At 40.1% G+C, this 72,089-nt stretch overlaps 3 protein-coding genes across 7 annotated transcripts in view; 2 read left to right on the top strand and 1 right to left on the bottom strand.

Annotated features, from left to right (window-relative positions):
- The window catches only part of ism1 (isthmin 1), a 51,904-nt gene extending 48,762 nt beyond the window's left edge, over positions 1–3,142 (top strand). For all 4 annotated transcript variants that reach the window (XM_062058487.1, XM_062058486.1, XM_062058489.1 and 1 more), the window contains exons 4-6: positions 23–166; positions 1,178–1,267; positions 1,388–3,142. In XM_062058487.1, coding sequence (XP_061914471.1) covers positions 23–166; positions 1,178–1,267; positions 1,388–1,905 — 752 coding nt within the window. In that variant the 3' untranslated portion in view covers positions 1,906–3,142. The remainder of the gene's footprint in view (positions 1–22; positions 167–1,177; positions 1,268–1,387) is intronic.
- A 2,737-nt stretch (positions 3,143–5,879) lies between these two features.
- LOC133656821 (uncharacterized) lies at positions 5,880–9,702 on the top strand. The gene is made up of 2 exons (XM_062057668.1): positions 5,880–6,744; positions 9,480–9,702. The coding sequence occupies exon 1, from the start codon at positions 5,934–5,936 to the stop codon at positions 6,552–6,554; it is 621 nt and encodes a 206-aa protein (XP_061913652.1). The 5' UTR covers positions 5,880–5,933; the 3' UTR covers positions 6,555–6,744; positions 9,480–9,702.
- A 24,762-nt stretch (positions 9,703–34,464) lies between these two features.
- On the bottom strand, positions 34,465–70,792 carry tasp1 (taspase, threonine aspartase, 1). 2 transcript variants are annotated; one of them, XM_062058484.1, is made up of 14 exons: positions 70,623–70,792; positions 70,079–70,281; positions 67,769–67,836; positions 65,570–65,638; positions 64,770–64,890; positions 64,613–64,697; positions 64,446–64,525; positions 64,262–64,368; positions 61,864–61,983; positions 60,775–60,853; positions 56,980–57,090; positions 51,685–51,792; positions 51,106–51,179; positions 34,465–35,735 (listed from the first exon to the last, which is right to left on the bottom strand). In XM_062058484.1, the coding sequence occupies exons 2-14, from the start codon at positions 70,221–70,223 to the stop codon at positions 35,643–35,645; spliced, it is 1,260 nt and encodes a 419-aa protein (XP_061914468.1). In that variant the 5' UTR covers positions 70,224–70,281; positions 70,623–70,792; the 3' UTR covers positions 34,465–35,642. The 2 variants fall into 2 exon arrangements, with proteins under 2 accessions (XP_061914468.1, XP_061914467.1); XM_062058483.1 differs by having other exon boundaries at positions 70,627–70,792.
- Positions 70,793–72,089: the final 1,297 nt, after the last annotated feature.

Genomic DNA, 72,089 nt, shown 5'->3' with positions numbered 1-72,089 from the left:
CGTCTCTTTCTCTCGGCATCAGACTACATGGATGGAGAGGGGGACTGGAGTAACTGGTCTCTGTGCAGCGTCACCTGTGGAAACGGCAACCAGAAGAGAACCAGGTCTTGTGGCTACGCCTGTACCGCCACTGAGTCCAGAACCTGTGATATGCCAAACTGTCCAGGTAAATAAATGCTTCACTACTTCATTAAGTCTAATGAGATCCAAAACAAAGGCTGTATCAAAAATGCAATGAAGTTCTGCACCATTATATTAGGAACACTTACTAATATTTTGGTTACCTTACTATTATCTACACTTCCCTGAAAGGTGCAGCACACTTCTACAGCCATGATACTTGACACACTAAATCAGATTAGCACCTACAGTCGTGGTCAAAAGTTGACATACACTTGTAAAGAACATAATGTCATGGCTGGCTTGTGTTTCCAATAAATCTTATTTTTTGTGATAGAGTGATTGGAGCTAGGGATGTCCGATAATGGCTTTTTGCTGATATTCCGATATTGTCCAACTCTTTAATTACCGATATCAACCGATATACAGTATACAGTCGTGGAATTAACACATTATTATGCCTAATTTGGACAACCAGGTATGGTGAAGATAAGGTACTTTTTAAAAAAAATTCATAAAATAAAATAAGATAAATAAATTAAAAACATTTTCTTGAATAAAAAAGAAAGTAAAACAATATAAAAACAGTTACATAGAAACTAGTAATTAATGAAAATGTGTATAATTAACTGTTAAAGGTTAGTACTATTAGTGGACCAGCAGCACGCACAATCATGTGTGCTTACGGACTGTATCCCTTGCAGACTGTATTGTTATATATTGATATACAGTATCAATATATGTAGGAACCAGAATATTAATAACAGAAAGAAACAACCCTTTTGTGTGAATGAGTGTAAATGGGGGAGGGAGGTTTTTTGGGTTGATGGGTGCACTAATTGTAAGTGTATCTTGTGTTTTTTATGTTGATTTAATTTAAAAAAAAAAAAAAAAAAAACGATACTGATAATAAAAAAACAGATACCGATAATTTCCGATATTACATTTTAACGCATTTATCGGCCGATAATATTGGCAGGCCGATATTATCGGACATCTCTAATTGGAGCACATACTTGTTGGTCACAAAAACATTCCAAATACTTTCTGTCCAAAGGTATTGAAGATGCCTTCAAGACCGCAGCCACAGAAGTGAGCCTGCTGGCCGGAACAGATGATTTCAATGCCACTGAGCTCTTCGGCGTTGGTAAGTTCAGTGCCTGGAATGTTCCGGTGCTGTCAAAGACAAACATAATTCCATGCATCCTCTACAATTAAAACAAGATGGGAGTATTTTTTTGTTTTACAGTGTCTTTGTATCTTCTAGACACAGACAGCTGCGAGCGATGGATGAATTGCAAGAGCGACTTTTTGAAGAAATACATGAGCAAAGTGGCCAACGACCTCCCGAGCTGCCCTTGCTCGTACCCGACGGAGGTGGCGTACAGCACGGCTAACGTGCACGACGCCGCCTCGCGCAGAAATTTCCGCTGGAAAGACGCCAGCGGGCCGAAGGAGAAGCTGGAGATCTACAAGCCCACGGCGCGATACTGCATCCGCTCCATGCTGACGCTGGAGTCCACCACGCTGGCCGCGCAGCACTGTTGCTACGACGACGGCATGAAGCTCATCACGCGCGGCAAAGGAGCGGGGACGCCCAATCTCATCAGCACCGAGTTCTCGGCCGACCTGCACTACAAGGTGGACATCTTGCCCTGGATCATATGCAAGGGGGACTGGAGTCGCTACAACCAGGCCAGGCCGCCCAACAACGGACAGAAGTGTCGCCACAACCCCCAGGAAGACGACTACTACAAGCAGTTCGAAGAAGCGACAGAGTTCTAGCCCTTCGCTTGGACACTATTCCAACATGGTGATGCCGCCATTTTGGATTCAAGGGTTCTAAGACTTTAAAGTATGAGGACCTGAAATCAATGAGAACCATTTATATGGACACCAAGAACTACCTGGCACTGAATATTGTGCCTTTTTTAAAAAAAAATATACCTCTGAGAAAAAAATGATGCTTTTTTTTTTTTTTTAGTGGTATCCTGTCATCAATAAAGGGAGTTTCTATTCTTAAAGGGAAATGAATATTAGATAGACATGTCCAAGTGTGTGTGATGGTTTCCCCCCCCATTTTTAAACTTATGTATATGTTTAGCATGCATTTAACATTTAGCATGCACATATCATTCGTGAACAGACCTCCATTGTAAAAAGTCTGCATTGTCTTTCTGTAAAGTATTTATTTGAGTAGTAGCTGTGACTGATGCGGGAAGATTAATGTCTCAATGTAGGTTGATAGTGGACTGTGTGAATGCAATATAGTGGACATATTTTTGCAGGTTATAAGTCTATGAATAAAACTTTTAAGAAAATCGCAGTGCCTTCCTCGGCGTCCGTCCATGAAAGCACCAGGGGCCTCGTTTAGAAAAGTGTGCATGGATGTAGAACATTGAGGAAGAACACGCCTCGGAATGTACGCATGCTCAAAAAGATTCAGATTCACGCACATGTACGCAACTCTTCTCAATATAATTCAAACTTACTGTGCGCAGGATAGTTTCACCCCATTGTTTTCTCCCAGTCACCCATAAATGGTCATGCTAATTACAGTAGCTCATGAAGACAGACATGGCGGCTCCAAAAAAAAAAGCAATATTTTCAGATTGTTGTTTATTTCGTCGAGCAACGTAAGGATGTTATGTTTGGACTAGTGTCGTCCCGATACCAATATTTTGGTACCGGTACCAAAATGATTTAGATAATTTTCGGTACTTTTATAAATAAAGGGGACCACAAAAAATGTCATTATTGGCTTTATTTTAACAACAAATCTTAGGGTACATTAAACATATGTTTATTATTGCAAGTTTGTCCTTAAATAAAATAGTGAACATACAACACATCTTGTCTTTTATTAGTAAGTAAGCAAACAAAGGCTCCTAATTAGTCTGCTGACATATGTAGTAACATACTATTATTTTTGTCAATATTATTAAGGACAAGTGGTAAAAAATTTATTATTAATCTACTTGTTCATTTACTGTTAATATCTGCTTACTTTCTCTTTTAACATGTTCTGTCTACACTTCTGTTAAAAAGAAATAATCACTTATTCGTCTGTTGTTTGATACTTTACATTAGTTTTGGATGATACCACAAATTTGGGTATAATCCGATACCAAGTCGTTACAGGATCATACATTGGTCATATTCAAAGTCCGGACCAGTACTTTTCAGAGGCGGTATAGTACCGATAATGATTCATTAGTATCTCGGTACTATACTAATACCGGTATACCGTACAACCCTAGTTTGGACGGCTACGTAACGTCATATTTAATTTAAAAAAAATAATAAGAATTTGAATTTGACCAGTCTTATGCTACGTTTACACTGCAGGGTCGGATGTCCAATTTTAATTTTTTTCTCAAATCCTTTTTTTTAGTGGCGATTTCTTTCTTCTTTCATGCGCTCATGACTTAGACTTAGACAAACTTTATTGATCCACAAAGGAAATTGTTCCACACAGGAGCTCAGTTACAAAGGATAGAAAGGGTAAGGTTGGAAAGGATGTCACACGCACTGCAGTGTTTACAGAAGTAAACATGACTCCCACTCTCGTCTGTCTCAGTACTGTCGCATTTGTATCAATATCAAAGATATTTTGTAATCAAAGTCAATATTTTCTGAACCGAATTATTGCGCATCGAAGATTAAGAAGGAAGAGGTACATTTTTTTTGGCTCTGGCAGGTTTACATTATATTGCATTTTATATATATTATATATAAATTATATATATATATATATTTACATATATATATATAATTTAACAATATATATATATATATATATATATATATATATATATATATATATATATATATATATATATATATATATATATATGTATATAATGTAAAAATATATATATATATACACATATATAAATATGTATGTAATAAAATATATATATATATATATATATATATATATATATATATATATATATATATATATATATATATATAATAAATATATAATACAAAAACTAATATATATATATATATATATACATATATATATATATATATATATATATATATATATATATATATATATATATATATATATATATATATATATTGCATTATATTACGCTATAATGCATTGATGTCTGCTTGAAGAGTGTGTCTGTGGGCGAGCAGTCGCAGACAGGAGTGGTAAAACGTTCACGTGAGTTCCTAAAACCTTTTATTTTTACCTGTTTTCTTCTCCGTCTATTTTGGTAAATAATTATGACACTTGTCGCTATTTGATGACATGGTCAGATGAATGCGACCTGGACGCTGTAGCGTTCACATTGAGGACACATCACATATATATCCGATGTATATATTCACATACGAAATAGGCCTGGGTCGATTAGGAAAAAATTGGAATTGCACTGTTCACGCAGACGTGAAAAAATTTGATACAGGTCGCACATGGGCAAAAAAATCGGAATTGACCTGCAGTGTGAACAAGGTCAGCTCTACCGTGACTGAAGCTGTTGCTGAGATGAACAAAACATGTTCACATTTTGGCATTCTGTTTGCCAATTCTTTTTCAAAATAAAGTATTTTATATTTGATATGTATTTATTTTGTCAAGTAATGCACACAAGTAGTCATCGTGAGCGATAATTAAAGCAAAATTATGTCAATATATTAAGGGAATAAGCGGTAGAAAAAGGATTGATGGATGGATATTATTGGCACAATAAATGTTTTTTTTCCACTGCTATTGATCTTAAAAATATATATTAGAGTGGTAATAATAATGAAAATATTCTTGATATATCCTAAGTGAGATCCAACTCCAACTATGTTAGAAACGCCTACAGTCTAAATCAGGGGTGTCAAACTCATTTTAGATCGGGGGCCACATGGAGAAAAGTCTACTCCCAAGTGGGCCGGACTGGTAAAATCACGGCATGACAACTTAAAAATAAAGACAACTTCAGATTGTTTTCTTTGTTTAAAAATAGAACAAGCACATTCTGAAAATATACAAAACATAATGTTGTTGTTTTTTACACTTACATGCTGCGGTTAATAGTATTCTATCTTTATTTGTCGTTATTTATACTTTCTGAATACATTATGTGATGATGTTCATCAGTCAACTCATTGGTGTTAATTTTCAATCTATCAAGATAAAAAAAATAATATCAAAATCAAATTACAGGATGTTATTTATATAGTCTAATCATTTTCCTCGACTGGTTCACTCAAATCATGTTTTATTTTAATTTTTTTACATATGTAGCATCATCTACAAACATGTAAATAATTGCTATTGCGACATCTAGAGGACACATTTAGAACAGCGGTTTCTTTCATTAAAAAATGTCGGCTCATTTTTATAGTTAGCAAACCTCATCCCGCGGGCCGGATAAAACCGGGCCATACGTTTGACACCCCTGGTCTAAATGTATTGAAAAAAGTTAAATGTAATTATTTCCCTAATTTTATAACATGAGTTTATCTAACCAAATATTTTTTTTATTTTTTTTTAATTTCACTGTTTTGCCACACACAAAATATTATAAACATAAATGTTTATACATTGCTGTCATTCAAGTAAATATGATCAAAATAAACGATACTTCAATGACCCATCACATTATAATGTTATGTTGTGGCGGGCACTAGGACCATGCTCACACTCAGCAGAATGGGTGTGGTTTTATGTACCTTCTTGGGCACACTATAAAAGTGCATATTGTGTTTTATTGTGTATTCTTATGTTGGCAGTCTTACAATAAAGACCTCAAAGAAACAACGCTGTGTTTCTTGCATTTGCCACATTGGTGACCCCGACAATGTTTCACACAGAAGAGGAAGCTGTGTCTTCATCGGCCATGTCGCCCCAACTCCAGCAACCTGCATCCCCCGCGGGGACAAAGCTTCCGGAGTTCTGGCAGAGCGACCCGGCATCATGGTTCCAGCACATCGAGGCACTCAAGAATCTTCTGCTTCGGAGATTTACTCTAACTGACGCTGAGAGGGCAGATAAACTTCTTTCCCTGCCCGGTTTGGGCGATAGCACCGCCTTGGATCTAATGGACAGTATGCTGTCGCTGCTGGGCTCCGAGGAGGGCGGGTTCATTTTCCCGCATCTTTTCTTGCGGCAGCTACCCCCTGCGGCCCGTGCGGTGTTGGCTAACTCCGCTTCTCTGGCCTCCGGCGACTACCGGGGCTTGGCTGAAGAAGCTGACCGGGTGCTTCTGGCTTCCAGACGGTTTGCCGTGCAGAGCGTAGAAGCGCCCCCTCTGCAGACGATGGAGAACGCGGACCCAGCGGTAGTGGCGGGAGTCGCTACCCGGAAAAGGCGCGAAGCGAGCCAGTGCTTCTTCCATCAACGTTTTGGCGCCAAAGCTCGACGGTGTGTCCCTCCATGCTCCTTCACGGCCCCGGGAAACTCCAACGCCAGCGTTCAGTAGCAGCTGTGGGCGCCGGCGAAGCAAGTGAGCTGCTCTTCATCGCTGACTTGTCGTCAAGGAGACGTTTCCTGGTGGACTCCGGTTCGCAAGTCAGCCTGTTACCTGCCACGGACGCGGACAGGGCGACAGGTGGCTGCGGGCCGCTGCTGAATGCTGCCAACGGCTCGTCGATCGACACTTTCGGCTCCAGGTTGGTGACTGTGTGCTTTCATGGACGCAAATTCCAGTGGGACTTTATCATCGCCGCCATCACGGTTCCCATTATTGGCGCGGATTTTCTGTGTGCTAATGGACTGCTTGTTGATGTTGCTAACCGCCGATTGATTGATGCTGTGTCTTTTTCAACTTTTACATGTAAGGCGGGGGGACTTGGACCGTTAACACACGCTAATTATTTGGCACTGGTGACGTTTTTCAGCGTTTGCTGGCGGATTTTCCGTCATTAATCACTCCCGCTTTTTCCACCGCGGACACTAAGCACGGTGTCGAACATTTCATTCCCACGGTGGGCCCGCCAGTTTTTGCGCGCGCGCCGTTTTGACGCGGCTAAATCGACCATTGCTAAAGAGGAGTTTGCTACTATGGAGCGTTTAGGCATCGTTAGGCGTTCTAATAGCCCGTGGGCCTCGCCCTTGCACATGGTGCCCAAGTCAGACGGTTCCTGGCGGCCTTGTGGGGATTTTCGCCGCCTTAACAACATCACAACGCACGATCGCTACCCTATTCCGCACATCCAGGACTTTTCGGCGCGCCTGGCTGGCGCAGCCATTTTCTCGAAGGTAGACTTAGTTCGTGGTTATCACCAGGTGCCGGTGCGTGCCGAGGACGTGCCCAAGACCGCAGTAATAACCCCTTTGGGATTTTTGAGTTCCTGCGTATGCCTTTTGGCCTGAAGGGGGCAGCACAAACCTTTCAGAGATTAATGGACTCAGTTTTGCGCGGCCTCAATTTTGTGTTTGTTTATCTGGACGACATTTTGGTGGCGAGTCCTTCAGCCGAGGAGCACCAGTCACACCTAACACAGGTGTTCACACGTCTTGACGAGCAGGCCTGATCGTCAATCCTTCTAAATGTCAGTTTGGGCTGTCAGAGATTGATTTTTTAGGTCACCGTATTTCGTCGCTGGGTGCGATCCCTTTGCCTTCAAAAGTGCAAGTGGTGGCAGATTTTCCTTGCCCCTCCACTGTCAAAGCTCTGCAGGAATTTTTGGGCATGATTAATTTTTATAATCGGTTCCTTCCTCTCGCTGCCCACCTCCTGCAGCCTGTTTATGGTGCCCTACGGAACAAAAAGGCAAGCGATTCCCTCGAATGGTCTCCTCAGCGAGTCCAAGCTTTTCATAGGGCTAAATCCGCGCTCGCAGAGGCTGCTCTCCTCGCCCACCCTGTTTCCGCGGCGCCCGTGGCTTTGACAACGGACGCGTCTGATGTCGCCGTGGGCGCTGTGGTGGAGCAGCGGGTGGCGAATGTATGGCAGCCCCTTGCGTTCTTCAGTCGTAAACTGCGAGATAACGAGCGGAAGTACAGTGTATTTGACTGAGAGTTGTTGGCACTGTATCTTGCAACACGCAATTTTCGTTTTCTGTTGGAAGGTCGGTCCTTCACGGCTTTTGTTGACCACAAACCCCTGACGTTTGCCATGTCAAAGGTCACAGAGCCTTGGTCAGCCCGTCAGCAGCGTCACTTGTCGGCCATCTCAGAGTTCACTACGGACATTCAGCATGTGGCCGGTAAGGCCAACCCTGTGGCTGACTGTCTCTCACGCGTACTCGTGTGTCCCGTGCAGCTCGGTTTAGATTTTTCGGGAATGGCCGCTGACCAGCCCGATGACCCCGACATCCGTGCACTCAAAACTGACGGTACAGCGCTAGTGCTCGAGGAGGTGGTAGTTCAGGATGGCGGTCCCGCCCTCCTCTGCGATGTTTCCACTGGCCGCCCTCGGCCGGTTGTCCCGGTAGACTGGCGCGCCGGGTTTTTGACGCAATACACTCCCTGTCGCACCCTGGCGTTCGGGCTTCCGTCAAGTTGGTTGGTGCCAAGTTTGTTTGGCCTGGCCTTAGGAAGGATGTTAGGCAGTGGGCAACCGCATGCGTGGCATGTCAGCGCGCCAAGGTCCACCGGCACACAAAGGCGGCCCTCGAACCATTTCCGATTCCGGTCAGGCGGTTTGACCACGTGCATGTAGACTTAGTTGGCCCCCTCCCTCCGTCGCAGGGTTATACACATTTGCTAACGATGGTAGATCGTACCACCAGATGGCTGGAAGCAGTTCCTCTTTCCTCCACTGCCTCGGTAGACGTTGCTCGCGCGTTTCTGTCAGCCTGGGTTGCGCGTTTTGGCACGCCGTCTGATATCCCCTCGGACAGGGGATCCCAGTTTGTGTCAGAGCTTTGGTCAGCGTTGGCCCAGTCCTTGGGTGTGCAGGTGCACCGTACTACAGCCTACCATCCCCAAGCTAACGCCTTATGTGAACGTTTTCACCGGTCGCTTAAGGCGGCTTTGCGTGCGGCGCTCGTTGATAGCAATTAGATTGACCGTTTACCTTGGGTTATGCTCGGGTTGCGCTCAGCCCCTAAAGAGGATCTTGCAGCGGCCCCCGCTGAATTGGTTTTCGGTCAGCCACTACGCGTTCCGGGGGAATTTTTACCTGAGGGTTGTACCCCGCGACCGTTTCCCTTTTTGTCGAGGGGGTCCTTGGCTCCCGGCCCGATTCACCACTGTTTCCCTAAGTCGTTTGTGCCATCGGAGCTTAAATCTGCCCGTTTTGTCTTCGTACGTCACGACGCCCACCGTTCGCCCCTCCAACCGCCTTACAATGGCCCATTTAGGGTGCTGGAACGCGGTCCTAAAAACTTTGTGCTGGATATGGGCGGGCGCAGGGAATGCGTTTCTCTGGACAGACTTAAACCGGCGCATTGTGTTGCAGGTGAAGAGATACTGCCGGGCCAAGTCCCCCGCCGAGGTCGCCCCCCAAAATCTGTTCGGGTTGAATGTCTTTCGCCTCTCCCGGACCCTGATGTTTGTTCTGCTCCACAAGGCACACCCGCTTCGCGGGATGGACATTGTAGCCGTTACGGCAGGCGAGTGAGGCCCCCTGACAGGTTTTCTTTTTCCCCATAACTTGCTGCCTGGGTGCTCACACTCAGCAGAATGGGTGTGGTTTTATGTACCTTCTTGGGCACACTATAAAAGTGCGTATTGTGTTTTATTGTGTATTCTTATGTTGGCAGTCTTACAATAAAGACCTCAAAGAAACAACGCTGTGTTTCTTGCATTTGCCACAATGTACAATATAACTACATCAATACAGCTGCATCTGTTCATATGAAGTTACTCACAAATACGTTTGCAATCTATCCGGATACCTATATATACTGCATATACAGTACATCCTGAAATAAATGTGTTGTGTGCCTTTTTCATGTGAGTATGAGATTTTTGGTGGTGACACCAACGGTCATCAGGATTCCGTGTCCGAGAAACAAGTCAAAAAGGTGCGTAAATAATTGTTTTCTATAAAAACCAACATTAGTGGTGAAAGTTGCGTACATATCACCACAATTGACGCAACTTTTTTTTTGTCTGCAGCAACCTTCTAGAAATGAGGCCCCTGCTTCTTCTTTTTTTTTTTTTTCTCGCAGTAAAAAGGCTGTGTCGTCTCATCTCGGCCAAAGAGGATCAAACCTTTGTAAGAGGCTTTCATGTGTTTAATCTAGTGCAACGCTGTGGTCCTTCCTTTTGATGGGATTTCTTTCAAGGCTGACGATTGAAAGAGCCTCTTGAAATATATTTGTCTTTGGAAAGTATCCTCCTACATTCCTACGTAATTTTTCAGCGCGCGCGCACACACACACACACACACACACAGTTGTGCCTGGACATAGTAAGGACCTCTGACCAGCTGCAGCCATTGTCACACAGGGGAAGCCATTCATATCGTCTTCATTCCTCCAGTTAACCGTGCAGCACAGCTGGCCGGCTGCAGGACTCGTGTTGCCTATGTGTTGCTGTTCCTCCAGAACCTCACCGCGCATCCTTCCACTTCAAACTTAATTTATCAGCATTTGTAATGAAACTGTAAATCCCTCAGGCTTCAAACTTTTGTAAGTCCTGTCCTCTGCCCCCTCGTCCTCAGTTTGTCTGAAGCTAAAGATTAAAGTACACAGCTTGGATCGTTATCATAGCAGACCCTCTGTGCTGCACAAGCTATTATTAGTATGGAGGGTCAAAATGGGACAAAATTATATAAATACATATTTAAATATTTACTTTAATGTCTCGTTAATTATAATTGGAATTAAATACATACAGTCGTGATTTAAAAGTTTACATACACTTGTAAAGAACATCGTGTCATGCTATCTTGAGTTTCCAATAATTTCTACAACTCTTATTTTTTTGTGATAGAGTGATTGGAGCACATACTTGTTGGTCACAAAAAAACAGTGACGTGCAGTCAGGGGAGGCAGGTGAGGGGGGGCTCACGTGCCATCATGGAAAGAAAAAAAATGTAAAAAGAAAAAAAAAAATGTAATTGTTATATGTATCCAGTGATTATACTATAAAGTTATTTTCCATTTAACTTCACCAGTTTTAGATTATTTTTATTCAAAATCGCTGAATTTTCACATTTGCCGTTCAAATACTGAGAAGAGACTTGCGGTGAGTCAGCAGCCAGTTGAGCCTCACCATGGATTGCGCAATGACTCGGCTAACTGCTGGCCTGCTGTGCAGTGAGACCGTATTGCTATATGAATTATATTATACATTTCCATAGTTTAGTTAGCTGAGGTATATAATGTACAGTGTATTTTGTCAACAACTGTATGTGTGTAAGTATTTCTTGTGCTGAGCAATCATAAAACGGCTGCGAAGACGCACTGGGTGAGGCTCGCAGTGATCCCGCCTCATGGTGGTAGAGGGCGCTAGTGATCCCAGGGATCATTCTTGCAACTACTCGGCTGCAGAATAAGTGACAACAAGCTACAGTTAGCAGCGATCGTTTATTTTTTCCTCTCGCCTGGACTTTTAACATGGAGGATTACATATCTAAAATAAAACAGTTTTCTAAACTGGACTTTCAATCGAAGCAGGAGGTAATAATTAAAGGAAGATCTCCATCGAGACAGAGAGACTTTAAAACTGAAGAAAGATAAGGAAGACTTCTATAAACAAGTTATCGATGCTTTTGTTCAGAAGGAGCGGCGCATGGACTTCATTTATAAGTAAGGTAAGACCATAATAACGTTTTTTTTTATTAAATGTGCTTTTTTGTGTGCTACAGTTTGTATGTGGAAAGTTAAAGTTAAGTTAAAGTACCAATGATTGTCACACACACTAGGTGTGGTGAAATTTGTCCTCTGCATTTGACCCATCCCCTTGATCACCCCCTGGGAGGTGAGGGGAGCAGTGGGCAGCAGTGGGCAGCAGTGGGCAGCAGTGGGCAGCAGTGGGCAGCAGCGGCGCCGCGCTCGGGAATCATTTTTGATGATTTAACCCCCAATTCCAACCCTTGATGCTGAGTGCCAAGCAGGGAAGAATGCTGGTATGAGCTTTTAAACATAACCCGTTAACTGCTGCCAATCACATGGTGAATAAGATACTCTTTAGGGTTCATATGTTTGTAAATCTGACTGTGATGAAGTCAGTGCCTCACCAGCCATGAACCTCACCACACGTCACTGCAAAAAACATTCATGAAGTTTGGTTCTTTTATGAATTTATTATGGGTCTACTACTGAAAATGTGACCAAATCTGCTGGGTCAAAAGTATACATACAGCAATGTTAATATTTAGTTACATGTCCCTTGGCAAGTTTCACTGCAATAAGGCGCTTTTGGTAGCCATCCACAAGCTTCTGGTTGAATTTTTGACCACTCCTCTTTTGACAAAATTGGTGCAGTTAAGCTAAATTTGCTGGTTTTCTTCGGCATTGTCCACACGTTTAAGTCAGGACCTTGGGAAGGCCATTCTAAAACCTTCATTCGAGCCTGATTTAGCCATTCTGTTACCACTTTTGACGTGTGTTTGGGGTCATTGTCCTGTTGGAACACCAAACTGCGCCCAAGACCCAACCTCCGGGCTGATGATTTTAGGTTGTCCTGAAGAATTTGGAGGTAATCCTCCTTTTTCATTGTCTCATTTACTCTCTGTAAAGCACCATTTCCATTGGCAGCAAAACAGGTCCAGAGCATAATACTACCACCACCATGTTGACGATAGGTTTGGTGTTCTTGGGATTAAAGGCCTCACCTCACCTTTTTTCCTCCAAACATATTGCTGGGTATTGTGGCCAAACAGCTCAATTTTTGTTTCATTGGACATCACATGGACAAAGATAAGACCTTCTGAACGAAAGTTTGGAGAGACTGGAGAAGATGCGGATAAAGAGCTTCACAGTGTCTTGGCTGAATGAGTAAGTATCGGACACCTTGGTCTCCTTAAACGCATCCTCGTTCATCCATGCGGACTGGACACTGGCCGAGAGTTAGTGGGCAGCTCAGGCTGGAGTCGGCCAGAGGTGTGGACTCGAGTCACATGACTTGGACTCGAGTCAGACTCGAGTCATGAATTTGATGACTTTAGACTCGACTTGACAAAATGTAAAGAGACTTGCAACTCGACTTAGACTTTAACATCAATGACTTGTGACTTCACTTGGACTTGAGCCTTTTGACTTGACATGACTTGCTACTTTCCCCAAAACCTAAAGCTTAAAAAGTTATTTGGGAGCGCTCCGTAGCTTTCATTTTGTACGTGTCTGTCTATCAGCGTGTGTGCTGCGTGTCAGCGTGTGTGCTCTCAGTACAACAGCCAATCAAATTAGATCTACATTGTTTTCATCACACAGCATTCAGCCAATCAAATTGCAGGACAACCAATGAACAAGAGTTGTCAAACAACGCGCCAGTGAGAAAGATTTATACCAAAGTTGGTTTCGTTCGGGTATAAAAACTACGACTCGGTCAACGAATTGCCGTATGCAAATCACGCAGTTCGAATATTACAGACGGAGACGCAACAACTTCCAACTTCGTTCGACATTTGAAGTTGCACAAAGAAGGGTAAGTTTTGAATGTAAGATAACGTTTATTGGCTAAGTAACATGACTTTTATTTGCTGTGTAGTTAAATCAGTGAGGCTGTAAACTCACTGCTAACGTCATAACCATAGACATCTTATAAGTAGACACAGCATCGAGCGCTACTGCCTACTGGTGCAGACGAGACGCGGGGCTGCCATCTTGGAGTGGTGATCCGCTCCACTCAGTGCAATTCATTTGGCAGGAGCAATGAACTGTCAACGCATTTAATTCATTTTACCTCACTGAATACCACTCATTTTCACGCGCTTATTTGTCATACGTGTAGCTATGATAACGAAAAACATGTTTTATTATTCATAGTTTGCTTAAAAGTAATAAAATATTCTTATACGCTATAAATGACCAGACGTCCGAGATTAAAACTGGGAATATAATCCCAGAGAAGGGGAAAAAACGGTCAGATATTTTTAAATTGAAGAAACAATATGATTACGTTATATAGACATGCTACATAAACAATGTATGAATACATTAGATATCCATATATCTTATAGACCGTATCTCTGTTGCTGCGGCAGCAGAGAGTTTATTCTGTCGTGACACTTTGTATTGATATTTTGTATTACATTCTTCCCTTAAATGATCATGTTTACAGTGATTGTTATATTCGTATTTTTTATGTATGTCGCTTTGGATAAAAGCGTCTGCCAAATACTTAAACATATATAAACACCTGAAAGTCTTTATATCAGCTAAAACCACCAATCTGTTTCACTGGATTCAGAATAAAACCAAATTCTGTTTTACCCAACAATGTTAGTATTTGAATATTGTTACTTGAAGACTTATTCCTGGTTACAATTATACTGTTAAGAAAGTATTGTCTTATATTTTGCCTAAAATGAGAATGCATTATAATCAATGGCGGCTGGTGAATTTTGTTTTAGGTGGGGCAGAAAGTTTGTAAACCAAACCCCTGTAGGGGCGTCATCCTCCCCCAGAAGATGTATTTGTGATTTTCACATACAAATATTGAAGATCTTTGCTCCTTCTCAACTCTGTGGTAATGTTATTTTCATAAAATACAACCAATAGTACATTAATGTTAAATCTTACTTGTGAAAAGTAATCCCCCGATTCCTATTTTCAACAGTCCGCTCATTTGAGCAGGAAAACGCTGAACACCAGCCTGGCATCTTTGTTTTCTACCTGTCAACTATCAGTTTAGGCTGCTCGCCGGCTCCTCATCACCACTTCAAGATGCAAATTGCTCGCGTCACAGCAACCAATATTGCGTCTACTTATAAGATGTTTATGGTTATAACGTCATTTCAAACACGGCAATATGTTGCGTCCACTGCAGTTTGCTACCTTATTCATACTTTTTGTCAAGTGATTTTTTTAAGCAGGGTTGCATGAGGTACCCACACTTAACGTTTCGTTAGTCAATGTATCACACACAGTATTGTAACGTTAGACGGCGGTCAGCAGCAAGCGTATTTTAGCCACCTACAAAAACACAAACATAGTCAAATAAAGGTCAGTTAAAATATATACTATATTAAGAATATGTGTACATATTGCATAGGGCCCTGACATCTAAAAAGTACAACTCTGTTCATTGTTATGTTCATGTATTTGTTATGTTTTTCATGTGTACGCACACATCAACACACATACAGTATGAGATGAGATCAATGAGATAAGGTAAGAACAGAATATAAACTGCTGTGGAACTAGTTACAATGCAATATGCCATGGAAATACAATGTTAACACTTTTGTACAAATAAGTACAGTTGCACTTGTTTTTGCAAATGTGTTTATTCTGTAAAGGAATGAGTTAAATGTTTAAAATTGTTTAAACTATTAAAATGACTGGTTAATAGTGCTATTATGAATTGCAATGTCAGTACTATTTTCTTTCCTGCTATTTCAAATGCACTTGTTTTAATAAATAAATACAGCGGTTTAAAAGCATACACAATCTGTGTAAAAATATTAGTCTGTGGTCAAAAGGACTTGAAAGGACTCGAAACTCAAAATGCAGGACTTGTGACTTGACTTGAGACTTTCCAGTCTTGACTTTGGACTTGACTCGGGACTTGCCTGTCTTGACTCGGGACTTGACTCGAGACTTGAGGGCAAAGACTTGAGACTTACTTGTGACTTGCAAAGCAATGACTTGGTCCCACCTCTGCAATTTAGTGATCAAAATAATAGTTTTACGTGCCTTTATCCACACTGTCCATGCGGGGAAATGGGCTCCAGTTCTTTAGATCAGTGGTTCTCAACCTTTTTTCAGTGAGTTTTTTTTAATTCAAGTACCCCCTAATCAGAGCAAAGCATTTTTGGTTGAAAAAAAGAGATAAAGAAGTAAAATACAGCACTATGTCATCAGTTTCTGATTCATTAAATTGCATAACAGTGCAAAATATTGCTCATTTGTTGTGGTCTTTCTTGAACTATTTGGAAAAAAAGATATAAAAAAAACTAAAAACGTATTGAAAAATAAACAAGTGATTCAATTATAAATAAAGATTTCTACACATAGAAGTAATCATCAACTTAAAATTCCCTCTTTGGGGATTGTAATAGAGATCCATCTGGATTCATGAACTTAATTCTAAACCTTTCTTCACAAAAAAAGAAATCTTTAACATCAATATTTATGGAACATGGCCACAAAAAATCAAGCTGTCAACACTGAATATTGCATTGTTGCATTTCTTTTCACAGTTCTTTTTGACAGACATTTAAAAAAAAAATCTCACATACCCCTTGGCATACCTTCAAGTACCCCTAGGGGTACGCGTACCCCCATTTGAGAACCACTGCCTTAGATGACGTCACACGAAGAGGGGGCGACATATTCAAGTCTGGCATTTGAAAAGGGGGCGTTCCAAGTACAGTTAGTTATCTACCGGTTACTCAAAAACTAATTGATATCATGGGAAATGACTGGCAGAGTCATTTTCAGAAGGACAAATACATGAAAAGAACTTGTGAAATGTCAGTCAGGTGCAGCGCTCACAGTCAGGAATTAATTTTTCTACTTTGTATCATTTTTAGCTGGATGTGTCTGGGCCACATTACCGCGGTGGTTTAACTCCACAGCAAATTAAAAGCTCTTCTATTCTAATCTTGAATAGCTGACTTAGTTGAGGGACTTGCTTATCTGCGCTGTGCGTTCCTCTCCCTTAATGCCTGTTCTGTCTGAGCAGCACAACAGGGCTGAGGCCAACGGCTGGGATGGAAGGAGGTGGGAACAGCTGAATAAACAGATCAGGACGTGGAGGCCATGAAAAGCACAGACACCAGACTATGAGCGATATGACTCTGGGGAACATTTAAACAAAACCGCGTTTAATTGGAAAACAGTGTAGAAAACTTAAACCATGTCCACACGAACAAGGATACTTTTAAAACTTTTCGGGCTTGATTTACTAAAGGTCTGTGTGCACTAAAACGCGTGCAAACATCAATACATGACGCTGTGCGTACACACGTTTACAGCCCTAAATATTTACCTCAGTGATCAATACTGGGATCAAAATTGATTATTCTCTATTTACATGCCATTTGTAGAGCTACAAGGGATGTGAAGTTAATACTATTTGCAGACATATTTTGTTTAGGAGAGAACACATCAAAGTGTAGTGGATTGTCCGAAGCTTAAACAGCAACAAAAGTGAGTTTAGTACAAAAGGTTTATTTACCCATAATCAAAAAGTACAAAGTTGGATTGAATTGCCCATGCAGACAGACAAACGTCCTCCGGAGGACTCAAGAATCAAGCAATCACCCATAGCCCTTGTCACTTGGCCATTTTATCTGTTTCCTTCATGCGTCAAGGTACTGTTGTTTTCGACCTGTTTGTTCTGCAACATCCTTGAATCCCTTAGTCATAATAGACAATCAAAACATTTTGTAGAATGGTCAGACCGACTCCATATTCAACTTTTACCTACATCTGGTCCTTCAATGGTTTAGAATAGAAAAGAATGAAACGAGCAGACATTCTTGACAGACACGAAATATAGTTCAAAGGTCATAAATTCCACTACAAAAGCTAATACAAATAATTACAGAAGAAATTCATACATTTATAGAGATGGTTTGACAAAAACAGACAGTTCTCGAATGTCAGTAAAACTACATGGAATACTACTACTACTATGGAATATAGTCTTATGACTATTCCATAACAGACGCAGAGAAAGTTCATACAAACGGACGTAGACATTGAAAGGGTAAAATAAACCACATTTCTTGGTGTAATGATATATGATAAGATAAATAGAAACCTCATAAAATGTCCAATATAAGGTGGCAAGAAATACTTTAATAACTAGATGAGGCAATTTCTGAAGGAATTGCTGCGTGTGAATGCTCCAATGCTGAATTTGAACTGAAATCCTGACAGAATGTAGTATGAATGTAAGAATAGTTTGAATGTTGGAATGGTTTGAATGTTGAAAAGTTTGAATTTCCAGGAGAATCGGAATTTGGTTTGGAACTTGGGAAAGTGCTAGTTGGATGAGTGGAATGTGTTGATGTTGGAATGGTTTAAATATGTTGAAAAATGTGCGAATTGTGGAAGTTTAAAAAAAAATGGCAATTTATTTTGAATGGGGGAAATGTCCCTGAAAACTGGGAATTCTTGGAAATCCGGGAATTGAAGGAGAGCACACCATTTTGAACAGGCTGAATATTTTGTAGTTGGAACAGTTTGAATCGGATGAAAAATGTGGGAATTGTGGAACTTTGAAGAATGTCCCATTGGTTTGAATGGGAATTTCCCCCAAAATTTGGGAATTTCGGTAAAAGCAGGAATTTTTGGGAAAAAAACAAACTTGAATAGTCTGAATGACTTGAAATGGCTGGTGTTTAAATTGTTCAAATCGGTTGAGAAATGTTGAAGTCGTAACATGTTGAATTGAGAAATGGTATTGTGGAATTCCTGGAATTTTGGGAAAACCGAGAATTTTTCCAGTTCAAAAAACAACTTTGTTTTTTGTCCTAATTAAGAGTAATGTTTTGATGGTGGAACAGTGGAAGTGGGTTGAAAAATGTGGGAGGAGTAGTCGCCAGAAAAAAGGGCGGAAATAGGGCTTTGGAGAACCAGCAATTCTGGAAAATCCCAGAAATATTTTGAACTTGGAAAAAGGGTAGTTTGAATTTACAGAATGGTGGAATGTGTTGAATTGGTTGAAAAATGTGGAAATAGCGAAGTTTGAAAAATGGCCAAATCATTTTTAATGGGAAAAATGTCCCGCAAAACCTGCAATTCTGGGAATCCTGGGAATTTTTGGAATTTTTCAACGGAAAGCCCGCGATTCCCAAATAGGCTGAACAGTTTGAAGTTGGAACAGTTTGAATCGGGTGAAAAATGTAGAAGGCAGAGAAGAAGAATTTGAAGAAGTTTAATAAATAGATGCATTTTAGTGTAGAAAACCATATGTGGGAATGCTTTGGAGCATTTCCACAGTGAATATGTGTTGCGGACCAAAAATTGCTCCATATTCATTATTGCTGGCTAAAAGTTATTGTGTAGAAATAGGGGGAATAATTCGCTTAATACACTAACCGTGTCACAAAAAATGATGTACTGTATAACATTTGACTCAACCCCCCCTCCCTCAATTTGACCAATAAAAAGCAATACCTTTATCACAAACACAAGTACTGCACTCTTCCTATGTACATTTACAAGATATTTTCTTGGAGTATTTGGACAAATAATGGAAAAAATATGTTCCACGCCCAGCAATATGACACACATTAGAGAGAAAACAAGGCTGTGTTTAAATGTGGGGAGTGTCTGTCCTCACTTGTGAATTAGTGAATTAGTGAAGTGAATTACATTTATATAGCGCTTTTTCTCAAGTGACTCAAAGCGCTTTACATAGTGAAACCCAATATCTAAGTTACATTCAAACCAGTGTGGGTGGCACTGGGAGCAGGTGGGTAAAGTGTCTTGCCCAAGGACACAACGGCAGTGACTAGGATGGCGGAAGCGGGGATCGAACCTGCAACCCTCAAGTTGCTGGCACGGCCGCTCTACCAACCGAGCTATACCGCCCCACACTTTTTTTAAACATAGTAACACTTTTGTGTTACTATGTTTAGAATTGTTCACGAGAAGGTTTCAAAGACTGCAAAACACCATCTTAGCGGTGTAATATTATGTGTCTGAAAGGGCTCATTTATAGATACAGAGATAGGATTGTGGATTGTTATGTTCTGGGGATGAATGGATGCGTCTGGCCTAGGTTGTTTTGAACCAGTAGAAGCATTTAAGTCCCATCTTAAAACTCACTTGTATACGATCGCCTTTAAATAGACCCCCCTTTTAGACCAGTTGATCTGCCGTCTCTTTTTTGCTCTGCCCCCCTCTCCTGCGTGGAGGGGTTATTAGGTGACCACAGATGATGCGCTAGCTGTTCAAAGTCGGGACCTGGGGTGGACCACTCATCTGTGCATCAGTTGGGGACGTCTCTGCGCTGCTGACTTGTCTCCACTCAAGTTGATCTCCTGCTGGCCCCACTATGGACTGGACTCTCACACTATTAACTAGATCCACTACGGACTGGACTCTCACACTATTAACTAGATCCACTCGACGTCCATTGCACCGGTCGCCCAGGGGGTTCCCCACATCTGCTGTCCCCTCCAAGGTTTCTCATTGTATCCCATTGGGTTGAGTTTTTTCTTGCCCAGATGTGAGATCTGAGCCGAGGATGTCGTTGTGGCTTGTGCAGCCCTTTGAGACACTCGTGATTAATGGCCATATTAATAAACTTTGATTGATTGAATCTGAGAAGGATATAATGAAATTTCGACTAACCAAATGTGCTGCCGAGTGACAGAAAGTTTGGTCACAGTCGAAGGTCCACCAGCTAAGTAACTGTCATTGACTACCGTCAAGCATGGTGGTGGTAGTATTATGCTCTGGGCCTGTTTTGCTGCCAACGGAACTGGTGCTTTACAGAGAGTAAATGGGACAATGAAAAAGGAGGATTACCTCCAAATTCTTCAGGACAACCTAAAATCACCAGCCCGGAGGTTGGGTCTTGGGCGCAGTTGGGTGTTCCAACAGGACAATGACCCCAAACACACGTCAAAAGTGGTAAAGGAATGGCTAAATCAGGCTAGAATGAAGGTTTTAGAATGGTCTCCCCAAAGTCCTGACTTAAATGTGTGGACAATGCTGAAGAAACAAGTCCATGTCAGAAAACCAACAAATTTAGCTAAACTGCACCAAGTGGTCAAAAATTCAACCAGAAGCTTGCCTGAAGCTTGTGAAATGATTGGAAACTCAAGACAGCCATGACATTATGTTCTTTACAAGTGTATGTAAACTTTTGACCGCGACTGTATCTGCGGCTTATGGTCCATTGCGGCTCATATACTGTATGTAAATATATGTATTTCTTCTATAATTTGGTGGTTGCGGCTACAGTGCGAAAAATACAGTAATTTCAATGTTGTTGAAAAAAAAATAAACCTCAAAACATTGCAAATTTGCTGCATTTTTATAAAAAAAATCAGGCATGTTAGGCCGCTAAATCAGAAAAAAAAGCCTGTGAAATCCTGCAGGGAAGAAGAAAAGGTATGAAGCATTATTATCGTATGTAAGATAAAGGGAGCAGAGACAAAAGTGCAGAAGATGGCTGACCCGCCTGTAAACTTGTTCTGCTGTTAATAAAAGTCATGACTGGTTATAAATTCTACAGCTGTAAGATGCGGTTCATAATGTTCCATGTCTGTAGTCCTCCAGGTGGTGTTCACAGCTGCTGATGGAGAAGACCCCATACTCTTTCATGGAACTAAGTGATGAATTCCAAAATACAGTCGTGGTCAAAAGTTTACATACACTTGGAAAGAACATAATGTCATGACTGTCTTGAGTTTCCAATAATTTCTACAACTCTTATTTTTTTGTGATAGAGTGATTGGAGCACATACTTTTTGGTCACAAAAAACATTCATGAAGTTTGGTTCTTTTATGAATTTATTATGGGTCTACTGAAAATGTGACCAAATCTGCTGGGTCAAAAGTATACATACAGCAATGTTAATATTTGGTTACATTTCCCTTGGCAAGTTTCACTGCAATAAGGCGCTTTTGGTAGCCATCCACAAGCTTCTGGTTTAATTTTTGACCACTCCTCTTGACAAAATTGATGCAGTTCAGCTAAATTTGTTGGTTTTCTGACATGGACTTGTTTCTTCAGCATTGTCCACACGTTTAAGTCAGGACTTTGGGAAGGCCATTCTAAAACCTTCATTCTAGCCTGATTTAGCCATTCCTTTACCACGTCTGTTTGGGGTCATTGCATACTTGCCAACCTTGAGACCTCCGATTCCGGGAGGTGGGGGGTGGGGTGGTCGGGGCGGGGCGGGGCGGGGGTGGGGGGCGTGGTTAAGAGGGGAGGAGTATATTTACAGCTAGAATTCACCAACTCGAGTATTTCATATATATATATATATATATATATATATATATATGTATATATATATATATATATATATATATATGTGAAATACTTGACTTTCAGTGAATTCTAGCTATATATATATATATATATATATTTTTTTTTTTTTATTATACATATAAATAAAATAAATACTTGAATTTCAGTGTTCCGGAGGCTATCCAGTAGATGTCAGTATTGTCCTGTTTAAGAGTGTCACAACATTGCTGTTTACGGCAGACAAACTGCTTTACGGTAGACGAAAACGTGACTGCTGTTGTTGTGTGTTGTTACCGCGCTGGGAGGACGTTAATGAAACTGCCTAACAATAAACCCACATAAGAAACCAAGAACTCGCCCTCGATCATTCTACAGTTATAACGTGATTGGGCAGGCACGCTGTTTATATCGTGGGAAAGCGGACGTGAAAACAGACTGTCGCCGCTGTCCCCACTCAGGTCCGCATTGAGCTGGAGGGGGCGTGGCCTCCAGCTCCGGCTGAATTCCGGGAGTTTATCGGGAGAACATTTCTTCCGGGAGGTTATCGGGAGAGGCGCTTTTTTTTTTCATTGTCCCATTTACTCTCTGTAAAGCAGCAGTTCCATTGGCAGCAAAACAGGCCCAGAGCATAATACTACCACCACCATGCTTGACGCTAGGAATGGTGTTCCTGAGATTTCTCCTCCAAACATATTGCTAGGTATAGTGGACAAACAGCTCAATTTTTGTTTCATCTGATATGCACCTGGGGATAGGTTGATTGGCAACACTAAATTGGCCCTAATGTGTGAATGTGAGTGTGAATGTTGTCTGTCTATCTGTGTTGGCCCTGCGATGAGGTGGCGACTTGTCCAGGGTGTACCCCGCCTTCCGCCCGAATGCAGCTGAGATAGGCTCCAGCACCCCCCGCGACCCCAAAAGGGACAAGCGGTAGAAAATGGATGGATGAATGGATGGATGGACCACAGAACTTTCCTCCAGAAGGGTTTTAGCTTTGTCCATGTGATGTCAGATGAAAAAAAATTGCACCAATTTTGTCAAGAGGACTGGTCAAAAATTCAAGCAGAAGCTTGTGGATGGCTACCAAAAGCGCCTTATTGCAGTGAAACTTGCCAAGGGACATGTAACCAAATATTAACATTGCTGTATGTATACTTTTGACCCAGCAGATTTGGTCACATTTTCAGTAGACCCATAATAAATTCATAAAAGAACCAAACTTCATGAATGTTTTTTCTGTGCTCCAATCACTCTATCACAAAAAAACAAGGGTTGTAGAAATTATTGGAAACTCAAGACAGCCATGACATTATGTTCTTTACAAGTGTATGTACACTTTTCACCACGACTGTATTCTGCATGCACAAATAGAGCCAGAAGGCTCATCTCTGGCTTTAAAAAGGTAACCACCTCACAATGGTCCAGTTCTAAGCAGCCAGTACACGGTGTAATGTTGACTGTGTGTTGATGTGAGACATGGTGACAGTGACGAGGAGGTCGGCGTCTCTAAGGTGGGAGATTTCGCATGGGAAGGCGCATGGCCGTGATTCATTGTGACAGCGGCGTTTGGCATGTGAGGACAGCGGGCCGGCCCGTTGCCTTTGATCTTTATTTGCTCCACCGTCTGTTTTGCATTTAAGAGCTTCGCCGAGCACCCGGCATTGGATACACCTTGAACGGCTTAGGACCTTGTCCACTTTTTTAAAGATTCAGGATCCTTTTTCAAAGCAGAAGGGGATTCAGGGCAGAGAAAGTTGATGCTCGAGGGGCAAGGTTTCAGAGATGCATTTTAGCTTGAGGGTCTCCCGGCAACGCAGATTTGCTCTGATGAAAAGTGGACGCTCTGTAATGGCCATAATCAAGCTAACGGTGACAAGTGTGACTATTGGGAAGGGAAAAGCTAACAAACGTCTCTGTTTTTCGACGGACCCTGCAGGGTCAGTCTAGGGTCGGGAGGCCGGGGAGCAAACACCAACACATGAAGACACCCACACCCCCCAACCCTCTTATTTTTGACATTTCTCCTGACCTGTCAGCTACATTTTGGGTGTTGGTGATCTCACAGGACTGTGACTTCTTACACCTGAAAATCAAACTGAGGGAAGTCTATATGTTGTTGCTCTCCTGCACAGAACAATAGCTGCTTTCAAACTAACTCATTGGAGAACATTTTCCAATTGCATTTTATCCACGTGCAATCTAAAACTCTGTGGGAAACTCCTGCAAAGTTACTAAAGAATAATTGATTTCAAATTCACAAGAACAAGTAACAGTATGATTATTTTGATACTTTTCAGTACTTTTTAAATAAAAGGGACCACAAAAATTGCATTATTGGCTTTATTTTAACAAAAAATCTTAGGGTACATTAAACATATGTTTCTTATTGCAAGTTTGTCCTTAAATACAAGACAACTTGTCTTTTAGTAGTGAGTAAACAAACAAATGCTCCTAATTTAGTCTGCTGACATATGCAGTCACATATTGTGTCATTTTCCGTTCTATTATTTTGTCAACATTATTAGGGACAAGTGGTAGAAAATGAATTATTAATCTACTTATTCATTTACTGTTAATATCTGCTTACTTTCTCTTTTAACATGTTCTGTCTACACTTCTGTTAAAATGTAATAATCACTTATTCTTCTGTTGTTTGGATGCTTTACATTAGTTTTGGATGACACCACAAATTTGGGTATCAATCCGATACCAAGTTGTTACAGGATCATACATTGGTCATATTCAAAGTCCTCATGTGTCCAGGGACATATTTCCTGAGTTTACAAACATCATATAAATTAAAAAAAAAAAAAAAGAAGATGTAATGCCAACAAATATCGACGCAATCATAGTAGTATCGACTAGATACGCTACTGTACTTGGTATCATTACAGTGGATGTTAGGTGTGTATCCACCAATGGCGTTTGTTTACATTTTGACGCCGGTGAGCTACGGTGTGTAGTCACCATAGAGACCAGGATTAGTGATTTAGAAGTAGCTAAAACACTGCCGACTGCGGCTGGACGTTAGCTGCTAGCTAGATAGCCATGTCTTAAATCACCTCTTTCGGTGGGCGTTTCAGTGTTATAACTTCACCTTTATCTTTAGTTTTTAAGCCAAAATGCGTCCGTTCTCCCTTTTCTGTCTACACACTGTGTCTGCTTGTAAGTACTCTGTGATTGTGCACTGCTGAACATGCTCGTCTGCTCGTAAACCAGCAATGTCACCACATGACGATGAAGGGGGGGTGGGGGTGGGGGGGTGTATAGTACCGAATATGATTCAAATGCATGCATTTCTTGTCAGACTTTTAAAAGAAAACTGATCTTTTTGCAGAATTGTGCCCATCATCCATATGTGAGGTAAGAACACACGTCTTTCCCTTTTACGTGCGTTCTAAATATTAAAAATACGTTTCTAAGAGGCGGCCAGCTACGCAGGTGATTGGGATACGATCTATTGCGCCTATAAAGCCCTAGCCCCAACACCGTTTTATATACATGCTGCAAGTATGTATATAATGTAGTAACAGGCACATTCATGATTACATGTGATATTTACAGTATTTTAGGCATATTAAGCATTACCAAAACTTATTTCCTGGGCGCAGTGATTTCACAGAGCACACAGAAATGGTAAGCGTCTATAACTAAACGTTTCAAATAAAAACATAAAACAGTGACTTTAACTGGGATGTTGCATCTCTGAGCATGTAAGAATGATCCTCGAGATAAAACATGCTTCCTAGAGATGTTGTTGGCCTTATGCTGCATACCAATTCTTGAGTTATATTGTAATAAGTTGGTAGCATGTGGATTTTCAAAGTTGACCAACTTTTCGGCCTGATGCCACAACCTATAACTATACGGGTGAGATGCATGATGTATAATCTAGCTCCTTTTTCCTCTTCCTCAGTTTATTGTGGGTCACGAACAACAATTTTAGCAGTTCAAGCTCACTGGTAGCTGACTTTGGTCGGAGAAGCACTGTGAGCAAGTCACAATGCTAAACAAGTAGTTCCTCTGTGTTAGCTGTTAAATTTTTTTGCTATAGCTTGGTTAATAAAACCACTGAAAATTTTATGAAATCACCAGACTTGGAGTATGTTCATTCAGTTGTTTATTTTGAAGAAAAAAAACTTGGATAACAGGCATGACACACATCAATAGTTATTTCAAATGGCAACTTTCCATCTTTAAGAAACACTAAAACATTGTGGTAGTCAGTAATAGTTGTTTTTAGATCAGATAGATTCTGATGGGGGAAACAACTATGGAATCACCCTGTAAATGTTCATTTTCAAATTACATTTGTGCATTAGTCTGCAGTTTAAAAAGAGTGCTCACATTGATCACCTTGGAGAGCTGTTGCACCAGGTGCATTGACATGAATCATGGCTTCAACACGAGAGATGTCAATTGAACCAAAGGAGAGCATTGTCAAACTTCGTCAAGAAAGTTAATCATCACGCAATGTTGCAAAATATGTTAATTGTTCAGTCAGCTGTGACTAAAATCTGTACCAAATACAAACAAGGGAAGGTTGTAAAAATCAAACGTTACCAGACAAAGGAAAACATAAAAGCATCAAGACCAAAAACCTAAAGAAATATGTTTTGATAACAGAAAATGCACAACAAAACGGGTGAAAAAAACAAATGAGTGGAAACTGGAGTAGCCATTTGTGAAGGAACAAAGAAACCGCCTAAAGGAAATGAGATACAAATACAGAAAAGCAAAACGAAAGCTGTCATTAACACCTAATCAAAAAGGTTCCAATAGGCTAAAGAAAAGCACTCGTGGGTTATGGATGACTGGATGAAAGTTATATTCAGTGATGAATTGCAAATCTGCATTGGACAAGGTGATGATGCTGGAACTATTGTTTGGTGTCCTTCCAATGAGATTTATGAAGACAACTGTCTGAAGAAAACATGCACATTTTCAGAGTCATTGATGATATGGGGCTGCATGTCAGGTAATGACACTGGGGAGATTCTCTTCCATTACATCATCAATAAATGCACAAGTTGACATTTTGGACTCTTCGTATACCTTCAATCGAAAAGATGTTTGGGATGATGACATAATTTTTTACATAATACATCTTGCCATAGAGCAAAAACTAGAACAACTTAACCTGAAGAAATATATATAAGGTCAATGTCATGGCCTGCAAGTCCAGGGGCCGTTTTTATCAAGCGTCTTAGAGTGCCATTTTACACTTAAGTCCTGAAAATTTGCGAAATTTAGTCCTACTCTCAAACTTAAGAATAAAAGCTATTTATCAACTTTCTTAAGTCTAAGAATCACTCCTACTCTCCAAGATATTTAAGAGACCTTCAGAGGTGTCCTAAGTGGTTAGGAGTTGCCAGCAGGGGATGGCACTGAGGCGAGAGAGACGTGCGCGAACGTTCAGGGAGCGGAAGGATGTCCTGGCTTTGTTTGATGACGAACAGCTGATCAAACGGTATCGTTTAGACCAGGGGTCGGCAACCCGCGGCTCCGGAGCCGCATGCGGCTCTTTGACCACTCTGATGCGGCTCAGCTACATACTTGCCGACCCCCCCGATTTTCCCAGGAGACTTGTGGATCTCAGTGCCTCTCATAGATAACTCCCAGGGGAAATATAATCATATTTACACTCTAATTACTATATAAAGGAAGTGCCCTAATTGCACTGCAATAATTGTCCTCTATAGCATGTACAAACAATGTGCCAGTCCGGCCACATGTTGTATGTAGCTTTTACTTGCATACATAGGAGACAGCAAAGCATACTTACTCATCAGCCACACAGCTTACACTGACGGTAGCCGTATCAAACAACTTTAACATTGTTACGTTACAAATATGCGCCACACTGTGAACCCACACCAAAAAAGAATGAAAAACACATTTCTGGAGAACATCCCACCGTAACACAACATAAACACAACACACCCAATACCCAGAATCCCATGCAGCCCTAACTCTTCCGGTCTACATTATACACCCCCGTTACCACCAAATCCCCCCACACATCAACCCCCCCCCCCCCTCTCCGTGCGTTGGTTGCGCGGAAGAGTTAGGGTTGCATGGGATTCTGGGTATTGGTACCGTCAGTGTAAGCTGTGTGGCTGCTGAGCTAGTACGCCTTGCTGTCACTTACATGAGCAAGCCGAAACTGCATTGTACATGTGGTCGAGCAGGTACACTGTTTGGGCAGACTAAAGAGGGCGCCAAAAGCAGTGCCATCAAGCACTGATATCCGGTAGTCTCCCGGGAAAAATGAGAGGGTTGGCAAGTATGACGCTATCCAGCGCCATTCATTCAAAACTCGCGGGCCGCACTAACATCAAATTTCCACATTATAGTGCGTGCCAGTGCGTGTGTCTGAGACCCCTGGTTAACATAGCACAAAGCATTTAAGCTTTGTATGCGGTGTTTTTCATTTTAAATTTAAATTTTTTTTTTGTGGCTCCCATTATTTTCTTTAATTTGTGAAACCTGCCAAAATGGCTCTTTGAGTGGTAAAGGTTGCCGACCCCTGGTTTAGACATAGCGGGAATATTTTTGTCACAGATTTAATAAGGGGCGTCATCTCATCAGCAACATCACGCAGCAGAGCTTTCACAGCAGAACTAAAGGTCATCACAATGCTTCGATATCTCGCCACTGGGAAAATGCAACAGTGTCTCCACTCGCCAGTTCGGTTTTCTTTTCGAGTCCATGTTGATTTCTGCATGTGGCTGCAGTGGGCTAGTGTATATAGAGCCACCCACACCAGTTTGAAATTAGTTGCCTAATTAATGAATTGGAAAGAAAAGGAAACATTTATTTTTGATTCATTGCCAATATTGTTTGTTTGTTTTGTAGTAGTTTATTGTCAAAATATACAGTCCCATTGTCCACTTAAATATTTCTAAGATATTTCTTTATTCTTAGACAAGGGATTCCCTTCCGTGATTGGTCATTTCTATGGACACAGAAATGACGTCACCTAAAATTCCGTTTACGGCACATAGTTATGTCGTAATTCAGCTCTGAGTGTGACACTTAAGGTTCAGTCCTACACTTCGCTGAAAGTGTGAGTAAGACGCTTGAAAACTAACTTTTAAGTGCAGCTTTCAGCGAAGAATTTCTTTACTCATAAGTCAACTCTTAGCAGACTTCTTAGGAGTAATTCTAAGACGCTTGATAAATACGGCCCCAGATCTCAATCGAATTAAAAATGTGTGGTGGAAATTGAAGAACATGTCCATGACAAGACTCCAACCTGCAAAGCTGGTCTGACAACAGCCATCAGAGAAAGATGGAGCAAGATTGATGATGATTACTGTTTTGTCTATTGTTAAATCCATGCCTCAGAGACTGCAAAAAGTTTTCTGGATTTATTCTAGTTTAATATGAAATTACTATAGTTTTGTGTCATGCCTTTATGTGCTTTTTTCTCCTACAAAAACAATGAATAAGCATCCTCCAAGACTGGTGTTTCCAAAATTTTCCAAGGGTTGTATGTCACGACATGCAAATGGAGCATATTTTGGATATTTTTAGAGGGCTATTTGACTCCCATTACCTGTATTGTTAGCCTCATCATACTCAGTTTTTCAGTATTTAGAATGCTTTAAAAAGGGAAATACTTGTTTTTCTATCACACATACTGTAGGGATTGTGTAGGATATGCAAAATTCCAAAAAAAAGTGCAGTTCTCCTTAAATCTTGTTTTGACACAGAATAGTCAGGTGGTTAGAAATTAGAGCACATGACACGGTAACCTCATTAAACATCACATCTGTTTGAATATAGTTAAAACTAAGTCTATGCTCGTAAAAATCCGAAAAAGTAAAAATTGCAGCTCCTCCATACTTTCATAGGCGTTTTAGCATACAGGAAACCGTCTGCTGTGTTCTTTTTCCAACCAGCATGTAATTTATTCCCAGACTATACATTTTTGACAGTCCACAGTTCAGAATATAATGCTGTCTTTCAGGCTTGGAAATATTTTCTCCAAATAGCTATGCATGTCTTTCTTGTAGAAGAAACACTACAATTCTAAGAAAAAGTCTTGAAGGTAGACAGACTGGAGTTGGACACAGTTACACAGTAACATAAGAGTTTAATTGCTTCTTAAGCTATGTGTAGAGCTGTGCACATTAGGATTTTAACATTTTGTACAGTTTTATGCTGCATTATCAGGAAACGATACATTTAAATAATTTTCCCAAGTCTTTTCACTAGCTACTATCTAATCTAGCAACTTCACCCCTAAAATAAATGAATTAGATTTGAATTACCCTTCTTTCAACAAAATACATGTGTCTCTTAAAGTAACTACAAAAATACGCTTTATTTCAATGGTTTGCTAAGAGTCATTCTTTGGGGTAGATATATGAACTACTACTTAAGTGCTATTTAGCGTAGCTATTGAAGTGTATATATGCATCCTGCTTCTTTGTGATTGTGTGAATATTATACTGTATGCATGCACTCCTAAGTTACTTGTTTAACCTATTTCATGGTTTAAAAGACTGACAGGACCCGTTTACACTGTACACCACATCTGATTTTGTTGCCTCAAGTGACACTGATAGGTTATTTCTTGCCAGTTCAAATCTGATCTTTTGACATCAGATTTAGGCCAAATCAGGGAGGTAGTCTCAAATCGACTGGAATCTGATCTTTCCAAATGTGACTGCAGTCTAAACAGAAATGCGACATTATTGCGACTTTTACGTCATCTTTGGGTGAGCTACGCTATTCGTGTGCGCAGGAAGACACAACCGCCAGCGGAAATGGATAGGTCGTCCTTTGGTGAGCAAAGTATCTTTTTAGTGGTCAAATTTTCGGTACAACACTAGTCAATAGTGCGCAAATATTAGGCTATATGTAACATATGAAGATATATATAGTATATATTTTGATTCCAAAGAAATAGCGATTGTTGAAGGACTGGGATCGACGTGTACACTGTGGCGTATTTTTTAGTAGATGTTACGTACATTGCATAAGTTGTTTACGTTAGTGAGTCGAAAAATAAAGCATAAACATAGATCCACCCTGCTGTCCGTGTCTCCTCTGCTTAACAGCCATACAAAACAGAACCCTCTCATATTGCACTATATATATATATATATATATATATATATGTGTGTGTGTACAGCTCCACTAATGGACATTGGAGTGTAACTTTAAAAGGCAAAATTAAAGTATTGCTATATATGGGACTTTATTGTATTATATGTAAAGGACATGTTCAAAAAAGAAAAAAGCATAAAACACCACCAGAATTAGATATTACAAGTCAAAGTGATGAAGCTTAGTGTTACGCTCATGACTTGGTGTAACTAAACATTACCCTATAAGAGGAAGGCAATTGCATTTTATTGATATTTGAAATGTATTCAATGTTTATAAATGAATATTTAAATATACTAAATGTAAAAAAGGGAATAAATATTCAAAATAAGATCATTACGCCATCATGAGCGCAACACAATGTTGTAAAAGTTTCAACTACAATTCTAAATAAGATGTCAAAAGCAAATACACACAGCTTAAAGATTGATCAATACCTATTTAAATTTAGTAATACAAAAATATGATTTATCAAAATAGAAAAGAAATATACCTGAACAGAGCTCATGATGGTTACACCAAAAAGTAACGCTATGAATCGCGTTTTTCCAAGTTTTTGGGGCATTTTTATGCTATTTCCAAGTATCTCCTTTTTATTATCGTTGATTTTAAATGGACAAACTAATGCATATTATATATGCATGCTCTAGTAAACAAAATAATTATTTTGATTGTTACATTTTGAAGTACATTTGTGCAGGTGGGTGCGAATGTACCCATTTCCAGAGCTGTACACGTATCCATTCACATGTTATATTGCTTTAATTCATTTCCAAATAAAAAACAAATTTTTTAGGTGTGGTGACTTTTATTTTGTTAAGTGCCGTATTCAGGGGCGCCGCTAGGGATTTTGGGCCCCATGAAAAGAATCTTTACAAGGCCCCCATTATTTTTTCTGTATTATAATTTCATCATCATTAGGGGCCTCTCTGGGCCCCCCTCCATCATGGGCCCCTAGAATCCGTCTCCTTTACACCCCCTTTTCGGCGCCCCTGGCCGTATTTACTGGACTATAGAGCGCACCGGGATATAAGTTGCACCCACTAAAAACACATTTGTCCATATGTTAGCCACACCGGACTTTAAGCCACAGATATATACATTGTGAAATTAGTTATTTACACAGATTTTGTAAATGTTTATTTATATACCTTTAAATTGTTTCCAAACGGTGTCTGTAACACAACAGTAAAACGGCTGATCAAACAAAACAGAAGTCATCGTCATGGACCCACTAGCTGCGAAAGCTAGCTATCCAATCAGCTAAATAGACTGAACTCCAGGATTGGTGATTTTACTTAGGAATTTGTGAAACTGAAACAATATAAAATAATGCCATTGTAAGTTATAATACTAACACAAGCTGCATTTCCAATACCCCTAGAAATGCGCAAAACCTAAATATCGCAATAAGAAACTGGTAATGGAAACACCCATATTTCGAAAAACCATTCAAATATCGCAAAATTATTTTTGCACGCTCATGTGGTTTTTGAGACGTTTTGATATTGACGCGTTTCGCAAAAGCATGATGAAAAAAAAACCTTTTCCGTATTTAGGGGTAGGGATGATACTCGAAACCGGTTTTCCCGGTTGTTCGATAAGAAAAGAACCGAGTCCTCGGACTCGAATCCCTTTTTGAGAACCGGTACCCGTTATCGAGACCACTATAGTAAAGAAAAAGAGTTGGTTCTTTATTCGAATCCCTCGGAACGAATCCCGTCCCGACCAGAATGCCCCTTGAGATATCACAAGAAATTACGTCACGTAACTCAGTCATTAGGCGCAGATAGGGAAAGCAGGAAAAACAATGGACCGCGCTCCAAGGTGTAATAAAGTTCAAAACAAAAAGTATAATCCAATGAATAACTTTACTGAGAGATTTGAGCAGGGTACAAACACATGACGAACACTTTTACGACTAACCGGAAACATAGCAACCAGGCTAGTAACGCACCTCCTTTACGGCAGCTGTCGCGACGTTCTTAAAGCAACCGCAGCACATACATGTATATGACATCTCCCTTTTTAAACTTTTGTTTTTCTTTCAGTGTGAACAAAACAAAATCACACTATATATGTGTTGTCTGTCTAATTATAAATAATGCAGACGAGGCGTGTTGGCCGAGTTCTTGACACTTTCACAGCGTGCTTATAAACTCATTCTTAGCTGCCGGTGGCGACATGCAACAACATTTTTTGGGGATACCGCGCATGCTCGTCACTCCCGTCGCATGCTGGGTAGTGTAGTTGTTATATTCCCTAGCTCATAACATCACATCTTTTCCCCTATAAAGAAAGATTTTAACTCCATAAAGTGTATTTCTTTTTTTAGCTTTAACTTTTCATTTTTTAGCATTGTAACCACATTTGCAAACAACTTTTCTCTTCATAGAATGTTCTTTCAATAAAGAAATAAAGTGCAAAAATGTCAAAGCATCATAACAAACAGTTATGTCAAATAGCAGCAGAAGTGCACTTTTTGGAGAGCTGTATTATTTTAAGTTTTGTGCCCAATGGACTGATTTTATTTAACACTATATTATTATTTATACAGCTATAGTGATCACAGAGACAGGTTGTTTTTGTGTTACTGTATATATTTGTTTTTCTGAAAAATCCCACTTAATATACTTTAGGTAACAACAGTCAATATTTTTTTTTTAAGGGGTTAACAGTCAATATTTATTTATTTATTAGATTTTATTTTTTTCTTATATAATAAAAGTGAGCTTTTGTTAAACCAAATATTGTATGTTTTTTTCCATATACAACAACCTATCTGGACTCGATAAGAGAATCGATAAGGAATCGGTTCGATAAGAGGATTCGATAATAGGCTCGAACTTGATAATTTCTTATCAAACATCATCCCTACTTAGGGGTCACTTAAAACACTGAACCGGCAAAGCGTCAAAGCAGTACAACTAGAGGAGACGGGTTGTCTTGGTCTAGCTTCCTTCCTACCAGTCGGCCGGGAGGTGAGCTAGGCGACATTGCTGCACCGGGCCGTCTGTTGGGTTCATTTGCGGGAATAGAGGCTGACACGCAGGAGTGGAGACCCACAAGGGAGCCATAAGGACGTTGCCTTTGAGCAATCGCCTTCTACTGACATCACGGCAACAGCGTTGGCTGCAAAATCTAATACAATTTGTTACTTATAGCCAGACCTGTGTGTTTATTTCCGTACTTGACGGTTTCGACTACAACAGTTGCCTTCCTCAGAGGTTGTCATGTGATCTTCTTCAAAGTGGAGTTTCACCTGATCATTTTACGAGAATTATGCCTTTTATTTGCGAAAACTGCAATGGAAATGCAGCTCCAGTCGTAAATGTGTTAGCATATTAGCTCATGCTAACGAGGCTAGCGTCATTACCTTACGATAACATGTACTAATATGCATGAAAACACTCCTGCAGACATCACACATGGGAGAAGATTAGTAAGTATAAACTGTTTTATACTGTAAAACTTACCAACGTTGCTTAGACTGATGAATGAAGAATCCATGCTAAAAAAAGCACTACCCGTAAATGGAGGGACACCTGCAGTGAACAAAGTCGTCCATGGCGCCATAGCACAAACAATATAACACTTTTTTAGGTGTATTTGCTTGTTTTTTGTTAATTTCTTTTTACTCTTTTTATTATGGCGTTTATCGGAGAAAAATCAATAAATTAGCCGCATGGTCTTATAAGCCGCAGAATTCTAAGGGTAAGAAAAAAGTAGCATCTGATAGTCCGGAATTTACGGTAGTAGTAGTAGTAGCAACTTCCATGTTTATTTGCGTAATTCGGTCAATTTCCTTTATTATCACTTTATCAAACTGTGCATGCAAGTGACGTCGAGGCCACAATGGGGCCTGTGCGCGTTTATACTGGAGTCTGATAAAGATCACATTTTACTCGCCGTATATAACACTGCAAAAAATCAGTGTAAACGTAGTCTGTACGTCTCCTTATCTAAGAAGCATGTCATTCTTCATTGTACATTGAGACAATGACAATATGTGTATGAGACAACACCAAGTGAGTGTATTTATCACTTAGCACATGTTAAATGTCAGAGCCTACTTTTAAATATACAGTAAATGTCCTACAATGTGCATAATGCTGTATTTTACATTTGAAAAGCACTTAAGTTACATTTTGTACAGTCATCCTTTAAAGTTCAAAAATAGTTCCATCAGTGGAGCAATACAAAACAACACACCCTGTTTACCTTATTAGTTTACAGTAGCGTATCTACACTTAATAGGAAGAAAGCAACTGGGGAAAAGAGAGAAGTGGCGCAAAAAAGGCAACAGTGTCTCAAGTATAATCCAGCATATGGAAGTCCTGCAAGTGCGCAAACTACAAGTGAAACACCCAAGCATGTTGTGTTGTGTCACTAACACACGGGTGTATTGGAGTATTGCTTTAGAAGATGAAAATAGAAATAAGATTCACTCCGCCGTGGTCATCAGGCGACAAACACCTCCCTCGATGGCCAAGGATTGACCAGGAACGGTCCCAGGTGGTAATCTGGATATGTGTGTCTGGAAGCAGCACAGAAGATGACAACATGAGATACAATTTGAACATTTGATTTTACATTGAATGAAAGTTTTATGTATTAGTTCATGAATAGTTGCCTAATCATAATTAATTACCCATTTAGAAATTTAGTAAAATATTGCTCAAAAATCAAGGAAACTACAATTCAATCACATTTCTACTTCTTTCTGTGGCGGGCCATTACCAAAAAATTTGGACTGCCACAGCCTGTTAGCCCTCGCTCAGAAACCTCATATGTAATTGGTCTAAAATGACGTACAAAGGGATCCGAGACTAAGGTAAGAAACATTATCATGAAGACCTCTCAGTATGTGGGCAAACAAGTGGGGGTCCGAACAGCTCTTACTCATCACGTTATGTCAGTTAACCGGTTTCAAAATGAACATAGCTGGAAGCCTAACCATGTGCATAGACATTAACTTACACTGTTAGTTGTGTTAGCCAACAGACCAACAGGTGTGCTAACAGGTGGCGGTGTAGATAGAGCAGTTCTGCTCGTAAGTAATGAATGCACGTGTAGCTACAAGAACAAAGGCATTGATGCGATTGAATGACCCGTCCGTTACTTACACCTGAATTTAATCAAGCATCAGACATTGCAGACAGGTACTGTATATGTAGGCAATACATCTTGTAAGCTACATTACAAGATGCCTTGATGGCATTTGTAGGAGTTTGATTATTCTGGGAAGTGGGATTCAAGTGTGACCCTTAATCTTTTTTAGTAGGAAATGAATGTTCTACTACTGTAAAATTACGCAACACTAATAAAGAAATGAGTGATTTGAAAATTGTGAACAATGAGGCAAAAAAGTTAGAAGTCAAAATAAAACCGAATTTAAATTCACAACAGTGGTCCCACACTACATCGCACTTCAAATATCATTGCTTCTCTATGTTGTAGATTTTTTTTTAAACTTTTTATTTACAATTTTTTTACAGCACATTCAACATGTTTTTTGTCCTAAATTAGTTCTTAAATTAAGTTGTATTAATGTATTACAGTGGAGTATTTGTCTTAAGTTCGATTTAATCACCGCTACCAATTAACGATAATTACCAAGGAAAGAATGAAAACCAAACTGAAACTAAATTATTAGGTCAAGAGCAGACATAGAGGTAACTGGTGGGAAAAGGCTAGTTTGTCAACAGGGTGACATATGGTCCACTGGTTCACTGGTCAAAAGATCAACTCAATATTAGAAAAACAAGATGACAAGAAAAAGTGTAAAGCCTGATAAGTTAAGTTAATTACTTTCAGTAATGAACTTAGTTTTTTAATCAAATGTTCCCACTGTGAACATTTAAAACAGTCAAATGTTAATCAGACAAAATGCAGTTTGATGTCTTGCGCTCTCTAGTTCCATCTGCAGACAGCTGCTGCACATCGGTCCAGGCACAAATCAGCTTTGGTTTGATAAATTTGTTTGCCATTGGTAAATGTTTTTGATTTGAAACATTACATAATGTTTTATCTCCATTTGTCTGTTTGGACAGTTAAAATTACATTTGGACGAGTGGTTTATTTGTGGGTGGTTATGTGCGTAGTCCTAAAGGAATATGTACATTATATATATATATATATATATATATATATATATATATATATATATATATATACTGTATATATATATATATATAACTAATGTATCATAGAACTCAGTGAAACAGAATCAACAGGCCACTGAATTGGCTAGACATCACATCTCCAGTTGCAGAAGCATCCATCTCGAGAACATTCTTTTAGTGAAGGGCTGGACTAAGGCCCCAGGTACCCCGGGGCCAACTGTCATAGACTGGGACAACACCCAGGCGAGTCTACACACACATGGCAACACTCTCTGGGTTATTACGCCTCTGATACACAACCTTCAATATTCATCTTATTCCCTTCATCTTTTGGGGATGGGCTTTGAGAACAGCCATTTCAAATCTGTTTGAAGTGACGGTTCAAAGCTGAGTCCTAATCAACTTAAAGGCCTACTGAAACCCACTACTACCGACCACGCAGTCTGATGGTTTATATATCAATGATGAAATCTTAACATTGCAACACATGCCAATACGGCCGGGTTAACTTATAAAGTGACATTTAAAACTTCCCGGGAAATATCCGGCTGAAACGTTGCGGTATGATGACGTATGCGCGTTACGAAGTCAGAGTAACGGAAGTTATGGTACCCGTAGAATCCTATACGAAAAGCTCTGTTTTCATTTCATAATTCCACAGTATTCTGGACATCTTTTGCAATTTGTTTAATGAACAATGAAGGCTGCAAAGAAGACAGTTGTAGGTGGGATCGGTGTATTAGCAGCGGACTACAGCAACACAACCAGGAGGACTTTGTTGGAGCGCTAGCCGCGCTAGCCGCCGACCTCACCTTGACTTCCTACGTCTCCGGGCCACCAAACGCATTGGGTGAAGTCCTTCGTCCTTCTGCCGATCGCTGGAACGCAGGTGAGCACGGGTGTTGATGAGTAGATGAGGGCTGGCTGGCGTAGGTGGAGAGCTAATGTTTTTAGCATAGCTCTGTGAGGTCCCGTTGCTAAGTTGCTAAGTTAGCTTCAATGGCGTCGTTAGCACAGCATTGTTAACCTTCGCCAGCCTGGAAAGCATTAACCGTGTATTTACATGTCCACGGTTTAATAGTATTGTTGATTTTCTATCTATCCTTCCAGTCAGGGGTTTATTTTTTTGTTTCTATATGCAGTTAAAGCACGATGCTATCACGTTAGCTCGTAGCTAAAGCATTTCGCCGATGTATTGTCGTGGAGATAAAAGGCACTGAATGTCCATTTTGCGTTCTCGACTCTCATTTTCAAGAGGATATAGTATCCGAGGTGGTTTAAAATACAAATCCGTGATCCACAAAAAAAAAAGGAGAGTGTGGAATCCAATGAGCCAGCTTGTACCTAAGTTACGGTCAGAGCGAAAAAAGATACGTCCATCACTGTCTCTCAAGTCCTTCACTGTAACATTCCTCATCTACGAATCTTTCATCCTCGCTCAAATTAATGGGGTAATCATCACTTTCTCGGTCCGAATCTCTCTCGCTCCATTGTAAACAATGGGGAATTGTGAGGAATCCTAGCTCCTGTGACGTCACGCTACTTCCGGTACAGGCAAGGCTTTTTTTTATCAGCGAGCAAAAGTTGCGAACTTTATCGTCGATTTTCTCTACTAAATCCTTTCAGCAAAAATATGGCAATATCGCGAAATGATCAAGTATGACACATAGAATGGATCTGCTATTCTCGTTTAAATAAAAAAAATTCATTTCAGTAGGCCTTTAAGGTGCTTGTATGGTAGAAGCGAATCGTGCAATGTTTTTTGTTTTTTAGATATATAACTCACTTTAATACAAATATAAATGTACACTATCAACTAAAAGTTGCAGCATTGCACAGTGTAAGAGTCTAAACGCTGTAGGATAAAACCAATATGAAACCCTTGTATCACATTTTCAGACTTTCAATTTTGTTGCGACCTGACACAATATCCATAGTGACTGGTTAGGTAAGATCCAGCCAGTGAATAAGCACACCACAATGCTGACACAATGTTGCTGGTTGCTAACCTCTACTTATGTGGTCAGAGCAGGAGGATGAGTACGTATTTATAGTCACTAAATAAGTCTGCCATAGTCGTAAGTGTAAACACCTAACGTAACGGCGGAATGTGTCAGAAAAGTTACCATTACAACTAAAATCACAACCTATTTGTATATGGTCTATTAAAAGAGTAAAATACAGTACACATTACCAACGTGTTGCATTAATGAATGCATCAGAGGAATTGAAGACCAGAAAATAAATTACACACTAGCAATTAAAGTTAACTGCAAAAAGGAACATCTACAAACAAACAGGATGCTTGCCATCAAATTGTCACTCAGTGAAGCAACCACATGAGAAGACAAGGGCCAGGTCAAAATATTACGGTACATAAAAAAACATAGTAGTTCTGAATTTGTGAGTGAAAAACAACTTCATAAATGCTTTCAGAGGCGAGCAAAGCCACACGCTAACTGCATAGAATACTGCAAAAGACACTTTTAGCTTTCCAGCTATGTCAGTTTGTGTTGTGGCTTTCACATTCTTTGTTTAAATCATGTGCTTTTTATTATCCACACAAAATGGATAACAAAAACAAAATGTGTAAGAATGAAATACATTTGTCACATCAAAAAAGTAGACAATATCAAAGGGGCTTACATTGCATGCCATCCTATTTTATCTGGCCCTAGATTACACAGTGAAAGTGTTAACGTCCTCATGATGGCCAGGAAAAGAGGAACAGGGGCCTCATGTATTAAGCTGGCCTACGCACAAAAACCTGCCGTATGCCCTTTTTCAAGGCAAAGTTGTGATATGTCATGAGCAGAATCAACGTAGAAATGTGCGACGCACATTTCTACAGGCCGTAAATACTTTGGAGACACACAGAGGTGGTCGTTCGGGCTTTGCCAGCATCTGATTTCAACAATGTAAAAAGATTAAGTTAGGTACACTTTTTTGCCTATGCATTTAATGCTTCATAATTATATTAATATTTGTGAGGACGTCTATTAATTTAGGCGACCATTTTGCCACCTATCGCTGTCACAATGTTTTCCTGTGACTAAAGCACAGCCGGTCGGGTGTTGGACAGCAGCAGCCCGCAGCGACACACTGGCACCGGAGAGTGAACGACAGAAGAGCGCTCACTCTGTTCAGTTAATTCTACTGTTAAATAAATGCACTCAGCTGCTGAGAGCGATGACAAGAGTGAGACCTCGTTCCCCCTGTTTGCCTAAGAAAACAAACACACAGACATAGCAGTTTATGGAATCCGGCAAAGTATTTTGACTTCATTTTCATTTATTGCTCGATTGATTGCCTTATTGACTATCGGCACAGGCCTCGTCACCATTGTAACTTTTTCCAAGGAGCAAGTGGTGTTTGTTTTAAGCGTACTGGCTTCCTCCACTGCAGTGCACACAAATGTGCTGTTTTATAAACACTTTTGATTGCAGGGTTTCTACAGGTATCAGCAAATCTACTTTAATGCTTTTTAATGTCATTTTTAATGCCACTTAAAAAAAATGTTTAATGCCCATGCATATGGTTATTATATGGATAGTCAAAACCTTACAATTGTCTGTAAACAGACACATTAACTGTTATTTATTGAATTAAAATTGGCTCACAAGATTGTTTCATCTGAGAATTTATTGTTATTGATTTATTTTTCTGTAGTAGCATTCAGTGTTCTGACTTTGTGCACAGGCCGTAGACAAGTGCCAATTAAAAGGTTCCGTCTGTCAATCATCACACTGTACCTTCAATCAAAATTATTATAGAGGAATTGCACTTCCATCCATCCATTTTCTACCGCTTGTCCCTTTTGGGGTCGCTGGAGTCTATCTCAGCTACAACCGGGCGGAATGCGGGGTACACCTGCACTTAAATAAACATTCAATTCTGAATTAGTTGTTTAATATAATATAACCCAAAGTCATTATTCAAATTGTATCTCTTTAAAACATATGTTAAAAATCTTCTGAAAATATGCCTTATAATAGCCACAAACTGGAGGATGTTTTTTTAATCAGGATACAATTTTCAAAAAAATAGTTAAAAGGTCTTATGGAATAATAAATTAACACCATATTAGGAATGCAAATGATGCATGTCTATGAACGTTATTATTCATCCAGCTCATTGTCATCTCAGGGCATTCAATCAATCGCAACTGGACTGTTTGGTTTGTCTTAGAAGACGTTTCGCCGCTCATCCGAGTAAGCTTCTTCAGTTCGTGCTCATATACTTAGATTGGTCAGATCTAGTCCAGCGGCTGGTGCCAAAACCCCAAACTGTCAAAGCCAATGATAGCCGTTGAAGCGTAATTTCCCCTCGTTAGCATTGAGGTATTGTGTGGCAGAACGATCCATGTGGATCGACTACTACCAGCCCAAAATAGTCTGAATCCCCCACGCAAGCATTCTATACACCTGTAAACAAATGGCACAAAAAGCATTCTGGTCACCTTCTGTGACCAGAATGTTTCTAACTCCTGTTCTTTGTTGGAGGCTAAATTGCAGAGTATTTTAGGGATGGCAGAAAGGACAGTGTTGTATGTGGGAGACCGGTGGTTTCGCGCAAATGATGCATGTGTTCAGTAATGGATGATTGAAACATTTTAGAAAAAGACATGTCATGGAATATTTGAATAAATGCTAATAAGCACTTGATACATAAAAAATAAGCTGAGTCAATTTAACATCTTGAATAGATTGCATTTTACACCCTTACAGTTGTTTAAAATTGGTATATTAGACAGCAAGTTAAGTATAACTATTATTCATTTATTGTGGGAATGTCAGTGTCACACCTGGGTGAAGTCTTGTCTGGGTTTCGTCTGGTTTTATGTTGTCTTGTCATTTCCTGTTTTATTTTGAAAGGTTAACTCTCCCTCTCATTTCAGATCACTTGCCTTTCCTCCTGTTTCACTGGTCTGATGTCTCTCCTGATTGCCTGATTGTGCCCACCTGTGTCACCCTCCCTCATGTGTATAAATGTCTCGCCCTCCTCTTGTCCTGTGCCAGAGTATATCGTCTTGTCACGTACCGCCAGCCTTCGTCCACAGTCTTGAACCAAGTTGATAAGTATTGCCTCGCCTTATTTATTGATTTCTTTGTTCCCTCTGAGAAAGAGTGATTTTCATTTGTTAAAGTTTTTTGGCCAAGATTTTTGTGCTAATTTCATAGTGTCTCGCCTTCCTTTTTTCCTCCTCTTGGAGCGCTTTACTTTGTAGTTCTCTCAGCTCTTTGTAGCATACTTTCTATTTATAGCTTCTTGTCTCCTCCTCTGCATGAGTGATTTACCTTTTTTGTAGCTAATCCTAGATTGTTGTTATTTTGTTATTAGATCCGTGTAGATTTTTGCTATTGCCTTTTTCCTCCCTATGGAATGATTTTCCGTTTATTGCTTTATGCCCTATGCTAAATATCTTTTGTTACTCTAATATATCAAAGATAGATTTTGTAGCCATTTTGTTTTAAACACTCTGTCCAAAAAGATTTCAAAGAAAACTGTTGAAATAAAGCCTGTGTCAATCGTCCCCCTTCTGCACCTGAGTCCTCATTCTCGCCAAGGCCTAGCAGTCAGAAAATAATAGTTGTGGTCTGTTATGAGAATTTCCTTGGTTGTCCATCAGAGGCGCCTGTGTCAAATAGTTGCTAATTAGTTAGCCAAGTTATCGCTTGCTTGTTGAGCGGAGACAACTGAAATAAATGAGTCGTGTATGAAACAAGCTCAGCTTCCTCATTTACATGACATAATGTCAGAGTTTCCGCTATGGCGGCAGCGTTTTTCTCGCCTCCTCTTGTATCCAGTCTGAAAGCCAGAGCCGAAAAAAATAAATACACAGACAGATGTAGCAATTTATCGATGACCGTTACGTTTTGAAGTGAATTTTCATTCATCGTTTCAGGTCTTACAATTTTATTACATTTTTTAATGCCTCTGGATATCGCATTTAATGCTTTTTAATGCCATTAAATGTTTTGCAAAATCTGTTTAATTTTAATGCTTTTAATTCCCCACGGAAACCCTGAAATGGTCAGCAGGCAAAAAGGCGAGGCTCAACAATTCTGATTGGCAAACATGTCTGTCACTCAAATGCCGATGACAGCAGAGGGAAAAAAGACTCAGCCTCTTGCACTAATTAACATCTTGATGGCGATTTGATATCGATTAATCGTGCAACCCTATTACCCACCAAGGTTTCTTCAAAAACCTTTGATCACATCGTCATCGAACACCTGTCCAACATCATGAGCATACTTTATGAAGCTGTATGTATCATTAGGAGTATTTGACAGGCAGAACATTTTTAAATCTCCCTTTTCTTGACTTAAGATTGTTGAGGAAACAGATGCCCCTCACTTTGGCGTTAATTCAGTAGAGAATGTGTTGGCAGTGTTTAAAGGCCCAGCCGAGACCAAAAGCTCAAGTTTTGTTTTGCGCCCATAATGTTGGCTTGAAGGACTGAACAGCCAGCTGCTCTGGTATGCAGATGGTGAAAGAAACAGATGCATGCAAGTTTTGCAGCCACTCTCCTTCAACTTGTTGCTCTATTAGTGTTTAACGGCACATTGGGTTTCTGGGGCAGTTAAGTTAATTGTTGTTGAATGGAAATGATGGGAATTATCTTATCATGCAAATGTAATGAATCTATCATCTATGCTACAACTCCAACTATGCATGATTCTAATACACAATTAACCAGCCATTTGGAAATGTTAGATTCTTCCACTTAATATATATAGTGTATTTTGTAGTTTGAAGAAATGTTTTGATACTCTGAATGCAGGTAAAGTCTGAGTGGGGGGGCGTATCACGACAGATTTACCATGAGACATAAAGAAAGTGAGGAGGGGTGGGTCGGTGCTCAGCAGGACAGAGCACAAAACGCTTTGAAATCTGAGCCAAAGTTGAGCAACAGTGGCCTCTCTTCATTCAGTGTGACAGAGATGTATTAGCCAAACAAATCAGTGTGTGAGCAATACTCAATGCCATGAAGCTACAATATTACTACAATGTTGTTGGAAAAGCTCTTAAATTAAATCACACTAAGTTTACTTAAAATTTTTCTTGAAAGCCAAAATGTTATTGAAATGCAAATAAGTACTTAAAACGCTTCACAAACCAACAATGAATGCACCGAGCAGACTAAAACAAACATGCAGCTTGGGAAAAAAGCTTCAAATGAGCATTTGCATTCTAAGTTAAGCATTAACCAGGTGGACCCTCAATCAAATGCACAATTAATGAGTTGTGACCCTGACTCAACAAGGAGCCTCCTCTGCACTCTCACTTTATTGTAAATAATTATTTTCACATCCCTATCAAACTCTATTCAAAACTTGCTGTCAGTGACAAGAAATATGTGTTACTCATGTAGCAGACAAACTGTTTGAGTATACCAACAGGTTTCTAAGATGAATGCACTGCAAGACATAGTGGTAATTCCAAGGGATGTGTGTATTTCCTTTGCTGCTCTGTGTATTTGCTGCTCCTCAGCCTTGGATGTGTCTTCGTGCTTCTATAGAGGAGCTTGAACAGAACATCTGGAAATATCAAACTGCTGCCAAATGTCTGCCATTGAGAGGACTCACTGTTACTTTGTATAATGTTGCTATGGTAACACTTTGTATGTTTTTAGATGTTTAGGTGAGTGTTGTCTGCTGTATGGCTTTCCCCAACATAATTTCATACTGCACAGACTTTTCTTTTTTGAGTACAACCTATGGTTTTGTTAAGTATCGTTATCGGTTTGGTATGACCTTACAAATTACACAGTACCCATCACGAGGACCGGGTATCATGGCGAATTTCCTAAATCGATTAGATTTTGATTCAAAAGGTTCTAAATTGATTAATCACGATTCAAATTTTATTGTCACTTATATACTGAAACTGTCTGAACTCTGTTACAAAGTACACTTAATTTTTTCTTTTCACCATAAACATGTTTTAAAGGCGCTAACTTTCCAATTTATTTTAAGCGCTATATCCGGCTTTCTTATGTCTTCTAGTGTTATGATTTGTCACACCAGGTTAGAGTCTGTGTTTGTGTTAAGTATTATTCCTCTTAGTTTAGTGGCTTGTTATGTTTTCAATGCTCGTTTGCGCCCTTGTTTACGTTTTCTTGTTGCTAGGTGGCTGATTAGCCGCACCTGCTTTCTGTTATTGATTAGCGTCCTCAACTGTTTCTGCTCCTAATATAATCTGGTGTTTTCCCCGTTTTTTAGTTGCTGGTCCATTATTCGCTGGTCCATTATTCGCTGTTCGCTACAGACGTTTGTTTGTTGGTTTTGTTGTTAGTTTCACGCTACGTACATTTTCTTACTCTTATCTTAAACGCTAAACTAGCACCCAGTTTATAATATTGTTGCCTTGTGTATTGAAGTAAAGAATAATCTCAACTGCACAGTGCCTGAGGTCCTCCGCATATTTCGAATCGCAAACACTTCACAACATGCCAGTTTATGACATCTAGGATGTAAAGAAGTAACAAGGTACGCATGTAACACGAACACGCACATTAGCTTTGGGTGTTGTTAGCAAATGATAGCGATTTGGATAGTTAGCGTACGCTGTCTTTGAATGTATATTCTATCATAACAAGATAACTGCAAATTCTATGTTGCTTCTCTTAGACTGGTTTTGTATGTGTGCAAAATAACACCAATCTGACATGCAGTTGATTGGCAACACTAAATTGCCCCTAGCGTGTGAATGTGAGCGTGAATGTTGTCTGTCTATCTGTGTTGGCCCTGCAATGAGGGCGACTTTTCCAGGGTGTACCCCGAGAGGGACAAGCGGTAAAAAAATGGATGGATAGGTGGAGCGGTAGAAAATGGAGGGAAAGATGGAGAATATCAAAGAAGAGATGGATCAGTATATATGACCGAATATCATCATTGAAGGGCTGCGCATCACTCTTCGATCGTATACATGAGCAGTTGACAACAGACGAGAACCAGATGAAATGGATGCTGCTACAACAGAGCAACAAGTGGTCAACTTTCTACAATCAAAGAAAATGTATGTCGATATTAACACCATCAACGTGTGCATCCCACTGAATGGAAGAAACACCACCCCCACCATGCCAGTCATTATTGTGAAGCTCGCCAACAGGAAATCCAAAATTGCATTGCTGAAAGAGAGAAAAAAACTGAGGGGTACAAATGTGTAATTGAACGAGAACCTTATTAAACACAATGCTGACATCGCCAAGAAGGCACGCGACTTAAGGAAGCAGGGTAAAATACAGGGAAACTGGAGCGCAAACTGCAAAATTTACTCCAAGCTCAATGAAGGTCCAGAAGCAAGAGTACTTGTCAAAGACATGAAGGACCTAGACAAATATTAAAGCGTACAACGCTTTGATAACGACAATGGAGTCTGACGGAAAACAAACATCTACATTCAATATCAACACTGCTATGTTAAAAAAAAACATTGAAGACCTAGATTTAGCAGCAAATCAATCTACACTCAGGGACATTCAAAAAGTAACAAAAGATTGCTGAACAAGAAAATATAGAACTAAAAAACCTTCTACAACATATATAATAAAAGTCTGGATGGAATTGGATAATTATATTGATCCAGATACAAATTTATTCTTCCACATCAGTAATAATTGTTTTTATTACACAGATGAACAATATGATAGCAACATTAAATCTGACAACAAACTGTCAAGTATTTATTTAAACTGTAGAGGCTTGTATGCAAACTACAACAACAGGCAGCATTTTTTTTTTTAATTGAATGATCCTTTCAAAGTGATCACTATCTCCGAAACATGGATCGATGATAGAAAAGGGAACAGATTTTCATCTGGAAGGATATGAACTAAATTACATCAACATTACCAACAAGAACAAATGAGTAGTAGTGATGGACGTGATGAAGAATCCGAACAACAATGTAGTAAAAATCATGTTATTTGCAATTAATATCTTAAAATGCATAACCATTTAAATATGTGATAAAAAACAAACAAAGATGTATTGATTATCTCTATGTATAGAACATCTAAGTCAAGTATTGAAATGTTTGAGGATCAAGGCAACCTTCACCAAAATCAGTAAAAATTTAATTTTCTTATGTGGAGACTGCAACATTAGACCCTAATAAGAAAAAGACCATTGATGCCTTCATATAAACAAAACAATGTATAGCATGAGTTTATATCCTACAATCTCAAGACCAGACAATGTATAGCATGAGTTTATATCCTACAATCTCAAGACCAAACAGAATCAAACCTTCGCCACACTTATTGGTAATATGTTTACCAATGATTTTGATAATACTACTAAAAGTTACAGTTAAAGTACCAATGATTGTCACACACACACTAGGTGTGGTGAAATTAACCTCTGCATTTGACCCATCCCATTGTTCACCCCCTGGGAGGTGAGGGGAGCAGTGAGTAGGGGTCTGCTAATAACTAACATCAGTGGTCATCTTCCAGTCTTCACACTTTATAACGGAAACTACAGGAAGAAGAACAAGAATAGAAAAAAAAACATTTTGAAGACGATGCACAGAGAAAAGTATGAATGCTTTTAAGAATCATCTGAGAGAACAAAATTGGGACAATGTGCACAGTGAACATGATGTAGACAAAGCATATGGTAATTTTTTTTATACTTTCATGATGCCTTGTGATCATTACATTTATCACATAAAGATCTATAGAGGCAGAAAATACGTACAATACGTATAAGAACAAGCTAGCCAGAATCTTATGAACATGCAGGAAAAAAAATTAGTCAATTATTAGACAGAAACAAAAACGAGACCAACACGGGGCATCCAAAATAGCATATTTAAAAATGGTGTTAAGAAGGATTACCGTAAATACTTCTCAGACGGAAATGTAAAAAATGACACTATGAACAAGGTAGTTGAAAGTTGTAATAACTACTTCGTAAATATTGGACCAAATCTGGAGGAAAACATTTTAGATCGCAGATCTTTGGAGGACTTGAAAGACACTATAGACAGAAATCCCAACTCAATGTTCCTCAGAGACGTGACAGAAGAGAAAATAATAAAAATTGTGAATACATGTAAATTGAAGACTTCAACTGATTGTAACGGAATTGATATGAAAATTATAAAAAAGGTTATAGAAGACATTTCAGAACCTTTTACGTACATCAGTAACCTATCATTTTAAACAGGCAAATTCCCAAACAAAATGAAAATAGCAAAAGTTGTATCGATTTATAAGTCTTAAGACAAACACCAGTGGAACACTTGCAGACAACCAATACGCATACATTACATAGCCAGCATCTCAACATCTATGGTATTAATCGAAATAACGGAAGAGATTACCAATGCAGTAGATGGTCAGCAGTGTGCAGCAGCAATGTTTATGGATCGAACAATAGCATTTGACACTATCATAATATCTTAATTAAAACATTCTAACAATGTGGTATCAGAGGGTTGATCCTGAACTGGGTAAGAAGATACTTAACTAACAGAAAGCAATATGTGAAACTAGGCAAACATACACCCACAGCGCTAAAAATATCTTGTGGCATACCCAGCGATCTATTCAAAGTTACAAAGAACTTAAAGTTAGCCCTATTTGCAAATTACACAACTATGCTTTGTTCAGGAGAAAACACAGAAGCTAATACAAATAATAATAGAAGAAATTAATCATTTAAATAGATGTTTCGCCAATAACAGGCCATCTTTGAATCTCAGTAAAACTAAAATAATGCACTTTGGTAACAGAAAGGAAAGTCAAACACAAATAGATAGAGCAGACATTGAAAGCGTATAAGAAACCACATTTTTGGGTGTAATAATAGATGTTAAAATGATGTGGAAATCTCATAAAAATACACAACATAAAGTGATAATGAATACAAATGTATTATATGTACTGGACCAAAATCACTCCATATTCTCTACTGCTTGCTAATGTTACCATATCTGAGTTCCATCCATCCATTTTCTACCGTTTGTCCCTTTTGGGGTAACGGCGGGTGCTGGAGCCTTTTTCAGCTACAATCGGGCGGTAGGCGGGGTACAACCTGGACAAGTCGCCACCTCATCACAGGGCCAACACAGATAGACAGACAACATTCACACTCACATTCACACTAGGGCCAATTTAGTGTTGCCAATCAACCTATCCCCAGGTGCATGTCTTTGGAGGTGGGAGGAAGCCGGAGTACCCGGAGGGAACCCAGGCAGTCACGAGGAGAACATGAGTTATTGTGTAGAAATATGGGAAAACAAATACAAAAGTATGCTTCATTCACTTACGGTGTTAAAAAAAAAAGATCAGTTAGAATAATACATAACGTTGGCTATCTAGAACATTCAAACCCTTGATTTATTGAATAAAACAACTATAACCTGCTACCCATGAATGTAGAACATTTCTTCTCCATAAAAGAGGAAAAATATAACCATAGAAATAAATGTAATTTAAAACATTTGTACACACGTACAACATGCAGGACCTTTAGCCTATCAGTATGTGGAAATAAATTATGGACAGGATTAAGCAAAGAGGTCAAACAATGTACTAATATGACCCACTTTAAAAAAAAATGTCAAACTAAAGTGTTCACAAAATACAAAAAATAAGAATCCTGATAAGAATCCTGATATCTTAAAAGCTTATTATAAATGGAGATAATCTTATTTATCTCATATCGTGAGTCATACATTACTTAACTATTTATTTGAGAACTTCATTTATTGTTATTTATGTATTTAATAATGATTTATTTAGTCATTTGTCTAGTTATTTATCTACTAATTTATTTATTAAATGTTGTGTTACAGAATGAGTAATAACAAATGTCTTAAGTAATTGCTATGATACGAAAAGGGGGATGAAATAAGCTGTGCTTCTTCCTACTCCTTTTCAGACATGCTGTAATGTAAAACTGTAAATATGTGATAAATATTGTAATTGTATGCATGTTCGGAATAAATCATTGACATTTCCTGAACATTTTCATCCATAACTTTGTGAGGTATGATGCTAACCTCTTTGGCGGAGGTAAAAAAGTTGGTGTACTTAAGCGCTACCTTCGTCTCGAGTGTTTCTAAGGCGACACAGAGCGGGTCGTAGCGCACCGCTGCGGAAGAAAAGCATCCGGTGCGAGTGCGGACATTGCACACTATGGGAAACATGAGAAGCTACTTAAAAAATCATCACCCGGAAAATATATTTAAAGCCAATGAAGTTGAACAGAATTTTTTTTAGGTATTTTCATTATTAAAAATTACATTTTCAGAGAAACAGCATTATCCAAAATGATAAAAAAAAATGTCACAAGTATTACCACCCAATTTTTCGCGGGCCATGAATATTCAGTAATAGAGTCCATTGCAACTTTAGTTGGTGTTGAACATTGTTATACATCTGTTACACCAAATATTTACATTGCCATTTTAAAAACACTCCACTTCAAGTTGTTTTTTTTGTACTTGCTTTGAACAGTGTATGTTCCCGCACAATTCTTTGCATTTGAAAATACATATTCGTACTAATAAATATGATAAGAACATTTGAGCATTATGTTTGTGTTCAATTACAGTAAGTGTGTTTATCCTAAACATTCCTGCCACTTCATTTTACACACTATTCCATTTTTTCTTCTTTTTTTGACAATTCCACAATAATATGGTACCATGGCCTCAATCAATACTGTGACAATATCAAACCAAGAGACTTTGATATTGTTACATACCGAGAACAGAGGGACTAAATTTCTTGTCAAGACAATTTAATTTAGAGCTCACCTTTGCTTTGCTATCTTGGGCCGACATGTAGCCAATACACATGCTTTCTGTGGTGTGACTCCAATGAAACTCCACTGTAAAGACACAGATTAAAACATTAAAAAAAAAGAATAAAAAGATTGATACATGTTGATCTATAAAGACTCACATGGTTGATCAGACAATGACAAATACTTCCAAATGTCAAGCGACATTTACCAAACTAAGTTTATAGTACAACCAAGTATGCCAACTGATGCAAAAGAGAAAAGCTTTTTTAGAAGCTCCAGGTACAGAAACTGGATCTACAAAGACAATCAGCCAAAATAGGGCATATTCCGAGGGCCTCTGCTTGTCTGAAGATTAGCAGATGATTCCATAGTGGGAGGTCTACGTGAGATCTGAGATGAAGGGTGTGAAACTGGAGCCTGATTGTGCAAGTCAAAACATGGACCACCCGTCAAGAAAGCCATAGTGACCCACCGCACCTTTTGTCCAAATTATACAAAGATATATTTTGAAATATTAACAGCAATATCTTTGTCTAACCTTAGCTTTTGTGGCAAAATGTGGTCGGAAATTAAATGTTTCATGTCTCACCTAGTGCACCCTGAATATTTGAAGATGGCTGAGGTTCCACACATCTGCAGCACCGCAAGACAATTACTCCACCCAAAACTCGATCTTCACTGGCCAAAAAAGGTGAGCCTTGAGGGAGAAATACATTTATTAAACTAAGGGAACAAATTGACAAAATGACACATTTTACCTTCAAAGACATTCTTCACAAAACTAACTGAGGCATAGACTAATATACCCAGAACCCACATTGAGCGGTGAATCATAGGTACATGTCACCGCCATATTGGATGTGGCAAGAGCGAATGGAGAACATGCCTCATTCATGTGCTGCATGGAATTGAACGATTACTGATTAAAATTTGCGTAATTACGATTTTAGGTATTTGATGCCCACTTGTTTCCCACATATATTAGTGTGTGTGTGTGAATGGGTGAATAAAAGGCATTAACTAAAATAATTTGTAAAAATGCACATAATGAAGACCAGTCAAGTTTCTTGCATTACTGTAATTTAGAGGGCGGTTGTGCAACATCCAATATGGTGGACACTCTAGACTTATCACAACATGTATAGGTCTATTCTGCAAAGTGTAATTAAATGCACAATGATATTTAATCTTGAAAGGCCAATGCTCGTTAATAGCAGAACAGCAAATTATGTAACGCCTTAATGTTTACCCATACATTTTTGGATTTGTAAATTATTTAATTAAAGATGTCTTTCAGCGGTCCAGTATATCATGAAAAACACTTTTAAAAGCTGATTTAAAGAAAAACAGGGATGTTGTCTAAGTCAGAGGCAATTACTTAACAAAAAACATTTTTGGATTTATGGAGCATTGTTTAAAATGACTCCTCTCTGAGCTGCCACCTTATTGTGGTAGAGGAGCTATGTTGTCCGGGGGCTTCTATGCCCCCTGGTAGGGTCTCCCAAGACAAACAGGTCCTAGGTGAGGGATCAGACAAAGAGCAGGTCGAAGACTTCTATGGAAATACAACAACCGAGACTCAGTTTTCCCTCGCCCGTACGTGGTTCACCGGGGCCCCCCTCTGGAGCCAGGCCCAGAGTTGGGGAACGATGGCGAGCGCCTGGTGGCCGGACCTGTCCCTATGGGGCCCGGCCGAGCACAGCCCGAAGAGGCAACGTGGGTCCCCCCTCCAATGGGCTCACCACTCATGGGAGGGGCCATAGAGGTCGGGTGCAATGTGAGCTGGGCGGCAGCTGAAGGCAGGACACTTAGCGGTCCGATCCTTCGGCTACATAAGATAGCTCTTGGGACGTGGAAAGTCACCTCGCTGGGGGGGAATGAGCCTGAGCTAGTTCGCGAGGTAGAGAAGTTCCGGCCGGATATAGTCGGACTCACTTCGACGCACAGCAAGGGCTCTGGAACCAGTTCTCTCAAGAAGGGCTGGACTCTCTTACACACTGGCGTTGCACATAGTGAGAGGCAACGGGCTGGGGTAGCAATTCTTGTTTCCCCCGGTTCAAAGCCTGCACGTTGGAGTTCAACCCAGTGGACGAGAGGGTAGCTTCCCCCTGCCTTCGGGTGGGGGGGACGGGTCCTGACTGTTGTTTGTGCTTACGCACCAAACAGCAGTTCAGAGTACCCACCCTTTCTGGATACACTTGAGGGAGTACTGGAAAGTGCTCCCCCGGGTGATTCCCTTGTCCTACTGGGGGACTTCAACGCTCATGTTGGCAACGACAGTGAAACCTGGAAAGACGTGATTAGAAAGAATGGCCGCCCGGATCTGTACCCGAGTGTTTTTTTATTGGACTTTTGTGCTCGTCACAGATTGTCCATAACAAACACCATGTTCAAACATAAGGGTGTCCATATGTGCACTTGGCACCAGGACACCCTGAGCCGCAGTTCCATGATCAACTTTGTAGTTGTGTCATCGGATTTGCAGCCTCATGTTTTGGACACTCGGGTGAAGAGAGGGGCGGAGCTTTCTACCGATCACCACCTGCTGCGATGGTGGGGGAGGATGTCGGACAGACCTGGCAGGCCCAAACGCATTGTGAGGGTTAGCTGGGAACGTCTAGCAGTGTCTCCTGTCAGAGAGAGTTTCAATTCCTACCTCCGGAAGAACTTTGAACATGTCACGAGGGAGGTGCTGGATATTGAGTCCGAGTGGACCATGTTCCGCACCTCTATTGTCGAGGCGGCTGATTGGAGCTGTGGCCGCAAGGTAGTTGGTGCCTGTCATGGCATGTTGTGGATGCCGTCAAGCTGAAGAAAGAGTCCTATCGGGTTCTCTTGGCTCATAGGACTCCGGAAGCAGCAGACAGGTACCGACAGGCTAAGCGGTGTGCGGCTTCAGCGGTTGCGGAGGCAAAAACTCGGACATGGGAGGAGTTCGGGGAAGCCATGGAAAGCGACTTCTGGACGGTTTCGAAGCGATTCTGGACCACCATCCGCCGCCTCAGAAAGGGGAAGCAGTGCACTGTCAACACCGTGTATGGTGAGGACGGTGTTCTGCTGACCTCGACTGCGGATGTTGTGGATCGGTGGAGGGAATACTTCGAAGACCTCCTTAATCCCACCAACACGTCTTCCTATAAGGATGCAGTTCCTGGGGAATCTGTGGTGGGCTCTCCTATTTTTGGGGCTGAGGTTGCTGAGGTAGTTAAAAAGCTCCCGGATGAGATCCGCCAGGAGTTCCTTAAGGCTCTGGATGCTGTGGGGCTCTCTTGGTTGACAAGACTCTGCAACATCGCGTGGACATCGGGGGCGGTACCTCTGGATTGGCAGACCGAGGTGGTGGTTCCCCTCTTTAAGAAGGGGAACCGGAGAGTGTGTTCCAACTATTGTGGGATCACACTCCTCAGCCTTCCCAGTAAGGTTTATTCAGATGTACTGGATGGTCGAACCTCGGATTCAGGAGGAACAGTGCAGTTTTCGTCCTGGCCGTGGAACTGCGGACCAGCTCTATACTCTCGGCAAGGTCCTTGAGGGTGCATGGGAGTTTGCCCAACCAGTCTACATGGGTTTTGTGGACTTGGAGAAGACATTAGACCGTGTCCCTCGGGAAGTCCTGTGGGGACTGCTCAGAGAGTATGGGGTATCGGACTCTTGATTGTGGCGGTCCGCTCCCTGTACGATCAGTGTCAGAGCTTGGTCCGCATTGCCGGCAGTAAGTCGGACACTTTGCTAGTGAAGGTTGGACTCCGCCAGGGCTGCCCTTTGTCACCGATTCTGTTCATCACTTTTATGGACAGAATTTCTAGGCGCAGTCAGGGCGTTGAGGGGATCCGGTTTGGTGGCTGCAGGATTAGGTCTCTGCTTTTTGCAGATGATGCGGTCCTGATGGCTTCATCTGGCCAGGATCTTCAGCTCTCACTGGATCGGTTCGCAGCCGAGTTTGAAGCGACTGGGATGAGAATCAGCACCTCCAAGTCCATGGTTCTCGCCCGGAAAAGGGTGGAATGCCATCTCCGGATTGGGGAGGAAACCCTGCCCCAACTGGAGGAGTTCAAGTACCTCGGAGCCTTGTTCACGAGTGAGGGCAGAGTGGATTGTGAGATCGACAGGCGGATCGGTGTGGCGTCTTCAGTAATGCGGACGCTGTATCGATCCGTTGTGGTTAAGAAGGAGCTGAGCCGGAAGGCAAAGATCTCAATTTACCGGTTGATCTACGTTCCCATCCTTGCCTATGGTCATGAGCTTTGGGTTATGACCGAAAGGACAAGATCACGGGTACAAGCGGCCAAAATGAGTTTCCTCCGCCGGGTGGTGGGGCTCTCCCTTAGAAATAGGGTGAGAAGCTCTGCCATCCGGGAGGAGCTCAAAGTAAAACAACTGCTCCTCCACATCGAGAGGAGCCAGATGAGGTGGTTCGGGCATCTGGTCAGGATGCCACCCGAACGCCTCCCTAAGGAGGTGTTTAGGGCACGTCCGACCGGTAGGAGGCAACGGGGAAGACCCACGACACGCTGGAAAGACTGTCTCCCGGCTGGCCTGGGAACGCCTCGGGATCCCCCGGGAAGAGCTGGACCAAGTGGCTGGGGAGAGGGAAGTCTGGGCTTCCCTACTTAGGCTGCTGCCTCCGCGACCCGACCTCGGATAAGCGGAAAAAGATGGATGGATGGATGTTTAAAATGATAAAGAAAGAACAGCTGAATTCATTTAAACTGGTACTAGTCTAAATGTACCAGTGTAACAGATGGTGATGACAGAGCTACAGGAATAATAAACTATACATTCAAAGTAGGGCTGTCAAATGATTAGTTTTTTTAAATCAGATTGATCACATTTTGGAATTTGGATTAATCATGAATAATCACATGTGATTACTCACTTGAATGATTAAAATTTGCTTAAAAAAGACCTGCACAATTGTTTCAAATTCCAAACGGCTAATTTTTCGATGGAACATTTTTTTTAATTAATATCTCTGCCACGCTGCTATGGTTTAAATTACAATTTTCTGGTGGTATGGGATCCCAAATACAAATAAACAGGTGCCAACAGGTAAGTAGAGTTCTAACGGTATTGTAGATACCGAGGTATTGTAGTTTCAAAATCCTCACAGTAATGCCGTGATGTGTGACGGTGTAAAACAAAAATTTGGTGAGTAGTTTTTTCTGGCGCTTTTGCATTGGCCGGTTCGAAAATAGAACTACATCTCCCATAATCATTTGCGCTGTGTGGGACCGGCAAGGTGGGGGCCTTAAAGGGCAGAAAAGGCGGAAGCATGCGGGAGAAGCGTGTTTGTAGCAGATAAGAGGAATTTATTTTTGTCATACAGGAATGTTTTTTTTGTTTGTTTTACTTAAATGCATGTCAGTATTTTCAAAAACTTTGTAACAGTTTTATACAAAGTTCTTCAGGGCTGTATTTTGAATTGAAATTTGAGAGCGAGCACACCACTCGGAGTCTCCTCACTCATTTTGTTTTACTGACATATGCATTGAGCTGATCACTGACTGTATAGCAGTTAGTTAGAGGTTGCACGCGCAAAATAAATGTCATGATTAATCTAAGTGTGTACATGATTAGTGCAATACTTTTTTGTGATTAATCACATGAGTTAACTTGTTAATTTTGACAGCCCTAATTCTAAGGCAAAACCCTTAAAAGAATAAAACAAAATCTTCACCTAAACATTTAACAACATCTCAAATAATCTTCGACTGTCAACTTTGACGTATGAAGAATTTGTGGGCCAAGTTAAAGCAGCAAGACGTATCCAACGTTTCTTCTGACTGTGGTCTTGCAACTGTTTAGTAATCCTACCAGAACTTCATTGTGTTTTTTACAAACACATTCTTGGCCGGCATTTCTGTGAAATTAAAATTCAACTCACTGATGAACTTGTTTTGCATAGCCTCGAGCAATGCTTGATGAGCATCTTTCGACTGCATGGCCGCAGAGCATTCCCGTGCTAGCATGGTGCGAATCAGATGCTCACCACAGCCTGCAAGAGACACAAAGACACCACTGAAAGTGTTAAAACAAGGGTGGCCCAACACATGGATCCTGCATTATTTTTGGTAAAGTTCAATGCATCTACAAGAGGGGCTTTTGCAAACTGTGTAAACTGAAATCTTATGTAAGCACACAAAAGTATGAATATGATAGGTAAACATGTAAGAATCATTATTACTGTTATTACAAGGGCACAACTGCCTCACAGCAGGGAAATTAAATGTAAACAGATGTGGGTGAGCATGAGTGACCCGGCTGCCAAATATAACACTAACAACTTTATCTGTAAAGTCGAACACATTGTTTATTTTCTTATTCTTAAATTAAAGCTAACCAAATCTGCAGGATAACTTGTATAAAGTGTGAACATGCAATTCTTTCCAAAAGTGCTGAATTATTTTGAAGCTGTTGCTGCATGTGGTATGGCATCACATCCAAGGAAGCAAACAGAAACAAAGTGCAAAGACTTTAAGCAAAGGATCTGAAAAAAAGCACAGGGAGCTTGCACAAATGTCTCACATCAATCTTTATAACTTTTATGGAAACATGTAGCAGGTGTATATTATATATATATATATATATATATATATATATATATATATATATATATATATATATATATATATATATATATATATATATATATATATATGTATATATATATATATATATATATATATATTTATATATATATATATATATATATATATATATATACCGTATTTTTCGGACTATAAGTCGCACCGGCCGAAAATGCATAATAAAGGAAAAAAACATAAGTCGTACTGGAGTATAAGTCTTTTTTGGGGGAAATTTATTTGATAAAACCCAACACCAATAATAGACATTTGAAAGGCAATTTAAAATAAAGAAAGAAAAGTGAACAACAGGCTGAATAAGTGTACGTTATATGACGCATAAATAACCAACTGAGAACGTGCCTGGTATGTTAACGTAACATTTTATGGTAAGAGTCATTCAAATAACTATAACATATAGAACATGCTATACGTTTACCAAACAATCTGTCACTCCTAATCTCTAAATCTGATGAAATCTTATACGTCTAGTCTCTTACGTGAATGAGCTAAATAATATTATTTGATATTTTACGGTAATGTGTTAATATTTGCACACATAAGTCGCTCCTGAGTATAAGTCGCACCCCCGGCCAAACTATGAAAAAAACTGCGACTTATAGTCCGAAAAAAATATGGTATATATATATATATATATATATATATATGTATATATAGACATTTTGAAGGTGGTCCTTCCGAACTTATAATGTTTGATCATAACTGACAAGCCTGAAAAACAAAATGCATGCATGTGGTAGAAAGGAGTGTAACAACATTGCTGTGTTGTTGTTATCAATACTTGCGTAATGCTTTAACACTTTTTTGTAAGCACCGTAAAATATCAAGAGTCTACAACAAAACTAAATACAGGACTGCAACTGTGGAAACCAGATGCGGAGCATCAAGTTATTTTCTACTGAGAGTTAAAAGGTCAGATTGGCCAGGTACTGGGTCCTTTGTTGTGTAAAACTGTAAAGCGCACAAGAAGTGGTTATAACAGCGGCACAAAAACAGTTGAACTAGAGTTGCAGCCCCACAAGAATCACATAGGGGAAAAGCCCACAAGGAATCTGGGACAGCCAGCAGCAGCAGGAGCAGCAGCGAAAGTGAACACTGACATATGCAGGCTTTTCGCTCAAGGACCACAACAAAGTAAACAATTTAGTGGATACACAAAGGTACAGCTTAAGTGACATATAACAAAACAACATGCTGCAAAATAGAAGTTAGGCGGGGTGATTGAGTAAGGAAGGGTGACAGAGGGTGAGGCTCATGCTTCCCTTATGTCAGGATGAAAACGATTGTTTTTCCTGGTTCTTTTGATGGGACTGGCTTTCATGCAGGGAAATTAAAACCAGGTGATGTACTGGAACACACAATGCGCTCATCTACTTACGTGCCCCCTTAGGAAATATTTTTTTAGCCAACACCAGAGACGTGGCCACATTATAAGGAAATGAGAGGATGTGGTGGAAATACAGTAGTAAATTTACACTTCATCATCTTTGATACTGGATTAACATAACATCACCATAAAAGAAAGAAAGCCTTGTAGTTATTTTTAATCAAAGGCGTTCAAAACCTTTCAAACTGTCATCTTATGTACTTTGGGCTAATTTATTTGTTAATTACATTAAAATCAATGGATTCTCAAAGGCTTTCAAAACCCTTTCAAACTGTCATCTAATGTACTTTGGGCTCATTTATGTGTTAAATTACATTAAAATCAATGGATGTGCATGATGGCAAGCCATCATGCACAGTCCTTTCCCCTGTTAAAAGTTATCTCATCTTGTGATATCGTTCTCATCTTGTGATATCGTCAAACTATTTTACTATATTGCTTTAAATTGACCTCACATTTTTGATCACCAAAGGCAGATTTTAGGTGTCCAATAATTGTATAAGTCTTCGTGTAACCTGTCTAGCCAAAAAAAAAAAAAATTCCGGTGAGAAGAATTTCGATGTTGATCCCCATCAAAATTCCTTCAACGCTTCTTAGCATATAAATACGTTTTCAATTTGTAGGATGGCTATTCTTTGCAATTAAAACTACATCTGGCAACTTTGTGGCTAACTTATATACATTATTAGTTTATTCACATGTTGGATGTAAATGGTAAATGGGTTATACTTGTATAGCGCTTGTCTACCTTCAAGGTACTCAAAGCGCTTTGACACTATTCCCACATTCACCCATTCACACACACATTCACACACTGATGGCGGGAGCTGATATGCAAGGCCCCAACGACGACCCATCAGGAGCAAGGGTGAAGTGTCTTGCTCAAGGACACAGCGGACGTGACAAGGTTGCTAGAAGGTGGGGATTGAACCAGGAACCCTCAGGTTGCTGGCATAGCCACTCTCCCAACTGCTCCACGCCGTCATGTCTGAAGTCAAAGCTAGCAGAGGACAGGCAACTCTAGCCCATTTTTTATTTTATTTTTTTTTAAACAAAGCTACAATTAAAAGCAATGGTGTAGTTAGTTAACTCAATATTTAGTTTGGATACCAATGTCTGCAGTTAAGAGAAGCAACCACCACCTTATTCTGCCTATGTCTTCCTGGTTCTGACACAATCGAGGAAAAAAAAGTGAAAAGCAGTACAGCACAGTTGACAGGAAAACTCCATCCATCACATAATGTATATAGAATTTAATTGCGGGGGGAATAGATTGAGATAGCTTGCGGATCCGGGAACAGTAAACTAACAACAATATGCTGCTCTGCACTGGCTCTGTTTTTATCCATAGCAGGTGTCCCTTGTCAAATGTCATTGCATATTCAAAGAGCCTCGAAAGGCACCTGGCGTGCAGATGACTAACAAAGAGAGGAGAAAGATGACTCAATCATCTGAGGAAGTGACTGATGAGAATCACTCAGCCAGCAGGAATGATCGGAGGTCATTGGAAAGAATTATCGGGCCTTTCAAAACTTGACACAGTGGGGCTAAAAAACAGACTCAAACCAAATATCTGGTTCTGATTGCTATTGACTCCAACAAAAAATGTAGGGCTTGTGTGGTTGTTATACATTAGAATAGGTATGCACAACATATAGAATGGTGTAGAAGATATGGAGTACTATACCTGAGGTACTGACTGCTGTAGCATAAGGGTTCATGTTACAAGCATTTTCAGCCCAACAGCCACATCCGTAATGAGCAGCCTGACAAAAGAAGTTTTGAAAGTCAAAATCACCTTGTGTATGTTGTAGTATTCGTGTATGTAACTGTTTGTCTGAATGTGTCTAATAAAGAGAAAACAGCAAATAATTTTTTTTGAAAGAGTTGTAGCCAAATTTTGTGTTTCTCTAACTTTGACTCTTCAGCATTTTTTAAAAGAATACTTGTGTATATAATTACAATATATAGTCAATAAAAAATTACTATACAATATAGCCTCTATTACTGTATCTTCCCTACCCTCAAGACTATATAATATACTGTAGTTGAAGCCTCCCCTACTCCCTGGAAAACTAGCAATAATTTTCTAAAGCATATTTCGTCAAGTTTTTTGCTCACCTCAGACTGTGTTGATTCTCTGAGATTAGGAACTAAAAATATAAATTAATTTTGCCTTTGACATAACTGAGTTCAGCTAAAAAAAAAATGTATTTAGCTCAAGTTGCTGTCCCACCGAGGGATGGGACACTTTGAAATTCTCTATTGTAGTCAAAGCATTGCATATTTTCTTTTGAAAATACATCAAATTTGTGCTTTACAATGTTGGGCCCTCACTCAGGCATACCAACTTTCCCAGAATTAAAAAAATATATATTCCAACTGCTCATTACAACAATATTGAATAATTGTAAATCACAAACCAAATGAAAACTGAAGTAACAAACTTAGTGAAACACCTGCCAGGACGTTTTGCAATGAATGTGCATATAAAATACCGTGATTGGTGTAACTTGAATCTGCGCCATTGTGCGTCATTCTCTATTTCTGTAAACTTTCACTTTGCCAATGACCCCAAACCCGTTGGGAGTACTTTCTTCTTTTTCAGTCAGGCAAACTGTTTATTTTTTCCAGCTGCAATCATTTTCCCTCACTGTGTTATTATAAAGGCCAACCAAATATGACGCAACATGCATGACTGTCTACACAGATAGCTAACAAGTGTATATTGATTATGCACTCTTGGTATACCACTAAAAGCTGTAAGTGCTATTACCTGGCCAACCCTGCCTGGATGTTTCATGGCCAGACCTCCACTGGACACCGCTGCAGCTACATTACCTTGCATGTCAACCACAATGGCTCCAACAGTGTCAAGAATCCCGGAACCATTTTCCTACATCACAGGAAATTATCAGCAGTAATGAATTAGTACAATCTAGCATGCAATATTAATTATGTTGTCTTACTCTTTAAAGTTATTCCCTTACTATTTGAGTCCTAGGTGGGTTGCTGTTTGCTTGAGAAATGATTTTCTGCAACCACCATGCTATAAACTGCAAATTAAGTTAGGCCTGCAGTGGGTATGTGCAGAATAGCATGTGATGCATTTCCAAATCCAACCAGAAATCTGACTTATTCTTAAAACGTGAATAAGGCAGCCAGGGGCGCCTTAACCTAAGCCCCCACCCCCTGAAAACTGTTTGAAAAACATATATATTGTTTTACTCAACAGACAGCAACAATGCAAATATAAAAATAATTTTGCATATGAATACATCTCCTTTGCGATAGGCACGTCTGTGCTGGCGGGGCAGGAGATTGCCTGTGCATTTAGGTCAGTAGTCCAGACGCTGGACTCACACACCAGCGACCTGGGTTCACACCCCGCTTGGAGCAGCAGGAAAAAACAATGCAGCTGAGAGAGTACACAACCGCTACACGAAGAAGAGCTGTCAATCGTGATTGACAGCTATGAACACCATTAATTTCATTCCGCCGTCAAAATCGGGGGCCACTGGGTTTCAGCCTAGGAAAACCATTGCATTAAGGCGGCCATGAAGGCAGCATTTATCTTATCATTCACATATGCTCTGAAATCTATCCTGTTTTACAGTTAAACAAAGCAAAATCTTCTTTCGCTTATCCAAAGTCGGGTCGTGGGGGCAGCAGCCTAAGCAGAGAAGCCCAGACTTTCCTTTCCCCAGCTACTTCATCCAGCTCTTCCCGGGGGATACCTAAGCGTTCCTAGTCCAGCTAGGAGACATAGTCTCTCCACCGTGTCTTGGGTCTTCCCCGTGGACTCCTACCATTTGGAGTGACCCTAAACACCTCCACAGGGAGGTGTCCGGAGTGCATTCTGACCAGATGCCCAAACCACCTCATCTGGCTCCTCTTGATGTGGAGGAGCAGCAGCTTTACTCTTAGCCGCTCCCGAATGACAGAGCTTCTCACCCTATCTCTAAGGAAGAACCTCGCCTCCCGAAGGAGGAACCCCATTTCGGCCGCTTGTACCCGTGATCTTGTCCTTTCGGTCATAACCCAAAGCTCATGACCGTAGGTAAGGATAAGATCGACAAAGCAAAGTATTTTTGAAAGGTTTTTTTTAACTACTGCATGCTCTGGGGGAAAAAGCTCATGAATGAAACACCAGTTATTCTAAGAGGGTAAATTCTTATTTTACTTGATGCAAGAGTTCAATTACATACATAAGACTGTTAGCAGAGGAAAAAAACGTCTAGTAAAATCATGGATGCTAAATGCAGTCATTTATAAATCTTGCAATCAGGTCATGAACGTTTATGTAAACATGGAAGAGACAGATGACAATGTAAACCTGCAACTCGTTTGCTAACAAGCTATTTGATGCACAAATCAATCACCTGATTAGATATCACTCTATAACGGCTAAGTTAACAAAAAATGTACTTCACTGTTGTTCTTTAGTTAACAGATGTCATTAATATTGAGGTTTGATAACTGTACTCAACGGACCATAATACTTTTTAGAAAGAGGTTGGTACGATTAGTATATCTGGCAGTAGTCGTTCTCATGCTATACTCGATTAAACACGATGACGATCCAAAACAAGATGGACTCTCCCACTCACTTCTGTGAGTGGGTAGCACAATTTGTGGGTTGGGAGCACAATTAATCTTTGCTCAGCTGCTTTCTGCTCAACTCATCAAATCAGTCGCCAGCTGTGATGCTCGGTGCACTGAAACTTTGCACAAACCACTGTCAACGCTTGCGTCTTTTCTTGGAGCAGACACTGCGGTCTGCTAACTCCATTTCCTCTGTGGAGGAACTTGAGATGTTATATGGTAGAACTCACCTCACTTATTGAGCATTATTGCCATCTTCTCTCCCTCAAATACCATATTATACAAGTGAATGTCTGTTTTTGGCTTTTTAAAACTTGTTTGCTTGAAAATACAAAAGTCCATACAACTACTACCACTTTTCGTTATGGTAAGGATTGCATGATGGAAATCCCATTTACACTGTTATTTAACACTAGTATTTCCGGGGTCCAAACAAAATCCTTAGTAATTATCATTTTACAGTGACTGAATTAGTAGCATGTGTAGTGGCAACTACTTCAAAGTGAGTAAGTTTTTAATTTTAATTAGGTTACACAAGTACATCAACGATTTAATGTAATAATGCTCACGTTTCCACTTGATTGTCGCCTCTTCTTTGTGTGATTACGCCCCGTATCCATTTTCTCAGCCAGCTCCATCTTTCTTTTGTTCCGCTTGTAGGCAGATAAACTAAATTCTTTAGGTGATAAAATACACTCATTTGTTTGCAACACAAGTTATGATGTTATGGTCACTTTTTATAGGAATACTCACTTGTGGTCATTTTCTCAGAGAGGCAGGGTGGGACACCGTGGCCAACAGCCCAGTCATGTGCACCCCGTCCCACCAAAAAGCTGCAAAATAAAATCACAAAACATTGATAGGTAAAGCTGTAGTAGAGTCACATTACTGACAAAGTAGTTGATAACCATGATGTTCACCAAGGGGGTATTCTTCCTGCTGATAATTTCCCTTTTTGTGCTTCACTTAGTAGTCGATTTGCAACCATGATGGGGTTCTTGATTCCTAAAGGAACAGGAACTATTACAATATGGGGAAAAATGAAATTGAAATTACCCATCATAGTAATGGACTTACCACTAATAGCACCAACAGCTCCATATTGCAGTGATTTACCATCCATGACACTGGCATCACATTCTATTTCCCCTGACAAGTTAAGGTTGGAGCCCATGCCCGCATTTGTAAAAGGAGAGTCCTGAGAACACAAAGTACATGCAGGAAGAAAAAAAACAAACTACATTTTTAAATCAGCCATACTTGCAGAATTATCTTGTGTAAAGGCTGTATCATAGTTTAACAACGATAAAAAGTTTACATTGGAGTGACAAGTGTTTGAAAGTAAATCAATCCCATTTTAGGCTTGTGATATAGCCCTAACAAAGATGTTTTGCATATTCTTTTCTACTGTATTGTAACATTTGTTTATGTATGTATGAGGAAGGTATGAATGTAAACTCAGATTTCTGACTGAATTAAGACCTTCCATTTTGTTGTCTTTCCACATGCAGGAAAAACTACACACGGTTCAAAGGTCTTCTATAATTGGGGCTTAATATGAAGTGCATACTACACTTGCAAATCCTCCGGTATTCCATGCAGCTGCAGAATTCATTAAATCCATTTTTCTTTTTTCTAACCTGCGGCTGAGGTAAAAGATGCTTTACATCATTCAATGGGATGTGTGTTCATACATCAGCATTTTAAGAATCCAAATGTTGCTGTTTTTGTTTGTTTTTTAAATACATACAGGTGTTGTCTCAAGTTTAGTAACTATTTAAAGAGACGGGTTATGGGATGTTGTTTTAAAGTCCCCAATATTTTGTTAGGTAATGAATCAAAATAATCAAAGTTGTGTTGGATCATAATTAACTAACCTCGAGCTCCACCAGTGCTGCAGCCACTGCTTCAACTGCAAGTGCCCCTGCTTTGAGCTGCTCCACAGCCTGGAAATGATAGTTGTCAATTTCACTTAACAGACATTATTGAGAAAAGGTGAGACCTTAAGGTAACAAAATGTCAGAAAACTATTTAAAAAATATACTTGGTACTTCAATGTAAATAATATAATACCCTAATTGTGCAGACATTGGTGAAAGGATCAAAGTACAAACCCCAAAACCAGTGAAGTTGGCACGTTGTGTAAATCGTAAATAAAAACAGAATACAATGATTTGCAAATCCTTTTCAACTTATAATCAATTGAATAGACTGCAAAGACAACATATTTAACGTTCGAACTGGAAAACTTTGTTAATTTTTGCCAATATTAGCTCATTTGGAATTTGATGCCTGCAACATGTTTTTAAAAAGCTGGCAGAAGTGGCAAAAAAGACTGAGAAAGTTGAGGAATGCTCATCAAACACTTATTTGGAACATCCCACAGGTGAACATGCTAATTGGGAACAGGTAAGTGCCATGATTGGGTATAAAAGCAGCTTCCATGAAATGCTCAGTCATTCACAAACAAGGATGGGGCGAGGGTCACCACTTTGTGAACAAATGCGTGAGCAAATTGTCCAACAGTTTAAGAACAACATTTCTCAACGAGCCATTACAAGGAATTTAGGGATTTCACCATTTACGGTTCGTAATTTCATCAAAAGGTTCAGAGGCTCTGGAGAAATCACTGCACATAAGCGATGATATTACAGACCTTCGATCCCTCAGGCGGTACTGCATTAAAAAGTGACATCAGTGTGTAAAGGATATCACCACATAGGCTCAGGAATACTTCAGAAAACCACTGTCAGTAACTACAGTTTGTCGCTATATCTGTAAGTGACAGTTAAAACTCTATGCAAAGCGAAAGCCATTTATCAACAACACCCAGAAACGCGGCCGGTTTCGCTGGGCCCGAGCTCATCAAAGATGGACTGATGCAAAGTGGAAAAGTGTTCTGTGGTCTGACGAGTCCACATTTCAAATTGTTTTTGGAAACTGTAGACGTCGTGCCCTCCGGAACAAAGAGGAAAAAAACTATCCGGATTGTTATAGGCGCAAAGATCAAAAGCCAGCATCTGTGATGGTATGGGGGTGTATTAGTGCCCAAGGCATGGGTAACTTACACATCTGTGAAGGCACCATTAATGCTGAAAGGTACATTTAGGTTTTGGAGCAACATATGATGCTATCCAAGCAACGTTATCATGGTCGCCCCTGCTTATTTCAGCTATACAATGCCAAACCGCGTGTTACAACAGCGTGGCTTCATAATAAAAGCGTGCGGGTATTAGACTGGCCTGCCTGTAGTCCAAACCTGTCTGCCAGTGAAAATGTGTGATGCAATACGAAGCCTAAAATATCACAATGGAGACCCCGGACTGTTGAACAACTTAAGCTGTACATCAAGCAAGCGTGGGAAAGAATTCCACCTGAAAAGCTTCAAAAATTGGTCTCCTCGGTTCCCAAACGTTTATGTTGTTAAAAGGAAAAGCCATGTAACACAGTGGTCAAAATGCCTGTGCCAACTTTTTTGCAATGTGTTGCTGCCATTAAATTCTAAGTGAATGATTATTTGCAAAAAAAAATTAAGCTTCTCAGTTCGAACATTATATATCTTGTCTTTGCAGTCTATTCAAATGAATATAAGTTGAAAAGGGGCAGCACGGTGGAAGAGGGGTTAGTGCGTCTGCCTCACAATACGAAGGTCCTGAGTAGTCCTGGGTTCAATCCCGGGCTCGGGATCTTTCTGTGTGGAGTTTGCATGTTCTCCCCGTGACTGCGTGGGTTCCCTCCGGGTACTCCGGCTTCCTCCCACCTCCAAAGACATGCACCTGGGGATAGGTTGATTGGCAACACTAAATTGGCCCTAGTGTGTGAATGTGAGTGTGAATGTTGTCTGTCTATCTGTGTTGGCCCTGCGATGAGGTGGCGACTTGTCCAGGGTGTACCCTGCCTTCCGCTCGATTGTAGCTGAGATAGGCTCCAGCGCCCCCCGCGACCCCGAAGGGAATAAGCGGTAGAAAATGGATGGATGGATGGATAAGTTGAAAAGGGATTACAAATAATTGTATTCTGTTTTTATTTACAAATTACACAACGTGCCAACTTCACTGGTTTTGTAGAATACTTACTTGCTGGCAAGCTCTTTTGCATACATGTTTGTACTCCTTGGCCTTTGATTCTGAATGGTATCCTGCACCTGAAACCATATGAAACCATGTAAGAAAACGATTTAAACGGAATTACCGTATACTATGTTTAGGGCAGTGTTTCTCTATAACTGTTTGGCAGGCGTAATAACGTGTCAGGGGGGCTGTAAGAGCCAGTGGGACTTCAGGTATTTGTGTCTTTATAAACGCCTCAATGATACACAAAACCTTTAGCTTGGTGGCAGCTGTGCTTGAAATAATCAACAGGCTGACCTGGAAATCCATCCATTTTCTACCGCTTGTACTTCTTGCGGTCGCAGAGTCTAAGGTGTACCCTGCCTTCTGCACGACTGCAGCTGGGATAGGCTCAAGGCCCCCACACTTCCGAGAGGGACAAGCGGTAAAAAAAAAGGATGACTGGTTTAATTATAACTTTTTCAAAATAACAATAGCTTCAAAACAATCTGCCCTGCAGAGTCTATCCTATTTCGTCGCCATCAAACAAGCACACTGTAATGAAACAACTGGAGATATGTGATGCATTACATTGTATCATATGCATGTTCGAAATAAACTGAAACTGAACTGAACTTTAACATCACCCTCATTGACTAACCAAGTTTAAGTTTAAAAGGAACTGCATTTTTTTGGAATGTTATCTGTATTTCACAATCCCTAGGACACACAATAACACGTATTTTTTATTTTATGCATTCTAATTTGTAAATAAAAGTCCGCTTCTAATGGAGCCAATAGGAGTCATGACGTCATTGCTTCTATTTTGACCATAAAACTCAATAACCATCCAAAAACCACCAACAATACCCTATTTACATTTCGTGACCTGAATATTAAACAAGTATTATCAATATTGTTATTATAAGCGCTAATGTTAAGAACTTACATTTAACGGCGCATTGATCAGAGGCAATATCCCCATTCTGCATCATACTTTGGTGAGCTGCTTTCTCGCCTAGGAGCTTGTGAAAGTTAATTCTAGATTATAAATCATGCCTCTAAACTGAGAACTGAGATATGATAATGGCAAAAAAGATGCGAAACGACCCTTTGTTCCGCCCCGCTTTTTTCTTCGCAAGGATTGCTAATCATTTTTCATCTAAACAGGAATATATTAACATCCTAACAGTCGGCATTTCAGTAAAAGCAGACATTGTACAGTATGTGATTAATCAGTGATTGTTGAAGGAAAAAGCGAACGCTGTGATTTGTTTGCGATATTAATGTGTTCTTGTATGATTAAAATTACCAAAATACGTAAATACTACATGTTATTATGAATGTATTGAATTGAATTGGGACTGTGTGACAATGGGTGGCACTTTCGTGACTTCTGCGGTGCTTTTTTGTGAACTTCTGGATCTGCCTCCTGGGAGCCTTTTGGCAATGGAGACCAGCTGCCGGGTCCAGAGTCCGTTTGGAGAGACTGGAGGAGATGCGGATAAAGAGACAGAGCTGCAGAGCTAGCGCTGAGCGCCAGGATGGAGAAGCTTCACAGTGTTTTGGCTGAATGAGCAGGTATCGGACACCTCGGTCTCCTCGGACGTATCCTCGCTCATCCATGCGGACTGGACACTGGTTGCTTTCTTGGGTCTGCTCCTGTCTCTGGCCATGCTCCCCCCACCCCAGCAGACGATGGCGTGGAACACAGCAGAGGCCACCACAGTGTATGTTTTATTTGTATTTTTTACTTTTGTGGCTGTGTGTAGAAGTGGCACTGCTGGAGAGGCAGCTGGTTGCATCAGCTCTGCTCTTTTATTGTCTTTAATGCCCTTTGTGTTATTTTATGTTTACCTCTTACACACATGTTTATGTGTGCTATGGCTATGAGGTTTTTTCCCCCCTTGACCTCAGTCTGGACCCCCGTTTACCTGTTTCTCACCTTTTTTGTAAGGGCCGCCTCGTCAGCGATCCTGTTTTGTCTCCCTGTAATGTTTGTCTGCTCTTGAATGGGATTGTGCTGAAAATCTTAATTTCCCTTTGGGGATTATTAAAGTGATTCTGATTCTGATGTACCTACATTACATATATACTTACAGCATTTATATACAATGTTGATGGAAGTGTTAGGATGTTTTTAGAGCACTTTATAGCGGAACAAATTAACTCCCGTAGGCTCCATTACTCGCATGTATTTACTAGTTAGCGTGCATAAAAAAGAAAATACACATGTTCTTGTCTTTCATAAGGATTGTGAATGAAAAGCAAACTTCCCAAAAAATGCAAATGTTAAATATTTTGCTTAAAATGACTGAATAGAGTGCATATACCTACCTGCATGCACTAAAACAAATCCACCGACACTTAGCTTATGATTCTGGATTGAGTCCCGTGTATTGTGCCATGAAGTGTCTTTGAATAATGGTGTTTGCTGCTCTGCAGTAGTCTTCTTCTGAGCACTTTCCATATCCCCCTGCATTACTTGTCATCGCCCAATACACACAATTGTGTGGCAAAACCTTTTGGGGGAAGCACTCCTGTGAAGACAACATAATAATATCATTTTAATTAACTCGTCATAAAGAATATCATAGGCGACAGTGACATCTCAAAGCTTTAAAACATGCATTGCACATCTCCGGTGTAGATAACCTTTATCTTAGCGTTTAATGCAAGCAACATTAATTACGTGTTCTACACCGCCTTGCCATAAGTCTTTATCCACACAAAGCCAGCTGGCCTATTACATTATTACATATCACAATATTACATATTACAATATACTGTAAGCAACCGAGGGAAGCGTGTAGTAGTTGGCTTGCGATAGCATGCAAGCTAACAGTTTGCCGACATGAAAGCACAAATAACCACCACTTACTTACTTATACTTGTCTCCCATAAGCGACACGGCGCATAAAAGAAGGATGATTGTAAGTTCCAACTGTCACTTGTCAACGTTAGCCGGTTCGCTAAAAACGACTTAAAGCACTTCCGGGTACAGCCACACGTTGCTAAGGAAGTGAGAGAGGTCGGGCTTGTGTCACGTGACCCACGCGCTCCCCTTCCGAAATGACGTCACTGTCCATAATGTACCGTCTTGAAATAAGATTACAAACATGGCTTCAAGGATCACAGTGCAAAGATGGATGTAAACAATTATTTTATATTATACCACATGTTATGTAATTACAGGCAACAAAATGTTTTATTTCATTAGAGTTTGTTTTTTTTTTCCCAAAAAGCCTACATTTTTAGTTGTAAGAAATTCAAGAGAGCCGAAATAACAAACAACATACGATGGGTTAAAGCAGGTTAAATTAATACATAAATAAAATGTTGTATTGAGATGCAAAAAAAAAATATATATATATATATATATATATATATATATATATGGTAAATGGGTTTTACTTGTATAGCGCTTTTCTACCTTCAGGGTACTCAAAGCACTTTGACACTATATCCACATTCCCCCATTCACACACACACACACACGCACACTCACACATTCACACAATGATGGCTGGAGCTGCTATGCAAGGCGCTAACCATGACCCATCAGAAGCAAAGGTGAAGTGTCTTGCTCAAGGACACAACGGACGTGACTAGTGTGGTAGAAGCTGGGGATCGAACCAGGAACCCTCAGGTTGCTGGCACGGCCACTCTACCAACAGCGTCACGCCGTATATATATATATATATGTATATATATATATATATATATATATATATATATATATATATATATATATATATATATATATATATATATATATATATATATATATAGCTATACACACACACACACACGCACACTCACACATATAATATATATATTATATATATATATATATATATATATATATATATATATATATATAAGCTGGGATAGGCTCCAGCACCCCCCGCGACTCCGTGAGGGACAAGCGGTAGAAAATCGATGGATGGATATACACACACACACACACACACACACACACACACACACACACACACACACACACACACACACACACACACACACACACACACACACACACACACACACACACACACACACACACACACACACACACACACACACACACACACACATATATATATATATCCATCCATCCATCCATTTTCTACCGCTTGTCCCTTTCGGGGTCGCGGGGGGTGCTCGAGCCTATCTCAGCTGCATTCGGGCGGAATGGGATGGCGACTTGTCACAAGTCGCCATCTCATCGCAGGGCCAACACAGATGGATGGATGGATGGATATATATATATATATATTTATATATATATATATATATCCATCCATCCATTTTCTACCGGATATATATACTGTATATATATATATAT

This window comes from Entelurus aequoreus, linkage group LG09, assembly GCF_033978785.1.
Source record: "Entelurus aequoreus isolate RoL-2023_Sb linkage group LG09, RoL_Eaeq_v1.1, whole genome shotgun sequence".
Taxonomy (NCBI): Eukaryota; Metazoa; Chordata; class Actinopteri; order Syngnathiformes; family Syngnathidae; genus Entelurus; species Entelurus aequoreus.
Note: the sequence above shows the minus strand (reverse complement) of the source record. Positions and strands in the feature narration are given on the sequence as shown.

Bases quoted from the DNA above. Each gene is read 5' to 3' on its own strand.
- tasp1 (XM_062058484.1), bottom strand. From the start codon at position 70,223: ATGCAGGGGGATATGGAAAGTGCTCAGAAGAAGACTACTGCAGAGCAG. The intron at 64,369-64,445 runs GTGAGTATTCCT...TATCACCTAAAG, and splicing joins CTCTGAGAAAATGACCACAA to AATTTAGTTTATCTGCCTAC. The intron at 61,984-64,261 runs GTGAGCATTATT...CCTGTGATGTAG, and splicing joins GGCGACAATCAAGTGGAAAC to GAAAATGGTTCCGGGATTCT.
- LOC133656821 (XM_062057668.1), top strand. From the start codon at position 5,934: ATGTTTCACACAGAAGAGGAAGCTGTGTCTTCATCGGCCATGTCGCCC.